The following is a 72,089-nucleotide window of genomic DNA, read 5'->3' as shown; positions in this document are numbered from 1 at the left end:
TTAAGGTTGAAAATGGAGGGAAAAAGAGTAGTCCCACTTAATTTTTGTTTTGAGTGGGTTTTAATTAGTGGGTAATAGGTGGTGGAGAGGACCACTAACCAAAAAAGTGGGTAATAGTGGGTAATTGATAGTTAAATATTACCCAAAAAGGAAAGAAAAAAAATTTGTTGCAAATAATATAGAGCACCCATTTTAGGTAAATGTTGCAGATAATTGCGGGCGGAGGGAGTATATATTTTCCATGTTTATGTATTTTCCCCATGTTTGATTATACATAGATTTAATCTAAATACTCTAAACTCTTACCAATTGAACAAGAATAATCTCAATTCTAATGTGTATAGATGTGAACAGTTCCAAAGTTTGAGTGTGTGCGAGGTGAATACATTAGAAAGAGTCCTAAGTAGCCCAAGGTGTGAAGTTGGTGCCGTTTTAAGCATCATAATTGGCCGATCAACTAACCGAAGTCAGAGCAGGTTTAGGGCACCACAGTTCGGCTAGGCTGAGTCTTCATTAAAAGTCTGTTTTGTAAAGTTATTCCCAAGATTGATGCAAATTTTACCTATAGCATCCGAGGTAGTTCCGTCTAGCCCCTAGGCCATATGCAAAATCCTCATGTTTATTCCTTGGATTGGGAAAAAAGTTGGTTATTGAAAAAACAAGGAAAAGAGACGACTGTGTCTGTGCTGCACTGCAGTGGTGCGGGTGGTGTTCGTTGGTACAACTACAATTGCCATAACGTGTGAATTTCACATAGTTTTGTTTGAAAAACTCAGAGTATGATGGTGTATGACAATCCTGTAGGTAAGACGTATATGAGTTAGTTAATTATCACAAAAAAGGTATGAATCAGACTGATCGGATAACTCAGATGTGCGTTATTCCTCTCCAGTCTCTAAAACGATAATACCCAAACTACTGAATGTAAATTGATCCTTGTAAAGATATATCCTCAAAGACCTCAATTTGACTGTCAACATCATGTTGTTTTTCTTCAATAACTACCCCAAACTAAGCTTTCTTAAGTCATTAGTTATTGCAAGGGGCTCACAAACAGAAGGTCCCATTAGAAGACCTGCTGCTTCTTCTCCTGCTCCTCTTCAGCCTCCTTTGTCACCTCCTCTGCCTCTGAAGCTGTTCTCAGGTTCTACAGTAAACACTCATCCTTATGTGGGTACTTCCTTTGAAGCATATTAGTCACTTCAGATCAGACATTGTTACAGACATTGATTTGGGTTAGAAATTGAGATTTGAACGAAGCTTTTCCAAAACACCTTATTAAAGGATTCTCCTTGTTTACCATTAAGATAGAATGCATAAGATCTGGTAGTCATACAATATTTGTTTATGCAAGTATGATAATGCTTTTCGATATACGAGTCAGTCAACTAAGGAGTTGTAAACTTGTAATATATTCTCAGCGACATGCAATCATAGTAAATTACAAGTGTCACTAACATAGAAGAACGTGGAACTACAAGTTTTCGAGTGAGAAGAAATAAACCAACCAAACAAACCTAGAGTTCTTTTATTAATTGTCCACAAAACAACTTACAACCAAAGGATTTGACTTTAAAAATGTCCAGAAAAATCTATACTACTGGCTACGTCTAACAGAGAAATTGTATGAGTAAAGAAAGATCTACGACACTGATTTGCTATTCAAAGACAAGCTAGACTTTTACTGTCAACTCAATCAGTTTGCATATCCCTAACTTCAGACACCTGCTCAGTGGTCATTCGAAAAACTGGGCTGACCTCGCGCTTCTCACTTGTTATCTGAAGTAGTTTTTTCCGGGGAACATCTGAAGAACTCAGTTCTGTTTTCAATTTTTCCACAAGCTCAGAAACCAGTGACAATTCTGCATCAGACATTCTTGCTGACAAGCCTTCTTTCTTCATGACTTCCTGAGTTGTATCATTGACCGGGAAATCAAATTTAATCGGCTGTTCACTAGCAATAATCAACGCCATCTCAAAAGGACCAGTGCCCAAAGATTTCCCTCTCAACGTAAAAGGCCTAGGTTGCACTTGTAATCTATCTGGCCTCGGTTGAAGAAACGGACCATTCAAGAGTTCAATTGCTGTGGGTCTGTCAGATGCAGGACTCAGACACTTCTCAATGAATTTCTTAACCTCAGGATCTGTCACTCTGCTTAGTGCGGCAGGCTTTTCACCAGACTTAACCTTTGCACGAATATGATACTTGTAAATGTATTCGCTGTATGGTCTTTCCCGAGTAACCATCTGAAGCACACACATCCCAAACGAGTAAATGTCAATCAGCTCATTATAATAATATCCTTCTAGAAGTTCTGGTGCCATGAACTCAGGTCTGCAAGAAAAACTCTGTACAGTAGTATCCCCCTGTTCAAAAATCAGCGCGAGACCCAATTCTCCGATCTTCACAATGCTCGAGCTTCCATCAACAAATATGTTATCACAGTTAAGATCGCGATGAATGATCTTGGGATCATGCCTGTGAAGATGATCCAAACCTTTAAGAATCTGTGTACACCAATTCTTGATCGCGCTTATATCAGTTTTTTCATGTTTCCTGATATACTCTCCCATATTACCCGAAGGAAAATCCTCAGTAATCATGTTAATGTATTCCTTTTTATCACCAATCCAAGAATGGAAGCAACTCACTATATTCTGATGCCTCAATGACTTCAACAGTTGAGGTTCTGCACACAAACGCTCGAGCAAGTTCTTGTTCCTTAACGTTTTCGCTGTTAATTCTATCTTACTCCAAGCAATTACCTTACCAGTAACACCATCAATGCCGTTGTATACTTTCTTCGTAGCACTTTCTCTTATGATCGTTTTGTACCTTTTGTATCGCCCACTCGGATCCGTCTCGACAACTGGATCATTACTTGAAGAAGCCATTACTAACAACAATACAGAACAAGAAAAATGATTTGGGTTTGAAAAGGGATGATTCAAACTGAGTTTTGATGATTTTTTATGGAGTTTTGGATTCACTAAAGTACGCTAGTTGATGTATATTGATGATAGTTTTGTGGGATGTGATAGTTGTAAAATGAAGGAATAAAAATGCTTATATATAGAGGAAATAGTATGGCAGTTAGGATTAGTTATCAAGAAACAGAAAATAGCATTTCTTGATTTCTTAAAAAAAATAAAAATAAAAAGCCATTTCTTGATTTTTACTTAAAAAAAAAAGTACAGTATAAAAATTCTTTGCCGACTTTTGTTTAAGAAAATCTGTTATTCTGTTAGTAACAGAATCGAATAGTTAACAATAAAAAAAATACCGATCAAACCCTCAACCTCCTATAAGAGCAATAATCATTTTACCATCTAAGCCAATTATCAAGTATGTTATTAACATGTAAAAAAATTTATATAAGTGCAAAGCTTAAGGTTCAATTAAAATAAAATATACTAAAAAAAAACTCAATTTTAATTTGACAATAACAATTACAATTTTAAAAAGCCTTTAAAGCAACCCGGGACAATGCTCGGGCTACTCACTAGTTATGTAATTAATTAGTGTAACAAAGTAAAGTAAGCCGATTTCACAATATACATTATAAGAGGAACACTAATTGTTTTACATAAGTGGTTAAGTTATATAAAAGTCAGTTTTGTTCAATAAAATAATAAAAATAATAAAAATAATGTTACACAAATAAACAATACTAAGCAGAATTTAGTTTAATTAGTTTAGTTTAGTCGAGTTATGAATGTTGTTAACTTTAACTTAAATAATAATAATAATAACAATAATAATAATAATAATAATTATTATTATTATTATTATTATCATTATTATTATTATTATTATTATAAGTAGAGATTAGGGACTAAAATCAAAGTCAGAAACCTTCTAACCTTATTTGGAAAGTATTACTCCATATGGCGAAATAAATAAAAATAAAAAAAAAAGCAAATTTTTATAAGTGGCTGGGCACGCCGTGTGGCTGGGGTTACTCAAATTACTCGATTGGGGGTTACTTGAGGGATTCGGTCAAAGGTTACTTGAGGGATTCGGTCAAAGGTTACTTGGTCAGGGGTTATTCGAGGGGTTACTCGGTCATGGGTTATATAAGGGGTTACTCGATCAGGGATTACTTGAGGAGTTCGGTCAGGGGTTACTCGAGGGGTTACTAGGTTAGGGGTTACTCGGTCAGGAGTAGCTCAAGTAACTCCGGCCACACGGTGTGGCCAACCACATAGAAAAATCCCTTAGTTATATTAATTGGCTATTAATTGTAATAAAAAAAAATAAAAAAAAGAAAGGAAAAAAGAAAAAAAAAAGGCTATTACGTTCAATTCCTTAGTTATATTCAATTTTATTTTTCGAAGGATTTCTTGAGGATCCTAACAAAGGCGGAGCCATAGCATAGTAAGGGGGTGCAAATGGGCACATTTTTGGCTGCATTCTTATGCAGCTAAGATAGCTCTGCATCACCCTCCAAACGTAGCAATTTTGCAACAAAACGAAACCTTTGTTTATCCTCCTTATTTCTTCCTCAACATTCTTCCTTGAGTTCCTTGATCAACATTATTTTTCCACGTGATTTTTCTTCGTTTTTATGATTTTTAGAGTTAGTGATTTGTGATTTGATGGATTGAATCCTCTCTTTCTAAATCTATGAGCTTCATATTCGATTAATTGGCTTTATTGAAGAGGAAAGAGAAAAATGGAGGAGAGAGAAAGTTGAAGGTCAAAGAAAACAAATGGAGGTTAGATTTTATCAATTTGTAATTGTAATTTGTATAATTTCATTGATATGATGATTTATTGTTTGATTATTTTAAAATTTAATGAATTTATGATGAATATCAATTAAATTGCTTAATTTTTAATAAATATTAATTGAATTGCTTAATTTGTAGTCATTTTCTCTCTCCTCTCTCTCTCTTTTTTGGGTATTCTTTTGATTTCTAATTCAATCATGTTACAAATCAATAATTATTTTCTTGATGAATCAAGATTATATATAAGGTGTATATTCAAATTTTTAGAGTTTGAATAATTACAATCGAACTTGAGCATAATTTCTGTAAAATAATTAAATAAATAAATAAATAATGAACACGTAGGAATTTAAAAATGAACACCTAGTACAAAATGAACATTTAGTACACCGAAAATGAATATCTAGTAGATATATATATGAACATATTTTAAACAATTTATTTTATCTTTATTTTTCGTTAATAATTATATACAATGAATTTGAACCTATTTGAAAATAATGTTCATTTTTAATATCCTAAATGTTCATAACTTTTTGACATGTTCATTTTTAAACACTAAATGTTCATTTTTTTTTATTGTGATTATTTGATTATTAATTCAATTTTTGAATCTATGATAGATGAATGTCATTTGGTGATAAAGTTCAAAATTATTGATTTGATGAATAATAATATGTTGAAATGAAAAATCTGAACATTTAATGTTGAATATCTGAACAATTTATATATTTATTATGAACGTATGTGTTTAGTTATTTATTATGAACATTTGTAGTGCTAATTATAAACACATATAGAGTGATATTTATATTTTTAATATGTTTTGATGAATATATATTATGTATATTTTGAACATTTATTATGAGCATATGTTGTGATGATTATGAAAATTTCTTAACATTCACTGCTATTTATTATATATATTTCAGTGAGTACATATGCAATTGTATTTGTTGAAGGCAAAGTGTTGTTAGAATTATTGAGGTAGCAAGTAAGAAGTGATGAAGAAGCCTATGATATGTATAATGATATGATTATGCCTTTAAGTTTGGTTAGTATAAGGAAGGGGAAAATACGAAGAGTTGGTCAGACGAATGTTTTGTAATTTTTTTATAGCATTTGATGTTGGGGGTATTGCAAGGAATGGAGGGTCTAATGTTGAAGGATCTTCTAATGGTTCACATTACAATGAAATGTAAACAATGTTTAACAAGACAATTAATCTTTAGATTTTTCAATTTTTAATAATTGTTATATATTTTATATTAAACAATAAATTGTTAAAGTATTATGAAGTTCCATTCTATACATCTTTACAATTTTAAGATTTATGTTTATATTATTTTTAGATTTTAATCATCATAAATTATGAAACTAAACAAATAATATATGAACATAATAGACAAGAAAGATAAACAACTAGTACGATATATATGAACATAATCCCAAATGTATTAAGATAACAGTTTGCAACCACACCTGTTTATTAAAAAAAAATGAAAACTATAACACTTGTCCTAATTTAATCTCAAATATATATACATAAAAAAAATGAAAATCACGCTTGTTTTGCAAGTTAAAGTAATTAATTTATTATTTCAATCGCAACATAAAAGCAATCTCAATTAGTCCTTCATGCAGCCATCTTTACTCTATGTCCTTCTTTATTTGTGCTACTTTAGTATAATTTCAGCACAATCTCTCACCCTAAGCTTCCTAATTTGATCGGTCTGAAAAACAAAAATATGAACAAATTAATTAAGTATTTGAACATATAAGATTAAAAAATGAACACACGTTTAATTTATAAATGAATATTTAAAAAAACTTACATAATTAGTTTTTAAATCACAAACCTACACTTAAAAAGATTTGATATGTATATCTACATCTGCTTCAGCGAATAAACACTACATTTATATGAGCTATAGGTAATTAATTAAAATATTACAAACATGAAGCAAAAAAAATATGAACTTAAAGTTAAATGATTATGGACATAAAGTATACTGATAATATATCAATATGCATAAAAAAAAAAAAAAAAAAAAAAAAAAAAAAAACATACAAGCATTAAATATTGAACATATTTGATTATACTTGTAAAAAAAAGAATGAACATATGATGTTTTAAAATGAACATACACTTTAAAAAAAATGAACCCAAGATGTTGATAAAATCAATATATGCATTAAAAAAATAAATAGACTAGATACTTGTTACTATACTTGACAAAATGAAATTCTAGATAAAAAGAATGAACAAAAGGAAATTCAAAGATTATGAATATTACGTTTCAAAAAAATGAACATAAGCATCAACAAATTATTGGACATACTTGTTACTTAGATTTTCCTTACATTGTTTTTCAAATTCTAGATTATCAACAATGTAACAATTACTAATTTACACATACTTCCACTTCTAGATTATCTGTAATTGTTATTTTTTTTTTTTTTTTATTTCTACATAAAGAAAGAGAGCATAGTTCGTAAAATATGAAAATTCATGAATTACACAATTACACAAATTAAACCGAGTACAAGTAATTTTGAACAAATCAAAACAATGTTCATAGAATCTCATACAAATTATATAATTTCATATAAGTTATATAAATCCAATCCATGAATTTTGAAAAAATTACAATAAAATCATATTAAGTACTCAATTTTAATATATATAGTACCATAAAATTCAAAGTAATTTTCAAATAAATTTTACCTTATTTTGGGAGATTTCTGGTCAATTTTATGCTCCTATCGAATATCCATGGCGATTCTCCAGTTTTTAGAGAGAGAAAATTATGAAGAGGAGAGAGAATGAGTAGCATGTAAATGAAGAGTTTTTTAATTATTCAGTTTTTCAGCTTTAAGGTAAATTAAGTAATGGTTAAAAGTAAGGCCATTTATTGGGCCTGAGTTTTATAAAGTCTCATTGTGCATTTGGGTTGTTGGGCTTCTGTTGCAGCTTTTCTAGCTGCATAAGTATGCAGCTTAGACCAATTGGTGCAAATGAACTCACTTAATTTTCTAAAATGGGTTGAAAGCTAATAAAAATGGATAAAACATTATACAGTAAATTTCTCCAAAATAAGTTGAGTTGATCCCCACATATATAGCCTAACCATGCATAAATATCAATTTTTGAACTTTTCTTATTACAACAAAAAAAAAAAAAAGAAAAAAAAAGAGCAGTTCTTAAAATTCTTCTTATTATAAACAGCAGTTCTTTTTCCTTCTTATTAAACAACAGTTCTTAAAATTCTCACCTTTTTTTTTTTTTTTTTTTTTTTTTTGTGTGTGTTGCGAATTCTAGGGGTGGAACTTTTCAAACCGAACCGTGAAACCGCCCGTTATCGAATCGAACCATCACGGACCGATCCGTTTATAAACCGATAAATGTAAACCGAAAACCGAACTGAACCGTTCAATATCAAACCGAAACCGAATTGAACCGCTCAATGTCAACCCGTTACGGACCGTAAACCGATAACAAACCAAACTGCGCAAATCCGAACCGAAACGAAACCGAACCGAGTGGTTTATAAACCCGTTAATGACCCGAACCGTTTATAAACCGAAACCGTTTAAACCGGAAAAAAAAACCGTTTAAACCGAACCATTTGTAACCCGCTAACCGTTTAAACCGACCCGTTTATGAACCGAAACCGTTTAAACCGCACGTATAAACCGAACCGTTATAATCCGCTAACCGTCTAAACAGAACTGCCATAACCCGTTAAACCGTTAAAATCGAACTGTTTTCGAATCGCAACCTGTTTAAACTTATCCAATTACAAACTGCTTAATTCAAATTGAATTATTTACAACCTAAATGGCTAAATAGTAAATACAATTAAATAATTAATGTTAATAAATGTAGATCTAATCAAACGGCTTAGGTTTATACAAAGGTTTATATCACCTAGATCTAGGCCAACGACATTATTAATATCGTTTTAGATTACTTATTTATTTTAATTACAAGATATATCATTTGTATCTTTTCATTCCAGTAATAAAGTCCACCCAAATTATCTTCATTGTTCCTTGATATTCATGATCATCCAATAAGATAACATAAGATTGGAGATAAATAACATTAAAATTAGAGTAATATCAACAAGCAATTAAAAAAAGTCACCATTTTCATTGATTAAAATTCACAATACATATACCAATACATTATGAAACTACTATCACTACTACCCAGATTAGATTTCAGATTTATCAACTGAAACATCATCAAGTTTAGGGTTGCAAAAAATGATACATGATAAGATGAAGGGAGGAGTGAGAATGTGAGTGATTTGGGAGCAGAATCTTGAAGCAGCAGCCCAGCACCCAAGAGCAGAGGAAATAGCAGCAACAAGCAGGAACCAGCACACGCAATAACAGATCAACAACTTATCCGAAGCAAGGAATAATATAAGCAGAATGGACTCAGCAGGAACTTATTTTTGTTTTTCAAAATTGCTCTCAGATTTACGTTTATCGTATCATCACTGAGCAATGGCTGTTTTAACTTAAAACTTGAAAAATGCTGCCAGCAAGTACATATACATTGAAGTCTCAACATAAATGACAAGGGCAACGATGATTCAAGAAAAATTAAAACAGCAAGCATAAGAAACAGCAGCAACAAAACAGCAACAAGCATAAGAAACAGCAGCAACAAAACAGCAGCAGCAACAACTCAGCAGAGACATCAACCAAAAGGCAAAAGCACTACCAGCAGGCAGCAGCTCATAACAAGTTCAAGCAACTTCAAAATTATAGCTTTTATTTTTTAAAATTGCTCTCAGAGAGCAATGGTTGTTTTAACAAAAACTTGAGAAATGCTGCCAGCAAGTACCAAAATACATTTAACTATTTAAGTCTCAACATAAATGACAAGGGCAACGATTTTAAAAGTCGTGAAAAATGCTGCCAGCAAGTCTGAAAATAAATGACAAGGGCAACGATTTTAAAAGTCTTGAAAAATGCTGCCAGCAAGTCTGAAAATAAAAGACAAGGGCAACGATTTTTCAAGATAAAATAAACCACAATGAGACACAAATACCAGTTATGCAGATGAAGCACTTTCGGCTTCAATCTCTTTACCAATAAGAAAGGACGTCTTCCTCAACATCCGCTTGATAACCACGGCACCAATTTTGGGTGGTAACCAATGCCTCAACATTTTTTGGCAAAAGTTTACCCCTATATTTGTTCAAAATACGACCACCCAAACTAAAAGAAGATTCAGAGGCCACCGATGTAATAGGAATGGCCAAAACATCCCTTGCCATATTAGCTAAAATAGGAAGAGAAGAAGCTTGTGATTCCCAATACTTGAGAGCATCAAAATGTTCCCCTTGAATTAATCGCGAACGAGGTCCATTCAAATATGCCTCAAGATCAGCCAGAGGGCATCTAGTTGAATCATCACATTCGTCATCAACCTCACGCAACTGCAACAGATTTTTTATTATAAAAGTTAAATTATGACATTACAAATAAAAATAGAAGACTACCATTAATATTGACTATATTGTATAACATAAATACCGTGAAAATATTTTGAGATCTCAACGTACGATTAGAATTTTCAGATTGAGCTGTGTTTGAAGAGGCAGGATTTCTGCAGCTTGTATTAGATGCAGTAGAATAAAATTTATAGAGGTCATAAAAAGCTTCCTTTATCATCATAATCTTTTCGTCGCATGCCTCATCATTATACAACGAGTTCAACATATGTCTCACTCGAAACAACTTATAACGAGGATCAAGAGCAATAGCAACTGAAAGTATCAAACTATAATCCTCCCAATAACTCTCAAACTTCTCAAGCATAACTGCTGCCATGGGTGCAAGTTTAGGGTCTTTAAAGGCTTGAGTAATAGCGTACTCAATTTTTAAAACACTAACAAAATACAAATTAGAAGTGGGATATTTGGTACCAGAAAATAACACAGTTATATCATTAAATGGCTGAAGGAAATCACAAATTTTTTGAATGGTATCCCATTCATCAGCATCAAGTCTATAAGAAATACCCAAAAACCTACTAGTATATAGAATCAAGGCATCCTTAGCTTCTAAGGCTTTTCGGAGCATTGTATAAGTGGCATTCCAACGAGTCACAACATCAAGACATAACTTACCATTAAAAGCAGAATCTAACTCAGACAAAGCATTCTCAAATTGAGTTAATCTAGAATCAGAAGCATCAATATATTTAACAACCTCACGCAATTTTTCAACACTTTCATGAACTTCTTTTAAACCTCTTTGAACAATAAGATTTAAAACATGAGCTGAACATCGAACATGAAAGAATTTCCCATTACAAGGAAGAGGAGAGCATTGCATTAATTCTTTTTTCAAATATTCAACCATAACATCCATAGAACGAGCATTATCAACAGTCATTGAAAAAGCCTTACCTTGAAGGTTCCACTCTTTAATCAGTTTAAACACAAACTTTCCAACCTCAACACCAGTATGGGGAGGGCCACAATATCTAAAATTTAAAATTTTAGACCTAAGAGACCAACTGTTATCAACATAATGAGCAGTCAAAGTGAGATACCCTCGGTTAGTACATGCAGTCCACAAGTCACATGTAAAGCTAACTCTACCAGAAACATTAGCCAAAGACTCAAGCAACAAGGATTTATATTTATCATGCTCAACAATAACATAGTTTTTCTACAAACATGCTGCACCTTAGGATTCAAATATGCATGAAGTTCCCTAAGATATTCATGCTCTACAATATTTAAAGGATATGCATGGCAGATTATAGCTTTAGCAAACTTTTGTAAATAAGTTTTTTGATCAAATTGTGATTCGTTACCGGACTGGAGACCATGCTTTTCCAAACATGCATTAATATGAGCTCTACAAGTTGAAGTACCCGCTTTACCAGGTGCTTTATATTCTTTGCCACACAAATTACAACGAGCATAATCTACATTTTCATTACCTATCGTCTTTACAAAAAAAGTGTAATGCTTCCATATACCTGCGGTTCTTTGACGTTTATTAACAGAAGGATTGATAGTGCCGGTATTACTAGCATCATCAACCGAGACAGAGGCAGCTTGAGAGCTAACAGTATCAAAATTTGATTGCCTCTCATAGTCAAATTCATCATACTCGCGAGACATGACTGAAACAAAAAAAAAAACAGCATTTATAACTTATAAGTACCAAATTAAGTGACAGATTCTACTAATAGTGAGCATGCATTGTCTCATGTGACTGACACTGAAGTCACGACAGTGAATCCTATTCACTCAATACCAAAATTCAACTAAATAGATAGTTCATATTTCAGAATTTTATTTGCACTAGTCAATGTTTCAAAATTCAGAATTATACAACAAACGTGATTACAACATATATCCTAACAGAATATAGAAAGTTATATACGATACAGTCACATATGTGTACATTTTAAGTACTAACTTTAAGCCAATCATATACAATGCTTGTATTCCAACAATATGGGTTAAAAATATAAAGCTAAAATCCCAATAAATAAACAATGCATGTATTCCAACAATAATAATCACATAATCTGAACAACCCATCATCATTACTTTTAAATCGAGCATAATAAACAACAAAACAGCACAAATCTACCATTTTCCCGTAAAAAACAAAAATACAATCAACAACAGATTTTACTCATTTTAGGCATATCTCGACTATATTCAAGCAAGAACAACAACAATAATCAAATACAAAAACAGAAAAACTGTATTAAAAAAAAAACAAAAAGGAAAAAGTAATTACCTTTGACGGCTTGAAGGAGATTTGAAGATGGAGAACTACCTGAACTGGAGATCAAAAGAAAAAATCAAGAATGTAGATTATCAGAACTTGAAATAAAAAAAAAAACCGAAACGAAAACGAAAAAAATCGAATAAATTAACAAAAAAATTACCTTAGGGTTTGACGGCTTGAAGGAGAGGAAGATTTGAAATCAGAAATCAGAAATCAGAACTTAGATCCAAAACAAAAATGAAACGAAAACAAAAACCCTAAATAAACAAACCGAAACAAAAACGAGAAAAATCAAAACGAAAACAACAAAAATTAACAAAAAAACGAGAATGTAAAGCGAGAAATCAGAAATGTAGATCCAAAACACAAATGAAACGAAAACAAAAACCCTAAATAAACAAACCGGAACAAAAACGAAAAAAATCAAAACGAAAACAACAAAAATTAACAAAAAAACGAGAATGTAAAGCTAGAAATCAGAAATGTAGATCCAAAACACAAATGAAACGAAATTGAGCTTGAGATTCTTGAGAATTTCAGAACGAAAGAGTGAGAAACTGAGAAGTTAGAGAGAGAAACTATGACAGATTGAGAGAGAAACGGCTGAATGAGTGAATGAGAATGGCTGAGAGAGTGAGAGTGGGTTTTTTTTCTAGGTTTAGGTTTTACTTCAGTTGATCTAACCGTCCATATTCAATCTCAACATCTAAGTTAGATCTAACCGTTCATTTTTTTTTTTTTGTAGATTCTAGAATATTCATCTAGATCTAACGATCTAGATTTTCTTTGTGCTTTTCTAGGTCTTTTTGACCGTTTTTTTTAATTATTTATTATTATTATTATTATTATTATTATTGTTAGTATAATTATTTGTTAATATTATTATTATTACTAGTTTACTACTACTATTATTATAATATTATTATAATTATTATTATTATTATTACTATTATTATTATTATTAGTTTATTACTTATAAGTTATAAATTGTAAGAAACGCAAATGTTTCAAAATTGAAATTGATTCAATACGACATAGTTAATGACTTAATGAGTTAATGGTTTAATGCTCATCAATATGACAATATCTGACATCTGTGAGTCTGTGATTGTATATCAGTATATATAATAAACTATAAAACTAATAATAACTTAATAAGTAATAATACTAATAACTAATAAAGTAATGAAAATCTAACCATTGTTTTTCATGGGCATTCAATCTAACCGTTGTATATTTGACTATTCGTACATTAGTATTGCATAATGCTTTCATCACCACTTTAATTAGTGATTTCGTGATTTCGTCCATTTAACTTATTAAGTTGTTTGAGTTAGTAATCTAAATAAAGTAACAAACTAAATAACGAATCCATTTAATCTCGTGTAAGTTATAATTTATAAGAAATGCAATGTTTGGAAATGGAAATTGATTCAATACGATATTGTTAATGTATATGTAATTATAGATTAATTATTATGTATATCATATCGTACGAATGTATGGTTGGTATCATTATCATACTATCATAAGTATCATTGCCTCATTGAATTATTGGTATGTACTACAAATCTACAATCGATAAACATATTTACATATCTGATTATTAAAACTTAAAAGTTTAAAACACTTGTTGATCAATCTAATTGAATATTTGTACATTCTTAATTATCGATTTATCGTATTATAAGTATCAACTCATTAAATCATGGTCATGACGCGATCTTTAAAACAATCATGAATTCAATTCATGACCCAAACCGCTTATAAACCGAACCGACATGATCCAAACCGTTCATAAACCGAACCAATTGAACTGTGTAAACCCTCTACTAAACCGGCCCATTTCAAACTGAACCGACATGATTTGCACCGTTTATAAACCGAACCGATATTGACCCGAGTAAATCCGCCCCTAAACCGACCCATTTCAAACCAAACCGGCTTGATCCAAACCGTTTGTAAACCGAACTGACATTGACCCGGGTAAACCCGCCCCCTTAAACCGACCCGTATCAAACCGAACCGACATAATCCGAATCGTTTATAAACCGACCCGCTTATGACCCAAACCGAATTTAAACCGCAAAGAAATAAACCGAAACCAAACCGAGCCGTGACTAACCCAAACCGAACCAAACCGACCCGCCAGCTAAACTAAACCGTTTCAATCCGAACCGCTCCAAACCGAAACCGACTCAAACCGAGGTCAAACCGAACTGCCAGACCGAAGTCCCACCCCTAGCGAATTCTCATCAATTCTATAGTTATAGCCTTTCATTTGATCATTTCAAATGTTGGTTGTAATACTTGCAAATTCCTAAAAAAATAGGAATAAACTTACTCCGTATTACTCTACTCCTTTATTTAAGCGTCTTTTTAAAAACCCATACATTTTTACAATTTTTTTTTCTTTTAATTTCTTATTCTACTGTTCATCTAATCATACAACTTATGTTACATACATATGTAATTGGTTCGGAGCATTTTATTAATTAATTATTAATCATTTTAATAATTAAACATTACATAGAATAATTGTAACAACTATGATGTCTAAAATACATACTTAAAACTTTGTGTTAACTTTTAATTTATTGAACCCACTTGAGTCTGCCACTGGGTCCTAATAAAATACTTACATGCATCATTATTTGATTAATATGAATATATTAATTAACTCCACTACAAACTTTTTAATACTCCAACAACCCTTCTTTCTCCAATCAAGGTGTTTATATTAAAAAAAATGTGTATGTTTATTTGATATAATTTAGTTAAATATCCATATTATTTGAATAAAGCGTAAATATAATTTGACTAAATAAAAGAGTGAATAGACTTATGTTGCTTTTGGGACAATCTAAATTATAAATGGGTGTCACCAAAAATGGTCTGATTTGCACAATATAAACAAGTATTTTACATGAAAGATATCTTCATCAAAAGGTAAGATGATTGAATTTATTTGGCCGGGGTAAGTATATCAAATAAGATCGATCAATTGTGCTTTGTATTAGTTAAAGGAAAAATATTTCTTACCTTTTTTTTTTTTTTTTTATTTGGGACTATGTAATAATAGTTTAATTTTAGTTACATTTATTATATGTAAGTAGTATTAAATAATAATCTGTGTACTTGCCTTCAAGGTGTTTATAGTCAAAATGTAAGTGTTTATTTGAAATAACCTGGGTTAAATAGTTATCATATACCACACTTTTGATTAATTTTAAACATAAGGCGACTAAATAAGAGACTGATATTACTCTTGAGACCACCTAAATTATAATTGGGTGTCACAAAAAAATTGCTTAATTTGCACATGATGATAAGTATTTATGTGAAGAATTATTTCGTCAAATGTATAATATACGATTGAATTTATAGGAAAAGAAAATCACATAAAATAATCAATCACTGTCTTTAAACTTTGTTTTAATTTATGGAAAATATTCCATACTTCTTTTGTTTGGGACTAAAAATTCATAATTTAGGTCATCCTAATTACAATTTTGTTAACCAATGAACATAGTTTTGCAAAAGAAACTTGTGTACTTGCTTTGAAAGTGTTTATACATTATTCAAAATGTATGTGTTTATATGAGATAATCTTAGTAAAATATCGATATAATTTGGATGAAACTAAAAAAATTTGACTAAACAAAAGAACAATGTCACTTTTCGGAACACCTAAAATGACCTAAGCTAATTCGCACATTGTAATAAGCATTTTATGTAAAGGGTATTTTTGTCAAAAGGTAATTAAGATGATAGAAATTATTTGGGTATTTAAATCAAATAAGAAAAATTATCATCTTATGCTATATTTGTTTTAATAGCATGCATATATTTGTTCTAATAGCATGCATATATTTGTTCTAATAGCATGCATTATATTTCATACCTTTTTATTTGGGACTACGCAATAAATAGTTGGGACATACATCCTAGTTATTACATACATATTTGTTACCTAAGTAGTTTTGCAATATGGTCATTTATACTTGCCTTCAATGTATTTTTGCTGAACTAAATTTATTTTTATTAAATTAATTAAATTTATTTTTTCTAAACTAAAATTATTTTTGTTGTATTGATGAAATTAGTTTTACTGAATCAACATCAATTTTACTGAAAAAAATTATTTTCTACGTATTGATTTTCTATTATATATTTCTTATTTAAATTTACTAATTTTTACTAAACTGAATATATTTTTACTAAACTGGACTTATTTTTGTTGAACTGAATTATTTACTGAAATAAACTTAGTTAGGCCTTATTCACGTCACCTTATTTTTGCTGAATTTTAATTAATTTTGAACTGAAATTACTTTGCTATACTGAAATTATTTTTACTGATTCCCTATTATATTTCTTCTTTATAGTTACTGATTTGTTACGGAACTGAAATTATTTTACTAAACTTATTTTATTTTTATGAACTAAAACTATTTTTGTAAGGTGTTTAGTCTAAACTGAAATGACATGGAAACATTAAAAGAGTTGAACTAACCTTAATGGAAAATTATCTTAAACTTACCTCTAAATTAGTATTAACAGCCTTTATTCATCTTTGGTTAATAAATATAAGTTTTGGGGATGGGGGAAAGCGTGGGGTTTATGTGAATCAAATAAGAATAATAAATATCTTCTCACTTTTTTTTTATATATTATTTACATAATTATAGTGCCTTTTTTAAAAAATTTAGGACTACCTAATATTTATTTCGGCTTTTCTAATTCGTTTTATGTGAAAAATATAGGTATAAAACTGGTTGACAAAGCATTTATTCATTTTAAGTTACACGATGTATTTTTAATTAAATTGATTTTGATATTTGAAATGGCTTTGGTAGTATCGTCTAATACCACATATTTTCCTATATGGTTGGTCACACCGTGTGGCCAGGGTTACTTATTCAAGGGTTAGTTATTCAGGAGTTACTTATTCGGGGGTTACTCGGTCGGTCAGGGGTTACTTGGTCGGTTTGGGACCACTCTTAGAATAAGTAACCCTTGATCGACTGAGTAACCCCTAAATAACCCCTGAACAAGTATTTAAGTTACATTTTAAGTTTAAGAGATGAAAAGACTATTTTTATTATACTTCATATGTTTATGTAATGTGCATTAATTAGTTCAACTTTATTTTATGATGGTGGAAATGAAACACTTCATTTTCTTACTTAAATTTCCAAGTTACGGAATGCATAAAGACTTTAACATTATATATATATATATATATATATATATATATATATATATATATATATATATATATATATATATATATATATCAAAAAGCATTCCTAAGGCAGAATATGTGCCACATGTCACCTTTTTAAGCACTATAAACATGACATGTCACACCTTTAAACACTAAGATGTCATGTTACATCCACAACATGTATTAGATTTGACAACTATAAATGCTTATAGCAAGACTTGAACTCAAGAGTGCTAAAAACGGGTGTGATTATATAAAATAACTTTATACTTCTGTATTTTGTAAAAAAAAAAAAAAAGAAATATAAAATTTGAACCACTTTGTTTTAGGTATGCCCAAATATAACTTAGGTAAACCCAAATTGGAAAACCATTTTATATATACACCATTATCTATGTTTTAATCAAGTCTTGTCTTAGTCAATCCTTCTGATTAACGAATAAAAATCAACTTTTGGGTACGCCCAAAATTAAATTGGGGATATCTAAATGAGAAATTTATGTATGTATGCTCTGGGGTTAAAAGTTTTGTCCTACGCTAGAGTAATCCTTTGTCGGGAACAATAGGACTAATAATCGAATTTGCTAGGATTTTTGTGTTATGAATTTTGATAATCATCTTTCGATTTAAGGCAAACTGATATTTAACATTTTATTTTGGGACTAAGTAGTAGTCGTTTGGGACCGCCTAGTTGTGTTCATTATTTTTACGTACTACGTACATTCAAGTATAAGTTTTCTTGATCTCTAAATAAATTTAAGATAAGGGGGTTTCTTAATCTAAACAAGGATCGTTATTATGTAATAGGCAATGTTTTTGCCGAGCAACTATTTTCAGCATTTAAAATCGGTCTTTCTATTTTAATAATTAAGAGTCGTGATAAGCTAATAAGACCTTTGTTAGATAGAGTGACAATAAATCTAGTCAAGAGTATTAAAAACGAACGTGATTATCCGAAATAACCTTAAACTTCTGCATTTATTTTAAAAAAATTGAACCACTTCATTTTAGGTACACTCAAATATAACTAATTAAGTATATCCAAAATGGGAAACATTTTACACACCATGATCTATGTCTTGCTCAAGTCTTATCTTTGTCAATCATTCTGATTAACTAAAAAAAAATTTGGATATGTCAAAAATTAAATTTTGGGTGTGCCCAAAATTAAATTGGGGAAGCTAGATTTATGTATGTATGCAGCTGGGCACACCGTGTGGCTAGATGACGCACATCAAGTAACCCTTAATCGATGAGTAACCCCTAACGGACCAAGTAATCTCTGACCAACCGAGTAACCCCTGTTAGAAACCCATGACCGACTTAGTAACCCTGACCGAGTGAGTAACCCCTTGTAATACCCCGTATTTTTTATACGTATTTTCTAATTAATTAATTAATTAGTATTTCTAAAAAGGGTATTTTAGTAATTCATTTTACTATTTGAATTTTGGCGCCAACAACATTTTAAAACGCAATTATTATTTTGGATTTTGGATAAGATTTATTATCCATTTATTATTTCAATAAAAATGAAATTATATATATATTTCGGATATTTTAATTAAACAAAATTGTATCTCCTAATTGTATTATAACATACTTAATCCGAAATATATATATAAAAATGAAATTATATATATATTTCGGATTAAGTATGAAATTATAAATAATATATTTTGTAGGAAATAATTAATTGGAATATATATTTTTCTTGGTTAATTAAGTTAGTTTAAGTTGGTATTTTCCAATTAATTATTTCCTACAAAATATATTATTTACACAATCATTTTTAATCCTTAAAATCTAGCAAAATATTTCCTAAAATCTAGCTATGAGGTCCGAAAATATGAGCATAGGAAGGCTCAATATTTTTGGCCACTTCATGATAATTTTGGGTTAATTATTTTGGTAGTTTTGTATTTTAATTATCTTCCTTAAATTCCTTTATTTCCTTAATTTCTTTTTCCCATCTCACAAAGATTGGATCATGGAATTTATTTGCCTTAAATCTTCCTTGATTATTCTCCAAGCAAGCTTACTTGCCATCTTCCATTTCATAATCAAGCTACTTACCTTAAATCTTAATTTCTTAATCACCATAAACTAAACCTTTCTTAATTCTTAAACTCTCTTTTCTAAGTAATGCCTTAAACCAAAATTTCCATAATTCTTCTTACAAAATCTTGCCTTAATTCTTTCATTCATGAGCCTATAACTGCCCCCTCATACCTCTCATATTTTTCACACCAAAACCCAATTCTCTTCTTCTCTCTTATTCTTCTTTTCCCTCTACCTTTTCATTCTTTTCTTCTACTCTTTTCATAAATAATCAGCTCGTATATCTTTGATGCCAATTTTCGGGCACTTCTACTCAGATTTGGGATTTTTCTATTTCACGGAAAATTGTTCCTCTCAAAATATCCTTGAGTTTAGGCTCAAGAATCACCCAATTAGGAGTTATATTGAAGGAGTTATAGCCTCTGCAAGTTCTGCCTATTCTTTCAATTCTCTTTAATCCTATTCCTTATTTTCTTCATGGTTAGTTTTCTAAAATATAAATACTTATATCAAAGCTATAATTTTATATTAAAGTATTATTTTTAAAAGAGTTTTATAGTCCATGCACACTAGATTTGGGTTTATGTCTAAAAATGTTGTGATAACCTTATGGTTATGTTAATTGCAAAGTGTATTCATGATTGAACTTTGAAAGTGCGAAGTGTTGATTGAGATTCAGAATCAATGTACATTTAGGCTGCTAGATACCTTCAAAATACTTGAATGAATAAGCATGTTTGTGCGATTTTAATTAAATCGTTTTGAATTATGATTTATAAATTAACTTTGAGAATTCATGTTTCAATAAATATGTTTGAGAATTGATTTCTATCTTGTTTAGAAAGGTTTAAAATTATTTATTACGGTTAAAGGAATTTGGTTTTTAAAAGTATGTTGGATTGATTTAAAGAGGTTTTTTTTTTAAAAAAAAAATAAAAAATAAAAAAATAAGGTTTGATTTTAAAAGCTTGATGAATTAAATACAAAAGGAGTTTTTTTTTTGAGTTATACTATTATAAAGTTTGATTTTATTCAAAATAGGAATTTAAAAAGGATTTATTGAATTATTTATTAAAAGTTTTACCAGCATGATTATTATATTAATCCCACTATGCGGATTCGTTGAAGACTATGGACTTTGTATGGCCTAGTCTTTCTTCAAGAATAGTCTTTCAATATAAAGATACTAGCTTGGGGGGTGTGCACACTTAGGAGAGGAATTGGGTTTTTAAAAAGGAATTGGTTTTTATCACTTGAATTATTATTCAAATTATTATTTAGTTATTATAATTGTTTTGAGAATTTTGAGAATTAGTTTTGAATTATGAGGTTTGAGTTATTGAATTAATTATTGGAATTTCATGATTGGTTTTAAAAGCATGTTTGCTAATAAATTGAGTTTACTTATCTTGCACTTATCGTACGTAGCATATTTTGCTAATCCGTATTTCCTATTTGTTTTGGTTCGCCCTATTTACCTTAATGGTAAGTAGTGTTGACCATTTTCAGGTAGAGTCATAAATGAGCATATGGGAGTCCCGGGATTTGCTTCACCTAGTTTAGGAGTGTTGGTCTTGTCTTAAATTTTGAGTACTCATAACAATGTAACTATTTTTATAAGTATTAATAAAAGAAAGTTGAGTTTTCCGCTACAAGTTTTGTTTGAGTTAAGTATTTTGAGTAGCATTGCATAATCATGCGGAAGTAATACGCCTAAGTCTATCTCTAGAGTATAATTATACATATTATACTAATATCTCCGTAGATGGAGATTTGGGGGTGTTACACCCCTGACCAAGTGAGTAACCCCTGACTGAGTAACTCCTGACCAAGTGAGTAACCCCTATATCGCTAACAAAGTAACCCCTATATGGTTGGCCACACGGTGTGGTCAGCCACGTATAAAAGTTTGCGCTAAAAATTAGCGAGAAACTAGAGTAATGAAGAATAATTTTAGTTCATAATAAGCCTTAAATATTAAGAAATGTTTATGCTAATAATTAATTTATTACCAAAAAAAATTACTTAAGCTACTTACTCACGAGCTTTCAAGCTGAGCCAAGGATAGTTTATTATGATACCTAACATTTAGAATTTTTGTATATAGAAAGTAAAACACTCGAAATACATATACCATACTTGAAAGGAACCAGAAATGCATCTCCTTCCATCACTTATCCCTTCCTTAACCAGAACAGTGTCCTTCGAACAAGTGTATTATTCCGATAAAGGGTTTGGAATTAATTAGAAAGCTAATTATTCAGTGAGGTCAAGTGATCGGAATGCCTAGCCGGGGGCCGCTTCCGATCAGTAATATTAATGAACAATTAATATTATAGCTTAATCTTGACTGAACCCTTCGGGTCACACCCAATCGTGTAACCGAACCAAAGCGACGAATTAATCCGAAGGTTTAAATGAGTCAATAGAGTTTTACGAATAAAGACGTCGGATTACGAGCTTAGAGCGTCGAAACCGAGCGTTGTGCGTCAAGTCGATTTTAGGAATCGAAGAAGACGAGAAAAATAATCAAATAATATATCGTGCTAAAATTACGAGGATAGAACGAGCCCTAGCCATGACTCGGATCGATGACGAGTGGGTAGGGGCCCAAGCATCGAGGCACCGAGCCACCGCAGCCCTCGCAAGGCCCAGCTAGGCTGGCCGTGGCTTGCGGGGCTGGTTGGGGCTGCTTTGTGTGCCTGCACGCCATAACACCCCTAGCCAGGCTGCCCAGCGAGGCCAGCAAGCAAGCCATGCTTTCGAGGGGCGCTGCTGAGCCTACTATGGTGCTGCTGCTCGCTTGCGACTGCTGCTGCTAGCCTGCGTGTGTGCGTGGGTTGCGGTGGCATCCGTATGCTTTCGGGCATGGGCTAGCATGCCTAGCCTTGTGGCGTAAGGCTTCCAGCAAGGCTGGCCTTGCTACCCAAGGCCGGGCAGCTGCTCGGGCTGACCGAGTAGGTGGAGAGAGCAAGCCTTGCTTGCTCTCCAAGGCCAAAGGTGGTTCTCCCACCTACTCCCTCTTTTTGTGATGACACTTGTCATTTGATTATTGTTCATAGGTATTTAATTTAATTCGGAATTAAAATAAATTCTATTTTTCTTTTTTACAAACTATCCCACATTGAAAGATGATAGAATTTCAAGGGCACTATTCCCTATAAATACCAATCATTTGGCATTTGGGAAAGACACTTGAGTTGGTGAACTTTAAGGGATCTCCAAGAAGAGAAAACCTTTGTTCTAATAACTCTAAGTTATTTTTGGTCTAGCCCCGACTAAGCTTCGGGGTAGGGACCGGTGCGGTTCGGTAGCGAGGCTGTGAACCGTCGGAGGTTCTCGCACTTGCGGAACTTGAAGCTTTCAAGTCCGAGCTCGAGGTTGAGCGAAGCACGCTACGTGGGTGAGCATTCTTTCTCTTCTTTAATGTTTATGTTTATTTTGCATGCTTTTATTTATGTTGTAATTATTATGCATGCGATCCGGTTATCGGGTTTTGTTTCTGCGCGGTGTCGGACACTGCAAAAACCCAACAGCGGTATAAGAGCTTCTTGCATTTAATTTTCACAACTAAAAATTAATTAAAGTGATTTAAAATGGATTTAAATTTCTGGTTTTGCTTCCTAATTAGATTAGGAACTCGTTTTTAATTGGATTAAAATCGTATTTATGCTGATTTTGGATTACGAACTCCGATTTTGACTCAAAAATAGTGAATTTTGGGTGGAATGATGTTGTAAATCACACTTTACCCAGTTTGTATTAAAAATGGCCTTCCAGAAGCCAAAATCTACCTAGAAAGTGGTTTTTCGAAGGGTTTTTCGTTTTTGACGAAAAACTTTAAATCTTTAAACCTTGATTAATTATGGCATGCAGTTGTTGGATTATGTGTTTGATTATACCATTAATCTTTTGCAATTATAACCCTTATTAATCATGTTTATGAAGTCATAATTGGTGCTTAATTTGGTTAGCTCTTATTTTCAGATAAACTTGCAGTTTCACATTTTTCAAATTAATTGCTTGGAGTGTGGATGTTTATGGTGAAAATGTAATTTTGAAGCCCCTAAAATGTTAAAGATTCAATCTTTAATTATTTATTTGGTTGGATCTTAACTTTCTAAATACTATAATGAACTAATTTTTGGTTTTAATCATTTTTGAGTTGATTAAAGTCTTAAATGTTCAAACTTGTGGTTGAAATTTGATTACTCTTCATGTTGGAAGAATGTCATTTTCCAAATTTACTCAAGCTAGGCTGGAGAAATTTTTCATTGGATGATTGTGTTTATTTTTCCAACTCCTTTTGTCAAATCTCATTATTAATTTATGTTGGTTAAATTAATTGTGAGAATAACACTCAACTTTGTAGCATCAAGTTGAGCCAAAAATAATATAAAGAATGGTTCTTGAATTAATTTTGATCTGTGCACTAAAATTGAATTTAATTAAGCTGGACTTGTAATATTGCTCAATATTGATGCTGAATATAATTTAGAATTAATTTTTATGTCACACAAAAATCGAAATAAAATTCCGAGGCACAAGCACGCAAATCGAGGCACGAAGCCTCGAGCATATCTCTTGGCCAGCTGGGCTACTTGCGCAGCCCGAATGTGGCTGCCGAGGATGCGCAACATGCTCGTGCATTGGTGTGTGCGAGCTTTGGTGCGACATTGATGCGACAGGGCCCTTGCGTGTGGTGCGGTATGTGGCTGCTAAGCAGCACGAGACCGCACAGCAGCATGGCCTTTGAGGCCACCACTTGCGTACGTTGCAAGCACGGTGCTAAGGCCAGCATAACGCGCGAGCGATGCTGTCAGCCGCTAGCATGTGGCTTGGCGCAGCAGTGCTGTACAGGGCAGCACCCACGCATAGCAGCCCGGGGTTTGGTGCCTAGCAAGCCAAGCCTCGTGGCTTGGATGCTAGGCACTCGGCCGTAAGGAGCTATTAATTTTACGATTTTGCGGTTTTTCGTTTTAATTAAAATGAGGCTAGGCCTCGGTTTTTCCCGGCACTTGTAAGATTTTTGGCAAATTTTGGGTTAACCAGCCTAATTAAATTTAATTGGATTAATTATAATTAAGTTGGATGTGGAATTTAGTGGGAGCTTCATTAATAGTTTTGAGCTATTATTATTGCGTTAATTCACATAATTGGAGAACAACTTTAACTAGTTTTAATTAGGCGCGTTAATTGGATTAACCACCTAAGTTAGTAACTAGTTTTGCGCTCGTTTTGAATTGTTGCTTGAATTATTTGTAAAATGCATGGGCCATACTCGTTAATGAATGGATGAATGGAATAAATATTCCGATGCAGGTTTTACAAATTGGCAACTAGTGGGGCCTGACTAGGATACGGACATCGTTCCGTTTTGTATTTTTGTAAATCTAAATACGGACTGCGTGCCGTTAAGTATTTTTGTACTTAAATTATTTAGATTAGTCCTAGATTTTCTAGTAGTTGCATAATTGGTGGTGATGTCTCGAAGACGGCGTTTCTAAGAAGACGAAGCCAAGAGCATGCAACGAAGGCCCTTGAAGAATTGAAGACTCAAGTTCAAGGGGTCATGCTAGTTGCCAAATGCATCTTTACTTATGCTTTATATATTTTGCTTATATATTTGCGATGTTAAATGCATATTTAGGATTTCGAATGTTGAACGATTAGTTTAGTTTACTTAAATCAACCAACATAGAAACCCTAAGTCCCAAAGAAAATTAAGTTAAATCTGCCATTCTAAAAAACACTTACGGAACTAATGAGAATAGTAATGGGCTATACCAAAGCAAGGCATCACTACTTTCCTAGGGAAGTAAGGTATGTTGGTACACTTACCAAAGCAAGTCATCGCATAACGTTAGTTTTGGTTAGACTCAACAATATCAGTAAGGGGTCCTTAGATGTCGTGGCAATGGAGATAAAACGTCAAGAAAGCATTAGATGCGACGTTTTATCGAACCAAGAGTAGCTTAGAGCTATTAGCAATTGGATTGCTTACCTTAAAATATTAAGTGTTAAGACAAGCCAAAGCATGCTTAATCACTTTTTGATTTTTGGGGTCTTGGAATCGTTTTATTCTCGCTTAAATGGGACAATTTTAAATGTGTGGATAAAACGTTTAATAAGATTGAAAAATTTGCATGTATGCTTTAAATTTCAAACTTATTGGTTTTATGAATGGTTTTTCATTGCAAATTCTTTCAATTGTAGAATCATGTTTGCAACTAATACCAACAACAACCAATTTTCACTCCGTTCTATTCTCGGTAAAGAGAAGTTGAATGGGACAAACTTCCTTGATTGGCAAAGGAACTTGCGTATAGTTCTCATGCAAGAGCAAAAGGAATATGCTCTAGATGAGGAAATGCCCGACGCTTTTGATGAGAAGGTCACTCAGGCTGCCCTAAACTGATGGCACACTGCCAATCGGGATGTCAAATGCATCATGTTGGCCACAATGTCTTCGGATCTCCAAAAGACCTTCTTTGGAAAGGAGACGGTTTTTGAGATCATTTTTGAACTTCAGAATATGTTCAAGAGCAGGCTTGAACTGAGCGGTTTGAGACCCATAGGCAGATCCTTGAGAGCAAGCTCAAGAAAGGAGAGTCGGTCAGCCCACATGTACTTAAAATGATCGGATTATTTGAGAGCATGAAAAGGCTCGACGCAGGGTACTCAACCGAGAAGGCAATTGACATAATTCTCCACTCGCTGCATAAAGGCTATGATCAGTTCAATATGAACTATAATATGCACAGCATGGAGAAAACCCTCACTAAGCTTCATGGAATGTTGAAGTAAGCCGAGCAAACGCTTAAGGATGAGGGGAAGCATGATATGCTTATGGTCAAGTAGGGCAAGCCTTTCAAGCGCTTGGGCAAGAAGAAAGGCTTTAAGGGGATCGTTGCTTTTGGATTAGGTATATATGTAATAGACCTTAACTTTACTAGCAAAGTTTCATGGGTATTAGATACCGGATGTGGCCACACCTTTGTTCCAATGCTCAGGGACTAAGGAAAAGTAGAAGGCTAGTGAAGGGAGAAATGGAACTCCGGATCGGCAATGGAGCAAGGATTGCGGCCATATCTGTTGAGACACTTAGTTTGTCTTTGCCCTCTAGGCTTGTTTTAGAACTTGAATATTGTTATCATGTTTCAAACATTACCAAAAACATTATTTCAATTTTGGCATTGGACACCAAGGGATTTGAATTTCGGATAAAAGACAAGAGTTGTTCATTTTATCTCGATAATGTTTTATATGGTACGACACATTCAGAAAATGGTCTTTATGTGCTTTTTCTAGACAAACAGGTTTATAATGTTAATGATACCACTAAAAGAGATAAGACCATTAAGTAGAATCAAACCTACTTGTGGAATTTTCGTCTTGGCCAAATTAACATCAAACGCATCAAGAAACTTCTTCATGAAGGGATTCTTGATTCATTCGACTTAGAGTCGTTTGAAAACTGCGAAGGATGCTTACTAGGCAAGATGATAAAGCAGCCATTCTCCAAGTTGGGAGAAAGGGCTAGTGACTAATTTTGTCTTATACACACAGATGTATGTGGACCAATGAGCACAATCGCAAGAAACGGTTATCGCTATTTTATCACTTTCACGGACGACTTTAGTAGATATGGCTATGTCTACCTTATGTCGCACAAATCTGAATCATTTGAGAAATTCAAAGAGTTTCAGAGTGAAGTGGGAAATCAGCTAGGCAAGAAAATTAAAGCACTTCAATCAGATCGAGGTGACGAGTATTTGAGCTACGAATTCGACGATCATCTGAAAGAACATGGAATTCTCTAAGAATTGACACCTCCTGGAACTCCACAATGGAAGGAGTGTCCGAAAGGAGAAATCCAACTCTGTTAGACATGGTTCGATCAATGATGGGTCTTAGCGATCTTCCTATCTCTTTTTGGGGACATGCACTTCTAACTGCGTCACTTACACTGAACCGCGCTCCGTCAAAAGCTGTCGAAAAGACTCTATATGAATTATGGACGAAGAAACCTCCACGGTTGTATTTTCTTAAGATTTAGGGTTGCGAAGCATATGTCAAAAGACTCATATCTGATAAGGTTGCACCAAAATCTGATAAGTGTTTCTTTGTGGGCTATCCAAAAGAAACCAAGGGGTATTACTTCTACAACCAATCTGAGAACAAAATATTTGTTGCTCGAGATGGTGTCTTTTTGGAAAAGCATCATCTTTCCAAAATGATAAGTGGGAGGAAAATAGAACTTGATGAAATTCGAGAAGGTGAGCAACAAAGTCAAACTGACAAAACTGACAATCAAAGAGCTTTGGAAGCAGCTGTTGAAAATGGTCAAAGTCATAATGCTCAACCTATTACCTTGCATAGGTCGCAAAGGCCAAGATCTCAACCAGACAGATACCTCGGTGTTGTCTTAATCGAGAATCAAGACATCCTACTTGTGGATGGAGATGAGCCAGCGACATACAAACAAGCTATGACGAACTCCAACTCTGCAAAATGGCAGGATGCCATGGACTCCATGTTTGAAAATCAAGTCTGGGACTTGTTGATTTGCTCGAAGGTTACACACCTATTGGTTGCAAATGGATTTTTAAGTTGAAAACCGAAAAAGATGGAAATGTATATGTATAAAAAGCTAGATTGGTGGCAAAAGGTTACAAGCAAATTCACGGCGTCGATTATGATGAAACTTTTTCGCCAGTCGCCATGCTTAAGTCCGTCTGGATTATCCTAGCAATTTCCACATATTATGATTATGAAATATGGCAAATGGATGTCAAAACCGCCTTCCTTAATGGGATTTTGGAAGAAACTAGGATGGTGAAATCAGAATTTGCAAGATTGGAACGAACGACAATGTAACCGATCCACTCACTAAACCTTTGCCTCAAGTGAAACACAACAAGCACGTTGAGGCAATGGGAATTAGGCACATTGGAGATTGGCTTTGATTTCCCTATTTGTGTGTTTTAATTAAGTTGTGGAGATCTTAATGTAAAACACCATGTTAAACCATTCATTTATGGAGTAATTTAATTTTTATTTAAATTATTTTTCCATTCCTATTTAATTATGGTTTAGAATTAAATAATAAGTCCATTCGATTTGAACATTCAAAATAGGGTATCAAGACCATGTCTTGGATAAAGAACCACCTATTAAGTGAATGTTGAATATCTTATCGAAATTATCCCTAATCGAGGTCATTTGAAAGTTGGACGACTAATGACCGCGTGAGATTAGTGTGTAGTATGATTTATAGCACCGTTTCTTGTGCTACAAGGACAAAATTGTCATAAATAATTTGCACAGGTATTAGTTTAGAACTATGTCGGATCGACCTATGAGAATATTTTAAGAGATTTAACAATCATCATAAGTATATTACTCATTATGCCTATCGAAACCTCTTTCCTCGACCATGATTATTGTTAGTTCTCTTGTTTGAGTACTAGTCCGCTTTGATGTTGTCAAACGTCTGCCGTACTAGGGGATTATAAAGGCAAAAGTTGGGCGGCTAGGGCCTCTTAGTAAGGGAAGCTGACAATGCAAGACTGGGAATGCCCCCCTATTAATAATAGGGAACATGTCTTTGTTGTTAACAAGGCCTCTCGAAGAGTGAGACTATGAAAATGCATGGCCGTGCTCAGATGGATTTTAGAATGTGCTTATTGACAGTCGAACTCGGAAATCGAGAAACACTTCTGGACGTGATAAGGATGACGAAGATTCTTACCTTATAGTTCATGAAGAGACATTAAGTGACCTAGGAAATAGGCTATACACAATTAGCACACTTGTCCGGAAGGACAAGTGGGAGATTGAAAGGAATGGTGTCCTTCAAACAAGTGTGTTATTCCGATAGAAGGTTCGGAATTAATTAGAAAGCTAATTATTCAGTGAGGTCAAGTGATCGGAATACCTAGCTGGAGGCCGCTTCCGATCAGTAATATTAATGAACAATTAATATTATAGCTTAATCTTGAATGAACCCTTCGGGTCACACCCAATCGTGTAACCGAACCAAAGCGACGAATTAATCCAAAGGATTAAACGAGTCAATAGAATTTTACGAACAAAGACGTCGGATTCTGAGCTTAGAGCGTCAAAACCGAGCGTCGTAAGTCGAGTCAAACTTAGTAAACGATGAGACGGAAAAAAAATCAGCCAAACGACAAGTCATAACATATAGCCCTAGCCTCGGAATGACCGAGCCAACCGAGGGCTAGGGCAGTATGGCTAGCAAGGCTACGACATGTCGTGCTAGCCAGCATGCTAGCATCGCTGGCTAGCTGACGCAGCAAGGCCAGCATCGCTGGCGCGCATGCTAGCACCAGCCCCGCACCATCGCAAGCAAGGCCAGTAGCAATTGCTAGATGGGCCTTGTGCGAGGAAGCAACACAACAGCAACAGCTTGCAAGCTGAGCTTGTGGTAGGTGCGCCAAGCACGCCCATCAGCAACCCGCATGCATGCGTGGCATGCTTGCTAGGGTGCACACATACACGACCAGCTAGTAGGCCCAGCCTAGGGGCCAGGCCGCCAGTGAGGTAACCTTGGCGCCCAAGGCACGCCAGGCCAGCTTGCGTGTTGCGAGTGGGCGTGTGTGTGGAGTGGTTTTGTGGGTTTTCTTGGGGAGCAAGGGGAAGGTGGTCCTCCCCTTGTGGTCCTCACCTAATCCCTTACTCTCCCCATGCCACTTGTCGTTTGGTGATTCATTTGACTATTTAATTTAATTTGGCTATTAAATTCTATTTTGCCTCTTTACCAACTATCCCACATTGAAAGGTGATGGGATTTCAAGGGGCTCTATTCCCTATAAATACCATTCATGTGGCATTTGGGAAAGACACTTGAGTTGGCGAACTTTAAGGGATCTCCAAGAAGAGAAAACCTTTATTCTAATAACGCTAAATTATTTTTGGTCTAGCCCCGACTAAGCTTCGGGGTAGGACCGGTGCGGTTCACTATCGAGGGTGTGAGCCGTCGGAGGTTCGCGCACTTGCGGAACTTGAAGCTTTCAAGTCTGAGCTCGAGGTTGAGTGAAGCACGCTACAAGGGTGAGCAGTCTCTCTCTTCTCTCATGTTTATGTTTGTTTTGTATGCCTTTGTTTATGTTGTAATTATTATGCATACGTTCTGGTTATCGGGTTTTATTTCCGCGTGGTGTTGGACATCGCAAAACCCAACAAATTTTCTAAATTTGACCCAAAAAATGGCAATGGAGCAAAAATAAAGGGACGAAGGGAGTATAATAATATGGAGTAGGTGTTAGAGGTTTTACAATTTCTATAAAAAAAACAGATGAGTTTATCTTTAATATTGTAATATAAAAATTATGAAAATTATGTATTTTCAAAAAAATTACAAGTTGAGACGAATCTCACATTTAATAACGTTATTTCTAATACAATTATGGTCAAAATTTGATTAAATAAAGAAAAAACAGATAAGAGCATACTAAAACACTGACCGAAAACCCTTAACCAAGTAAATAACCCTTGACAAAGTAACCATTAAACGAATAATCTCTGATTAACCGAGTAACCTAATCACATTATGAGATTAGCCACGTATGAAAATTTGTGTAACAAAATACTCGTAATTCATAAGCATTGAGTTTTTGATTAATTCAAAAATCCAAATTCAAACTTGTAAATCCAACCGTCCAAAGTTGGATACTCCACCAATTTTTCATCACATCACATAACACATAACACATAACAAGTACACCACATCACCCACGTTATTTCCACTTCTTCCACCACCCTCTCACCGGAAAAACAAACCCCACAAACTCCAGTTTCCAGAACATTCTTCCGCCATGGGAGGACCTTCAAGGTGGACCTTCACCTTCACCATCTTCATCCTCGCCATTACAACGATCTCAGTTCAAGCAGGCGACAACAACCATGTCTACTCCCCTTGCCGTGACACTACAGTTCAGCGCGACGATGGCTTCTCCTTCGGCCTTGCTTTCTCTTCCAAAACTTCTTTCTTCCTCAATAATAATGCCTCGGTTCAGCTCTCTCCTTGCGATCGACGACTTTCTCTCTCCACCAGTAGCTCTCAAATCGCGCTTTTCCGACCTAAAGTTGACGAGATCTCTCTTCTCACCATTAATGCTTCTTCTTTCAGCCCGGTATGTTACTCTTCTTTCTTTCTTTCTTTTTCCCTAATATTTGAGATTAGGGTTTTGATTCTCGTTTACAACTGTTGAATTAGGGTTTATTTATAGTCGGGTTTTTAAATTTGTTTGGTTGAATTCAGAAGTGTTGTTTGATTATGTTGTGAGATCGGATCGTAGTAATTTGAGTATTGCTAGTGTATTTCATTTAATTTGAACCATGAAAATTTTCGATTTTTCGGGTTTTGTTTTGGTAGAAGTACATTTGAGTGTTTGACCTCATTGTTGAGCAGATTGTATATTTTTAGTTACTGGGATAAGGTTGAGAGATGGTAGGTCTATATGATATGTGGTGTCATTGGATTTATGTATTATAATCTAAGGAATGGGTTGCCGTGGATCGTGGTTTTTAGTTGATCTTGGTGGTGTTGTATTGACGTAGCGATAACAGCCGATGAATGTGAGCTTTATAATTTAGTGCTGAAATGCTGTTGGAAGGCGTTTTGTAAGGATGTAGGATGTAAAATGAGTAAACATTGGGATCTATACTCTATGATTGGTCGAATTCATCACAAACATGTCAGCCGGAAGAAAGATTGTCGGGTACTATGCATTTAAATCACTGTTATTTTATCCTGTAGTATCTTTTGTAGTTGGGCGCACTGTATATTTTTGGCCGTGCCAGCTTCTTCTTGAAATCCTTGAAAGGATCCTTTAGCAATCTTGATGCTCCCATCAGCAATATTGTCAATGTATCAGAATCTAAGCTTGCTCAAATAACTTTGTTGCTGAGTGTTTCTAGATCCCTGTATCACTGAAAAAATTCCACAATAGTTTCTGGTGTTCCAATTTCCAAAGCTCTTTTTCTCCAAATACAAGGCACTAGGATTTTGATAATTAAGTTTGAAGTGAGTGAGAGCTATTGTAAGCTGTGAGAGGATTTTAATTTATTTTGTGACAACAGTTGATATTTTGGGATCCTTTCAATTGCTATATGTTCATGGGTCATAGGTTATTGAAAGATATGGGATTTCTTTAGCTCTTTTGCTTGACTAGAGTGTCTTATGATAGGTTAAACTAGGTGTTTCGTATGGTTGATATGTGAACCTTATGCAGCGGTGACTGATGATAGATTGAGAAGCTCTTTGTACATCAAAAGAACGCTGAGTTGTCTCTTGAATTTACTGGCATTGAAAGACATGACCTTGGTGTTGTTGCTAGAGTTAGGATTTGTTATTTTGAACAGTTCTATATTTTGTTCAGTCCATTCTAGTCAGTTTTGTCTCTATAGTTCAGCTCGGTTCATGTTTGTCCCAATATTTCAGTTTGGTGGTTCTATTCATTTAGTTGGTGTTATTTCTTTGCACCTTATATTCCCTGGTACGAATCTATCTAATTGTAGTACACTGGCCCCTTATCTGAATTCTTCTAAAGTAATTTTTTCCTTACTTGGGCTTAGTGCCCTTTATATAAACTTATTAATCCTGAAACGTATTTCAATAAGGTGGAAAAGAAGACCTTGAAACACATTATTTACTATGTATTATACAATTATGATATGCAAATTTTGGTCTTTTTTCATGCTGATGTAACAAATAACCCACCCTTCCCCCCCCCCCCCACCACCTTCTGTTTTGATTTTTTTCAAGATTCTTGCTCAGTGAAAGTGGGCATTATAGTCATATCCTTACTTAAAGCGGTACAGAGACCCACAAACTTGCATGTTTGTGCTTAATTTTGTAGTCTTACCATTGTTCAACAGCCACTTATTTTGATCTGTGTGGCACTAAGCCACTAATACTCTGCAAGGCTTGAGATTTTCTTAGTTTGGGACTTGGATTCTGCAATTCAATTGGCTTGTCTAGGTGATGCTGTTCTCTTGTTTGAGCTGTATGATTCTGTCACCTGTAAAGTTGTACCTAGAGTTTGTATATTGCCTTTTAGACTTTTAGTAACTCCTTTCCTAACACTTGGTAAGCACCATTACGTGTCCAAAACTCGCAGTTGGGTGCTCGTTGACTACGCTTTCTCTTAAAGTTGATTGAGTAATGCACTAGCTCTCAACTCTCATACGAGCACGTACCTTGTAGAATCTAGATTCCAGCTCTTATACTTTCCTTGAGTATTATACAGTGCATGAGAGATGGCTTTTAAGCCATATTCATTTCTTTCCTCTCCTTTATGTCTGCTTGGTTGGGTGCACTTGCTCACTGTGGACTGTAGATCATTATCGTTTCCTGAGCTTATGGCAGCTTATTATGTTTGAAGATGAGAGGTGAACTGATGGTTAAAAGGCTACTGTAATCTGATGCATATAAAAATTGCCAAAATATATCCAATCTTTTCTCATGTTTAATGGAAGACATCTATTTTTGTTCTGAATTCTAGGCAGTGCTTGGTTAATGCCTTGAAAACCACGTAATTTGTTTAGTCTGGGTGTCAGGATGATATGCATAGCACCTTGTGTGTGTGTGTATGTTTTTTTTTTGGTTGTTGTTGTTATTGTTGTTTAAAATTAAACAAGTAAAAAAAAAAGTGCAGTAGCTTTGAGGTGAAAGAATTGCCCAAACTTTATCTAATCGTTTCTTGTTGTGCTGTCATACAATATAGTGACATAGTGTTGTATTGCATTTTGTTGCACTTGTATTTGATGAATTCTAATGTACCTTCTCTAACTTAAGTATGGAATGGAATGTGCTTTGTTTGAATTAAATAATCCCTAACTCATTCCTCAAGAAAAGGACAAATCTAGCCAATGCTCGTTACTTCAATTCCATAATAAGTATTGTTTTATCCACTCTAGCTCCCCTAATAGTCCTCCACGGCGCCCGGGGGGAGGGAGGATGGTGGTGGTGGGTTTCATAGTACTACCCAGTATTTTAATTGCTGTACAAGTCTGATAGTGGACTAGTTGACAAGCCATAATAAAAGCATTCTTCTGAAAGATGTATCCATTCTCCTCAATTTTGTATTCTTTATTATTGGATTTACCAGCACTGTATTTATACTGGTTCCTCAAAAAAATACTGTGGTAATACCCTATGTCCATACCAGCTTTCGGTCACCGGTCACCCTGATCCTCCTGTCCAGCCCACCTTGATCTTTATCATCTCCAACCTTCCAATTTTCTTTGCAAACCATGGGCATCCACCATTGTCATCCTTTCTATTATCAAGCATTTGCCGATCCCTACCCTCACTTTCATCAAAACCCACCTTCCCCACTTGGTGCCCAACTGCCCACCATCAGCACCCACCTTCAACGGTGCCAGAAAATCAGGCACCACTAGAAGCAGGAAAATCAGATGCAAAAAGAGTTTGTTTACTCTTTTCTGGCACCCACCAAGTAGTGCAATATGGGTGGCGGTGGTTGGAAATTGTATGGCGGAGCCGCGGAGGTGGATTGGTTGAGTTGGGAGTTTTGGTGGCTGATGTAAGATATATTTTTAATTCTTTTCTTTAGTCACATTGTTCACATTAAAGCTAAGGTAACTCATTGAAATTGCATAAAACTGTGCCACCCCCTTGTCTTACATCTAAAAACCATGAAAGAGGAGCAAGTATTTCAAGATTCATCATCCAAAATCTAAGCTACAGTGTTACATTAGTACATTCTCTGTTTCGGATATTCCATAGATTTAGGGAAAGCGAATTTAGACCGGTCAGCTTATTGAGCTTGGAATTTCAGAACACTTCCACATGTGAAATTATCTCGCTCTCTCACGCTCCCTAATTTCCTTAGGCATTCCATCAAAATTATATTGTTTTCTTCGCATTTTTTCCTAGCATCTTTTTTAAACACCAAGCCTCATGTATGTCTCATTACTCACATGCCTGGATGGATGTTTTGGTGGACAAAAATTTGGTCCATCATGTAGCTGTGATATACTAAAGATGATTTTACAATTCTCTCTTGTTGGAATTTAGGCCTTAGCTTCAGGGTGCTTGCTTCACGCAATTCAGGTATGAGGTGTAAGTTTGCTTAACCCATACCTTGCGTTTGATTGAGAAAATTACTAATTATAATTAATCCCATTCCTCATCCTCCAAGTTATGGGGTTTAAAGAGAGAAAGTTCATTCTCAAACAAAATTAGACACAACCCATACCGCCCTAATTTCCTTCCTTATTCAAAACCTAAAGTAGCTTGTGAACCAAACATCTCCTGAATGAGTTTTTCTGATGACCGATAACAGCGCGGAGAGTGGAAATGTAGCTACATGAGAGCTGCCTCATATTTAAGGGCACGAGTTTGACCAAGTATTTGGTACTTAGTGTTTGGGTTATGAAGGAGAATAAACTGCCTCGAGAAATGCTACTTTAGCTATTTTAAGTTTGTGTTTGAGAGGGATGCATACTTCTGAATAGGCATGCTGCTGAAAAGTTGCTTTATATGGACTTCTACAGCTAACGTTGTAGGTGCTGTTTTGCTCTTTCAGTGATTGTGTAATATTTGCACTTCCCGTAGTTTACAATTGGCCATATTTTTTTACCAAGACTAGAAGTTAGAAAAAAAAAAAAGAGAGCTAGCACATATTAGAATGATTGTTTATCGACTTTGATGTGTCAGCCTACATTCGCTAGCGTTTTGACAGGGACTAAATGCCTTGCCCTTTCATTATTTTATCAAGATCAAAGGAGAGAGGAGATAAGAGGGAGTGAGCTTAGTGCATATGGAATGCATTTTCCTGAGTGGCACATTGGCCTACATCCACAATTCACTGAAAGGAACTAATGCCTTGAAATTTTCTGTGAAGCAGAAAAAGTTCCAAGCCCTCCGTTGCATTAGGTAGGTTTCTCCCACGTATATGAAACACACTTTTTTTTTTTTTTCCTATGGAGGCTTCAATGCTTGCATATATAATTATTATAACTCCTATTTCTTTCCCTTTTGGGTAAACTAATATATCATGATCTGTTTGCCTCTCGTTTGGGGTTTCATGGACATCTTTCTCCTTACACTGTCTATGTCCACCTTATACCTGTAAGTCCTTTTGCTGAAATGAAAATTTGGTAGCTCTGGCTTCTGATTGAATTAAATCAGGCAGAAACTCTTCCCCAATCTTCACTTTTTAATTTCCACACTTCCCATGATAAGGTACCTTTTCTTTTGCAGAATAGTGTATACATCAAGGTTCACAATACAAGGGCAGGGTGTATTTGTATGTGATTAATTAGATTCAGACTAGGGTCTTAATTCAAGCGTACATGTGGTGACCACTTTATTAACATATTCTATTTCATCCTTCTTCATCACATAAGCTTGCTCAACATCTGATTATGATGGTTGCTCGTGACATGTTGGTCTTCTTCTCTAACTAATGATGATTGTGCCATATATCCTCTACTGGCATGTTAGTGATCTAACTTTTGTTGCTGTATATCTTGCTGTTTTGTGGACAAGATTTGGTTCTTCTATATTGACTCTATATTGTCTAGTATTTGCTATTCATTTGAGTGCTTTCTGTGATGATATCATCTTTTGTAGCTGCTTGACTTTGTAGTGACAGAAATGTTAAGCAAAATGGTCTTACATCTATATATGATCTCATTCCTTCCTTTTGCCAATTGAGATATCTGTTTCTGAATTGGACTATCCTAAACTTTAGTGGGATGTTGATTTTTCAGGATTCAGCTGGTGGTTATATGGTGGCGTTTGCTGGCTCAAAATATGCTGCAAGATCCCCTCCTACATTTGTTGCAAATAGCACCCACATAGTGACCAGTTTTACTCTGGTAAGGATATCAGAGATCACATGGTTTTCTTTTTCTGTTCTTATTCCTCTTTAAAAGCTTATATATATTGCTCTTGCGAAGCAGATTCTAGAATTTAAGCAAGGCCGACTGCAAAATTTGTTTTGGAAAAGGGATGGTTGTGCATCATGTAAAGGCAAGTCTAAGTTTGTCTGCCTGAACAATGTGGATTGTGCAATCAGAATGAATGACTGCAAGAATCGAGGTGGCTCTATGGATTGCAGCCTTGGCATACAATTAGCCTTTTCTGGTACAGACAAGCATTATTCAGTTCTGAATTCTTGGTATGAAGTGCAGAACCTACGGCAATATTCACTATTTGGCTTGTATTCCAATTTACGGAAGTCTCTCACTGATCAATTCAGCAACTTCTTCTGATACTGCTGTGACTTGTGTGTTCTAAGGAGGTTTTCTCTGCTTTTGCAATTGCACGATTCTTCAATTTATTCTCCTTTGATCCTCCAGCAGGCTTGTGTGGAAATATGTAACATGTTTTGGTATGTAATTGTTTTTTTTAATTAACAGTGTATATTGAAATTGAGTTAATGTGATTAATTAGTTGTTCTCTGCGTATCATTTTGCCTTGTAATATTGACTTTTGGTATAAGATCTTGATTCTTGGCCTAAGTTACTTCTTAAAAATGACTTTTTTTGGTACGTTGTTATGTTGTACAAGTAATATGTACTGATATGTCATATGTGTAATATTGATTTTTCGCCAAACAGCTACCGCTCATAATTTAAGGCTCGTTTAGACAATATCACTATGTGATGATGGACCTACTTGGCACTGAATCCTGCAATGTACGCAACTTAGATCGATATTACGGAGTACCAAGCATACTGCTTGATTTATTTTATGTCCTTTATATAAAACACGTTTTGGGCACCGCAGCATCAATTTGTGCGAATCACCAAAGGTTTCCAAAACAACCAAAAAACTTTGATATGTGTTTTGTTTTAACCCTATTGCATACTGTAAATTTTTAGTTACCCAAGAAATTTGTAATGTAAATCTTTAGTAAAGCAATTTGTAATATGCATTGTCATGTAGTATAAAAGACAACAAAAATTAATATGGAAGGAAAAATAAAGCAATAATCAAACACCCTAACAAAGGATTTGCCGATTTGGGCATCCTAGTAACTACTAGTAGTAATGTTGACTTAAATTTTAGGTCAAATATCATCTATTGGGGTAGTTTTCTATTGAATTTCAGAATTCTAGCATTTCCTAGAGTATCCAGAGAAACCTAATTTAACCTTTTGGATTACAATTCAAATTACATCTTTGATCAATTCAAGAATTGATTTTGCTTATATTTTCCCTCTTTTTCTTTCATTCTTTAGAGTAAAAATGAAGTTTAACAAGTGCCCACTCATTAGGAAAAAAAAAAAAAGTTTATAAATTTCCAATGCAAAGATAATACGAAGTATAAATTTATACGACCCTGAGTGGGCACTTGATCTGATGTTGACATGATCAAAACACTTATTAATTTTCTCGTTAGATTAGTTCTTGTATCAATTTTATCTTTAACCCTAATTAAAATTAAATTATCGATAACTTATCAATGCTGTATAAGTGAGACGATAAGTAATGACAGATTGATAGATTATTATTTGTATTGAACTAAAGATAAAACTGAAACAAGAACTAATCTAATGAGAAAACTAATAAGTGTTAATGATACGATATGAAAAATGACATATGAATGATCTGATAGTGACAACGAATAAGTAATAACTCAATAATTACTTTAGTTTAAAAATAACCTTTTTTAGATATTGAATTTGGTCAACCCGACCCAAATTCATCCAAATTTGAAGAGGATTTGAATGAGAATTGATCTAAAACTGAATCAACCCCTAATCAAATTAGACTGAACTTAATCGAACCGAAATCAACCAAACCAGAATCAAACCAACCCAAGGTCATCCTACCCGAAATTAACCCAATTAAATCCGTTTTGGACCTAATATGGATTTATCCGAATTGAATATGAACCGATCTGAAGTTGTCGTGATCCAAACACGACCCAAACTCGATAGATTTTGACCCAAAATTGACCCAACTCAAATCGAGATAGGTTGAATGGGTAACCTTGACCGAACATACCGAGCTAAACAAGCTAGACTCCATTCAATTATTCGAGTAGACACCCTATAAATATACTTACTACATACTTCATACTAAGTATGATACATACGAGTACGACCTGACCTAACTCGAAACCGCTTTCTAAGCGAAATCAAAATACATTCGTGTAGCATAGCAGTATACACGACTGAATTTTTTAGCAACTCAGCACTATATTCACTCCAATCAATTTCTGCAAATCCCAGACAAATAAATTCATCAAGAACTTGTAATAAAATCGCAAAAATTATTGGTTGTATGAATTAAAAATCAATGTCGATGAACAAGATAGAAGAACCAAGCACAGCACCAAGTCCAGATCAATGGTATACTCTATCCCTAGGTTCTACCTTCAAAGATCATCAACCTTCTTCCAAATTCTGCACTTTACGCTGTAATCGTCTTCTTCTTCTTCAATCTTTTTCCTGCAATTTCATCTTTTCGAATTTAATTTTCCAATTTTGATTCAATCAAATTCATTTTCTTGATTTTTCAGATGAATTTAAGCCGGCATCGATCGATAAAACTCAACCAGGAGCATTGCACAAGACGAAGGACAACAAAGTTAGCGTAGAATTTAACAACAATCAACCTGGTAAACCTAAGGTTACCTTCGAAGGTAATTCTGGCGAAGATTACAAGGAAAACGACGCCGTTTTGCTCTTTGACGGCCATAGTTTCCGCCTTGAACGCCTTCACCATGCTGTCAAGCGTTTGCGCCATAATCGCTTGCCTGGCGAATCCTCCGCCGCGGCGTCGGCTGCATCTTCCGCCGCGGACGGTGGTTCGTCGCCGGTAGTCAGAGGAGGTAAACCTCAGGCTCAGGTGCAGCCTCAGCATCAGCATCAGCCTCAAGCGTATAATAGCCGGCCTGCGTTTACGCCTCCTCGGCCGCCTCCGGCACCGCCTGTTGCGGTCAGTTTTCTGTCTCATAACATAAATTTTCAACTTAATTATGTTTTGAAATAATATATAGTTGAATTATTATATTGTGTGTGGTGATAATTTTGTCAATTAGCATAATTATGATGGTGGAGGCGTATGTGTAGTGCTTGTTGGGGGATATTTATGCTTCATTGATAATTGCATTGTATAAAAGAAAAGTTGCTCCATTGCAGTAATTTAGAGGATGAATTATACACTGAATCATAAGCATAAGGCTTTATGAGCATGTTTGATTGGGGCATGTATTTGAAGTTTGCTTTCAATTAGGTCCTGGTTTTGATTCTTCCCATTTTGGAGTAATTTGTATGGGACTTTGCCAGTTCAGTAATGCTGATAGCTCAAACACCCTTCTTGCCATTTGTTGATTGATTAGTAGTCGTTTGATGTGTTCCGTTGGTGAATTGGTGCTGATCATAAGTTGCTGAAGGTAATAACGTATAAAGTGGACTTAGGATCAATTTCTATGGATATGCATCAGTATAATTGGTAGCTTCCAGACATTCATACGCCAAAATTACTGAATTTTGCTTTGATCAGTAGAGGCCTGGAGGGTGAAATATTATTAAATTACTATGGCACTAATCAGTACTCAAGGTTAAGTGGAATCAGTGGAGGATTCCGGATTATCAATTGTCATACATTGTTGCCCTTGTATGATCGTTCTGTCCTCGTCAAACTATTGTCCTAGGAGGCTATCATAATCCTTTTACTCACCAGGATACTGTGTATATAAACCATTCTAATTCATAGCTACCACATTTCCTAAGCATTTTAGAACAAAACTTATTACTCTCATATAGTGAAATTCTCCACTATAGCCTTAGATGTATTGACGCTATAGATGTAAAGAAGGCTGTGGAATGTTTCTCTTCCAAGAGATCTTAAGCCGAAAAATAATAGTCACAATTTTGATGCATCAACTGATTAAGTGGAAGGATATAAGCATATTCCCCCCCTCCCCCCACCGTACACCTCCTTCTCCTGAAGGCCATGATAAGGGAAGAAAATTTCTCTGATTCATTTCTCTCTAATTAATTGACTACTAAATGCTAGTTTTGTCTTTAATGTATGACAAATCTCAACAACACTAGAATTACCCTATCAATCATCAATAATACCCCATTGAACTGAAATCTTATATAACATAGGCTGCATAACCAAGCTGCAATTTTTTTATTAACCAAAACATAGTATAGATGATGCAACCATGGCAGATGAACCTGAAGAATAGAAGCAGTAAGGAAGTATACTGATCTACTTGTATAGGAAAAAGTTCCATTCTGTATCTGTGATCATCGGTCTTGTGCATCAAAAATTATTTCTGATGGGAAAGAACTTCTATGTTATCACTAGATTAATGCTGCTCACACCCTTCCATTCTTTCCTGTGGGTGAGAGCCTCTTTTAGGTAATTGGGCTGGTGCCTGTAGAAATGTTGCCATAACATCTCTAGGTCATGCCTGATCCATTTCCTCTGTCTGTTGGCTATTATGCTGTCTACCTTCCTTTTCCATTCATGGCTAGGATTGAAGGGAGATGGGGACTAAGGCCTGAGGATCAAGCTTTTGGGAGTCATTGATTTAGTGGGTGTTCTTTTGGCTGCATTGTGAAAAGGAGTTTGCTGCTGTAGTGGCCATAGTGAACTACATAACTGTTTTTATGTCTAGGGTCATAAGCTCCTGATATTTGGTAATGTCTCTGCAAAGATAGGCTCTGCTTGAAGATTACCAAGAGTTCATAAAATTATTCTTGCATACTAATACGAAGTGTTTTTATATTATCTGCATTTATTTAAAATTTCACAAAAAAGATTCAAGTGTTCATCATTCTGCATTTATGAATGCCTTGGAGAGTTGGAGGTCCTGATTTCCTCTTTTCTGTGTTTGTCTATCAATGCTCCAGGTTGAAGTTGAGCGAATCGATATTGGTGATGCTGGAAATTCAGGTAAGAAGAAATACTCTCTCTCTCTCTCTCTCTCTCTCTCTCTACGAGTATTTTACAAACTGAAATTAGGGTATCAAATTTAAGATGCATTGCAGGCTTTTCCCAGCTTCACTTTTCTGTGCATTGGGACAGTACATGTGTATGCTACATTTTTGCCAATGTCCAATCATATCTATTTTCTGGTGTCTTGCTGTAGGAGTAAAACCTGGTGTTGACAAGTCAGCCACTACCCCTCAACAATCAAATGTTATGGCATCACCGGACTCAAAGGACTTTGATTTGGAAGAGCATTTAGACATAATGAATGATGATGACGATGATGATGCATTGGGGCCTGTCAAAGATAGTGCTGAAGAAAAAGCAGTACCCCATACTGGCATTGATATCAACATCCCGCAGCAAAATGACATGGATGTCGAGATTGCTGATGTGGACGTTAATGATGATGATGGGGTAGATGCTGCTGCGGCCTTAAGAGCCCAGGTAAATGCAGTGGAAGGGGTAGACCACACGTCCAGCTCAAGTGGCAGCAGTGGGAGTGATAGTAGCGGTAGCAGCAGTGGAAGTGGTAGCGGCAGTAGCAGCAGTGAAAGTGATAGCAGTGATGGTGACTCGGTCAATTCTATCTGAGTTCTGCATTGCAGAATTGGTTATGTAACTATGGACGGTGCACAAAATGTGGTGCTTCTATTGTTATGAACTTGTAATGAGAGATGAGGGAATTTAATGTATTTTCAAATTTTTTTTGCTTATTTGACGGGAATCTGAAATGTATGATAGTTACGGAGTATTTGTGAAGTTCTAATACAGCAATACTACGTAAGTAATAGAGTTCTTTTTAAACTGTCATTCAATTATGTACTTCGTAATTCCTTACGTTCTCAACATTTTTTTTTTGGCCACTTATATCAGGGCGTGTTCAACTTTATACAAACAACTATCCTTTGTTTAGTAGTTTTCCTTACTTGATCAAGCAAACATCACTAATTTTCATTTCAAAGTATGCCTACCTAGTACTGTATGCTATATGTTGATTTAATTTTCACATAATCCACTAATTTTCACTAATTTTCCAATGAATAAAGCATACCTTTCTCGGCCTTTTGGCTAAGATCAAGTGTAGTATCTGTTCTTATCAGTTTAATATCTGATACGTGGGCCAATGGCCTACAACGATATTAAATTTATTTTTTAAGGGGGAAGATCAACCACAGTAGCTTGCTATTGGGGTCTTCAAGCGTCGCCCATGCGTTACACTACTTCACGGGCCTGGCGCACCCCACCAATACTCAGTTTAATTTTTTTATTAGCAATGGCCCAAACTGACCAAGATAATACTGACTGTAGCAATGATAGATATCGAATGATCGAATTACATACTAGGGAGTAAAATTAGAGATGAAAACTGAGTTGTCATTTTCTAATTAGACTCGTTCAGTTCCGGTTGGTTTGGGTAATTTTCAATTTAATTGCCAATACGCTTATAATTTATAAAACCAATTATTATTAAAAAAAATTTATATTAAATTGAATTGGATCAACTCAAGTTAAATCGGATTAGGTAATTTCAAATTTCTTGTTGAGTATTTGAAATTGGATTAGATGATTCACGTTAGTTTTTAAGTTTCAGGGTCTACAAATCATTATATGGAGTTATTTCACTTATTTGTAATCAAATTAACTCCATGGTAGTGATTCAATTCCTAATTATTTGCTCCATATTTATATTTTACTTTGTCAAATTTTAGTTGAGTGGAATTGAAAAAAAAAAAAACAAAATTTGTGAGACCTAAACAAATTTTTACGGAGTATTAAAGTTATGATCTCATAAGTCCAATGACATTTATACTATCGTCATATGAGACAATCTTTAACAGACATCTCCATATGTAAAATGGAGCAAATAATTAGTAACAGGGAGCAATTGGAAATAAAGAGCATATATCAACAACCTTATCCATAAACAAAACAAAAGTTGGGAGGGAAACAATTACAACCAACAGGCACACCCAATTTCCCAAGCTACTTCCCCTGCATAGCAATGGCGGCAGCAGCATCTCTTTCCACCATTGTTACACCTGTAACCTCCTCTTCTTCTCTCTCTTTCATCCCTTCTGAAAACTCCTTCACCTATTTCTCACCTAAACCAAAACCCTTCCACAAAACCCTCACTCTTAAATCCCAGAATTTCACTCCATCTCCTCTCCCACTTCTCTTCCGTCTCCACCTCTGCCACTCTTCCTCCGCTTTCAACGATACCGAAGACTCGATAACCGATGGATCGGAAGAGAACTCAATTGGGGTAGAGCAAGAGCAAGAACAAGAACTACAACAAATTCAAGAGCGAGATGAATTAGAAGAAATTATAGATACAGAAAATAAAGGGGTTGATTCAGTTGATGATTGCAGGTTATTTGTTGGAAATTTGCCTTATTCTATGACTTCTGATCAATTGTCTGAAGTTTTTGCTGAAGCTGGTCAAGTACGGTTCATTGAGGTAAATACTTTTCCTAATTATTTATTTATTTATGGAGTATTTTTATAAAATTTCTGAAGTTTTTTCTTTGTACAAATTGCAGATAATATATGATAAGGTAACTGATAGGAGCAGAGGGTTTGGATTCGTAACCATGGGAAGTGTTGACGAGGCAAAAGAGGCCATTCGAATGTTTGATGGTTCTGTAAGTTCCTCTATATGTTCTCTTTTGTGTCGCCTATATTTTGCAAGTTTCTGTCTGTTAATTAGCTTGCTTATAGAGTTTATAGAACTCAAAGTTTCTCGCAATTTATATTATACACTCGGGAGAACATGTTTTTTATTTTTATTTGAAGCCACTCGGGAGAATATGTATTTGACTGAATAATTGTTGAACTACTTCACTAGAAGGCTTAACTTTGAACTAGTCTTCGAATTAGTCTAAGGATATTAGGATGTCCAATCAATCCTTGGATTCACACCTGTTCTCGCGGTCTATGTTCTAGAGCCTGGGGAACACTAACGTTGCTGTAAAACATATTGTCGTAATTGAAGGTCCGCATATTCAGAATGAATATTTGAGACATGGCAAACTGGCTATCCAGAGTAGTACATTATATATCTTTGTGAGGTTCGTTTGTTTTCAAGAACTGATGATAAAGTGCTTGATGATTTAGAAATATAAATTGATAGTGCTGATTTAGAAACAATTATAACTGATTTAGGTGAGACTGGAGACTGACCGAGGACCTTCACTTAAGTTAAGCCAACTGTGGCTTCCTCTTGGTCTTCATGAGTATCGGAACCTCTTCTGTTGTGTACAACGATCTTAATGTTGGCCGAGAACTTCTGAAACATAGCTGATGAACTAAAGCATTGGCTGGGTGGTATTGACTAAGGTAGCAAAACTAGTTTTGCAGATGCTAAGTTGACGAAAAATGAGATTAGTCCAATCATCAATTCAGTATGCTGTACTAAGGCTTCGGTCAAGTGAGCTGTGCCTTGTTTTAATGGCATTACAAAATGAATGACAATCTACATATGTGATTAAATTTCCCGCTTAGTAATTGAGAAATAATTGGCAGCAAGTTGGAGGCCGAACTGTGAGGGTGAACTTTCCAGAAGTGCCAAGAGGTGGTGAGAGGAAAGTAATGGGGCCAAAACTTCAAAGCAGCAATGTAGGTTATGTGGATACTCCTCACAAGCTCTATGCTGGTAATCTCGGATGGGGCATCACATCACAAGGACTCCGAGAAGCCTTTGCAAACCAAGAAGGTTTTCTGAGTGCTAAGGTGATATATGAGAGAGCAAGTGGAAGATCTCGAGGTTTTGGTTTTATCACTTTCTCAACTGCTGACGCTGCAGAGTCTGCTCTCACTACTATGAATGGAGTGGTAAGAACTCTGAAAATTTGCTTTTCGGATCCTTGATATTAATATCATGAATTTGAAACGTACAACTTATTAAGCTTTTTTGCTCTAGGAACTGGAAGGACGACCTTTACGATTGAATATGGCATCTGACAGAGCTCGCTCTAATACTGAAGCTTATGCTGAGCAGAGTGCATAAGTTTCATCTGTTATCCCTTGAAAATATAGTAATGCTGAAATGCTATTTGACTGATTTACCACAATGATAAAGAGGAATCATTTCTAGAGAAATTAATCAATCAGGCTTCTTCCATTTTGATCACATTAAGTTGTAGTTCATATATTCTTGTATGCGTAGAGTATGGCTCTAAGGTGTAAATGCAGCTAAATTTTTTCGTGTAATACTTATTGTACTTTGTATAATTCAAATTCTCAAGATTAATGTGTATCCAGTTTACTGTTATCTGATTAAGCTTCATCATAATTCTGAATGTGCAACTCCACAGAGCCCTTGTTTTTACAGCATAATACAAATTCTTTATGCATGGCAAAATGCTGATTCGTTTTCCAAATTTATTGCAAATAAAAAGATATATTGGAGCGTTTAACAACAAAGGACTTTTAACTTCCAAATCCAATATGAACATCAAAATAAAAACTTGGTTTCACTACTTAAGCAATAAGTCCCAGAGTTTGATTCTTGGTGTGAAATCTTCAGTCATAAGCCAATCATGCTTCTTCATTTGCGGCAAGAAGGTTAATCCCCGATGCCCACATGTCACTTGGTATGTTAAGTGGGTCGATTGAGGTTCTTCACTGGCTCTCCTTACCAGTGAGTAGGGCATCAGCAGCAGAGTCTAAATCATGAGGAAAAAAGACCCTGTACCATACAACAGAGCAGATTTAGGACTACAGTATAATACTATAATGCATCTACAAGTAGGGCATCCGTGCTGTTATAAGTGTAATAATGCATATGGTCTTATGGAAGTTGATAGATTTACCCTTGAATGCAAGATAGTGTTAATTTAAATTGTTTCCATAAAGGAAGCGCAAATATATATTTCAACGCCCACAATATTTACCTGCAAGTGTTGTGGTACACATTCTGACTCAGCTGATTTATGTCGGCAATACCCTTGCAACCAGCAACCACCTCGAGGACTTGCCTACAATACAGGTGGATCACACTTATAGACCGACAACAATATCAAGAAAAAGCCACAAGAAAGAACAATGATCATAAGCAACAAAGAATGATTTCAAAAATATGACCCATCATAAGTACAGAGTACAAGAAGAGTCCCAGAAACTGATGCTTAAACAGCCTCTGGGAATTCAAACATAAATTCTACAGAACTCACTCGACGAAGGGTGCTAAAAAGAATCACATATAACAAACTTGAAAGCTATGGTGGTTCCAAGATGCATAGAAAGCAACCGGACAAATAATAATATAAAATATAGAAGCAGCATGCTGGACACTGAATCAGCAGTAAACTAATGCTATATGCTGCTTTAGATAAATTTTCTTGTGAGTGATAATAGAAAAGAAAATTCTAACACTAGAAACATGTTTACACCACAAGCTAGGATTTACATGATAATCTAACAATACAACCAACACTCTTTCCTAATTTGCGATTGGCAGCTAGATCATATTTGCAACATCATCCGAAGATGATAATGATACATCTACAATTAGCTAATAATGAGTCAGGACATATACTGTTTATCTCCACAATTTTATCTTACAAAACACCTATGATTAAGAAAACAAAAAACTGCACGACAATAATGTATCAACAGCACTACATCATTACATTGTACAAACCAGTCTAAAGCAAGTGTTGCTTGAGAGCAATTGAAAAGAGGTGCATAAAAAAATAAAAATGAGACACTGAATAAAAGGATATTGAATGCTTGTAACAAATGCAACATGATGAACATAAATCACTCAAAGTAAAAGGCAGCACGACCACATGAAATGGTAACTTAAGAATTGAATTACACTAACCGAACCAAGCAGGGTTCATTTCGCCCTTTGACAAGGCACTCCGAATCATATTTCTCTTTCTTTTTCGATGGCCATGTCGACTTAACCATTTTAATTCCTGCATGAGTGTTCTTAATATCACAGTATGGCGAGTCAGTCTCAATCATCATTCTCTCAACAGGTATTCCCTTCACTACCTCCAGATTCTCAGCTGTCTTTAGTGAGCAACCATTGACCCCTGTTTGTAAATGTCAAAAGTGAAGAATCACAGGTCAAGGGTTTTGATATTGCTTGAAGCAAACAGTCATGCATGGAAGAACTGACAAAATTTATTAGTGTAGTCTGACTTTCATATAAACAACTTTTGAATTATTAAGCAATATTTACAATAATTTCCAAAGCTTAAAGATTAACTATACCAACTAAATATTAAGCAACTTCAACCACATCACATGAAGATAGTAACAGGAAATGGATTTCGGATTTCAAACACAAACAATGGAAAAAGAAAACTAGATATGGAACTTTGGGAAAGCAAAGTGGATAATACAAGAGAAACGATACAGCATCCTTCACTGTATAGGAAATGGTAAGTGTAATAATGCATATGGTCTTGTGGGTTAGCCTACTTAGTGTTTCTGTAGTTGAGAGTCAGTTAGGTATAGAAGTAGTAGAGGCCTTATCAATTACCCTCCCATTCCCCAACAGGCTACCCCTTGAGTTATCAAGAGTCAATTAATATTCTTCAGGAAACTAGAATGTGCATGAGTGTACAGGATTTACTGGAAAGGCCCAAAAGAAATAAAATATAAACTGCCATGCCTTAATTTTCCAAATTGGTCAATAATTGCAATGTATGTCAAATCGTCAATTATCAATTACTTTTCTCACTGTGTATTAATATACTATTGATCAAATCTAGAAGTTTGCTCTATTAATGTATAAAACCCAGAAAATGAAACATAATAGAAGCTTGGCTCTGGAAGTTAGTGTATTCACCAATGTACAAATTACTGAAAGAAAGTAGTTTATCACGATCTTCTGCACTTCCAGTGAAAGAATGAGCAACTCCAGATAAGAATCTACAAGCAAAGAATGTGACAAGACATCAAATTCTGCATCTATAGAGAGCATATACCACCAAAATCCATCAGCAACTAAATACATGTAGATTGCTTGCTGTATTTCATAAACATTGCAAAACAAAAAACACCAAATCTCCTGCCAGCATCTTATCATTTGCGTAAGTATTCTTCTCTCAACTATATGACTCGTGATCAAGTTTTAAGAACCCTTACAATCAAGAATCAGTAAGATTGCTGTTATCCAGGTTAGGATATGAGTCGTCAAAAGTATACAGACATCTTGTAGGTTGTAATACCACACATTTATAATCACCGGGTTGATGATTACAGCGAAAGAAAGTTCGTCAGTACTCAGTAAGAGTACAAACGAGCTGAGTTGAGTATTATTGCTGTATTGGCATCTTCAGGTTCACATACTAAATATTGTTCCATCTCAACTTAGACAAAAGTTTAACTAGCTTTACCACTCTGACAAATTCGACTAATAATTCTAAACCATAATATAGAAATAGAAAGTTTGAACTGAAAACAATATGAACTAACATCTTGAGTTTATAGGAGGAAAGCTACACATAAAGACACATTTATTCAAACTTCTTTAGATCTTTTTCATATTTGTCATATATATTTTGATCACCATTACTTTCACAGCCCATTTGGTAAATACTTCGTATATGAAAGTGGAAGTACTCATACAGTAAAGAGAGTTGAATGGCAATGTCCATAGTAATGCTTGTCTACCCCAAAATTTTGATTTTTCTTCATAAACTTTTATTACTATATTATAACCCCTTCATGCAAAATTGATTCATTAAAATTGAGGTGTCTTTTATATACACTATGTATTATCCCTGTTTCTTAGCTAATCACTTGCACATTTGAGCTTTTTAGAGCCAATTTCTACTAATAATCTCTTCTCTAGTATGGTTTGAAATTTTATTTGAGTTTTGTAGGAATCCAAAAGTTTTAAGATGCTTTTTACTTTAAAAGGAGGACAGAGATTATTGAATGAAGTTTCTAGATTTGCCAAACCAGACGGAGTTGCCCGACTACACCGGACAAAGAAGAGTGGGATTGCACAACTTTTCCACCCCCATTGCCCAAGTAGGCAGAATTGCCCGGTAAGACCAGGTAAAGTACAAAGGGGTGCAGGCGTGCAGCACATAAAGAATTTGGCACACCACACGCGCGGCCGACCTGGTGGGTTTTCCTGGAAGACCGAACTGAGCTAGTTTTTTCAGTGCAACAATTTTACAAAGAAAGGTTTCCCATTTTCCTTCACATGCCCAACCGGATGAGGTTGGTTACAAAACTACCTTTATAGAATAGAAAGGCAGGGAGGGGAAATTTTTCCAATTTTTCGGCGCGCCGATTAATCGGACAAAGCTTCATGGAGGCAATTTTTTCTATCTTCGGATTTTTAAGATTTGAGCTATAAGTACTTTTTCTAAAGCCTGAATAAAGCACACTAAGACTTATTAGTTTTGTAAATTGCTCAGAACCCTAGTTTTCTCTCTTCATTACTTAAATTAATCAATCGAAGTTTGAACCTTTCTTTTCTATATTAATTCCTCGACTTTGCTCATAGTTTCGGTATTGTTCTAAATTCTCTCTTATTTATTCTTATATACAATCATGTTTTCATTGTTTAGACTTGATTTTGATTTTGATAATATGTGTGAGAAGTCTCCCAATCCGAGATTAAGCGGCATCCAAATATGAGTGATACATGATATATTTCTGTAAATTCCCCAGTAGATGACCTAATAAACTAATTAAATGTGCTTATGCCAATACTAGATCAGAGATAATTGGGGCCTGACCACATTGGTATAAAAGTTAGCACCTTGGTGACATATTGGTATAAAAATTAGCACCGGCGACAAATTGGTATAAAAGTTAACAAACAGTAACAAATTGGTATAAAAATTAACGAATGTGACATTAAACCCTATTTTTCTTGCCGGAGCAAGTGCTTAATTATTATTTTAGTTTTAATTTTTGAAATATTTTGTTTTTGTTAATACTCATTTAATGACGGATGATTTTCTCCTCAAAGCCCATGCACCTAAGATTTTCGGCAAATGATAACCCAAAAAAAAATAAAATAAAAGAAATGTCAGCTCAAACAAAAATCTAAAAAAATGAAAAGAAAGATAAATTCTTATTATTTAACGATCTCAAAAGTTGAAATTAACATTTTAGTTGTAATAACTAAGAAGTTGGGATTAAATTTATGTGTATTATTGCATATTGCAAAAAAGCTCACTGTAATACCGAATATATATAATCAAAGCTTACCTTGTAATTTTTCTTAATTAATTCTTACTACGCATAATCTTAAATATTTCTCCATATTCTCATATTTCCCCCATTCGCTAATTTTTATACCAATATGTCGTTATTTGTTAACTTTTATACCGATATGTCGCCACTTGGTTAACTTTTATACCAATTTGTCGCCACTTGCTAACTTTTATACCAATATGTCGCCAACCCTAATTTTTTTACCAATATGTCACAAAGGTGCTAATTTTTATACCAATATGGTTAATTGGCCGGATAATTGGTATCGTCATAATTCCATTGTTTTGATCACAACATAACTTGGGTTTTGACAAATTTTATTATTTCAATTAAGGGTATGAAGGGGTACTTTGATGAATGGTTTAATGGAAGTAATGGAGTTGTGACAGGAGATACCTCCGCGAGTGATGAAGAAATCAACATGGAGTATGTGCGGAGGATTAGGAGAGTAGAGGTGGAGATTGCACTGAAAAAGATGAAGCCTAAGAAGGCGGTTGGCCCTGATGGTGTCTGATAGAGGTGTGGAGGTGTTTGGGTAAGATTGGTATCGATTGGTTAACAAACCTTTTCAACAAGATATGGATTGCTACAAGGATCCCGCAAGATTAGAGGAAGAGCACCTTGGTCCCGATCTATAAAAACAAAGGAGATTGAGGGATCAAGCTTATGAGCCACACTATGAAGTTGTGGGAAAGGTTGATTGAACATAGGTTGAGGGCATGCACAAGCATTTCGGATAACCAATTTGGTTTTATGCCTAGGAGATCTACTATCGAAGCAATCCATTTGATAAGACAAATGATGGAGTTTTATAGGATAAAGAAGAAGGATCTTTATATGGCCTTTATTGATTTAGCGAAGGCATATGACAAGGTGCCAAGAGAGGTACTTTGGTGGGCAATGTTGAAGAAAGGTATCCCACGAAGGTACGTGAACCTGGTTAAGGATATGTATCGGGATGTGTCAACAAATGTGAGAACATGTGGAGGGTTGACAAATGATTTCCTTATTACAATCGGATTGCATCAAGGGTCTGCATTAAGCCCTTTTCTTTTTGCAACGGTTCTAGATGAAGTAACTAGACCAATTCAAGATGAGGTTCCATGGTGTATGTTGTTCGCAGATGATATTGTTTCGGTGGATGAAACTAAGGATGGGGTTAATGCTAAGTTGGAGCAATGGAGGCAAAGGTTGGAATCTAGAGGGTTTAAGCTAAGTCGGAGTAAGACTGAATATTTGGTATGTCGTTTTGGTACTCAGAGGGGGACGAGCAATGAAGTGGTGAGTTTGGGTTGAAAGGATTTAACCATGAGTGAATGCTTTAAGTATCTTGGGTCGATCATCCAAAAGAATGGTGACATTGGTCAAGACGTGGCTCACAGGATTAAGTCGGGGTGGCTTAAATGGAGAGCGGCCACAGGAGTGTTTGTGACCGACGATTCCCTTATAGTTGAAGGGAAAATTCTACAGGACTGCCATAAGACCAGTGTTGCTCTATGGTACAGAATGTTGGGCTTCTAAGAAGGAACACATTAAAAAGATAGAGGTTACGGAAATGCGCATGTTAAGGTGGATGTGTGGGAACACTCTAAGAGACAGAATCAGAAATGAGGTTATTTGAAAGAAAGTAGGTGTGGCAAACATTGCTGATAAACTAAGGGAAAATCGTCTGCGTTGGGTTGGGCATGTAAGACGGAAACCTGAAGGTGCACCGATGCGAAGAGTGGAAGAGTGGGACCATGGAGGGGTTAAACGAGGGAGAGGGAGAACGAAAATGACTTGGTTGGAAGGAGTTAGGAAGTATATGAAGTGTATGGATTTGCACGAGGATGAAGCACTGGATCGTAAGGGATGGAGGAGGAAGATTTATGTCGATGACTTCACAGAATAATCAATTTTGGTTCATGTTAGCCGACCCCACTTATGGAATTAAGGCTTTGATTGATTGGTTGAATTAAGGGTATGAAGTTCTCTATGGGAGTAGGTAAAACGGATTGTTAGGAAGATAAAGTATTTAGATTTATGTCTTTAATTTGCATGATTCAACGAGATTAGATTTGAATGTCGATTAGGAAAGCCATTGCATAATTGGGAGACATTTCTTCATACACTCATAGTTAATTAATAATTACGTCATAAAATCCCTTAGAATTTACTGTAAAGTTCTTAGTTTAAATTAATCTTCCTTATGTTGTTTTTTGGCACTTGATTGAGTCATATAATTGGTTTAATTCATTGGCCTTTTGGGATTCGACCCTTACTTGCCCATCTATATAGTAGGAGGTCCATTAAGGTTATTTGTGTTAGGTACGTGAGACGCATATTGACCATTACCACCAAATTAAATATTATTGCCTTTGAAACCAGGTGTGAAAGTTCAGGTATTCCCGTATAATACTTCACTTACAGTTCTCAGGATCATAAATAACTATGGCTTATAGGTCCAGCACAGCAATCACTTATATTTTACGGGAATATAAGATAGATGCAATAGCATTAAGTAAGATCATACTCTAATAAGAAAAGAAAGGCACAAAGATAATAAAGTAAGATCATACTCTAATAAGACAAGAAAGGCACAAAGATAATAATGCACCTGCTTTTATTGCGATCAAGAATATCACAGAAATCTGCTGCAGCTTCACGCATATGCAGGAACATTGGCAGCTTCATAGCATTTGCCAATTCAAATTGTTTCTCAAAATACCTAGGACCAAAGACAAATAAATAAGTAGCTGGGGGAAAAAAAAATAAAAAACCAATGCCGCCAAGGATTAAATCGAAGTAACGTACTTCTTTTGGATATCAGCTTGACAAAACTGAAGTCTGTCGTAGTCCAGTCCACATTCACCTATCGCCACAACCTTAAATAGTAAATCTTAAATATCAAGCACAAAATCATTACATGTATAAATTAATCAAGGCCCAAATTGGACTCAAAGTTTCTAACCCAAATTATGAGATGCCAGATGGATGCAACCAAACAGTCTTAATTGTCACAGAAATCACCCAACCCCAACAAAAAAAAGGGAAAAACCTCTAGCCATGTACATAACAAAGAAAATGATGCTCCAACAGTCTAATGTGAAAACGGACAATGAATAAGATAAATTACAAAGTCACAAAAAAGAGGTTAGAAAGAACATATGATACACAATAAACTTTGAATAACATGGATCAATATTACACAATTAAGTCAAACAAGCAGTCTTAAATTAATAGTTTGCTTATTTGTATCAGAAGGTATCTACAACTTAGCTACAAAAGTACAAAAAAATTAGCCATGATACTTACAATGATCAACAAAGGGTCAAAGTTAGTATTTCTATAATGCATCTATAACAAAGTCAACTAGAAATGACTGATATAATGGAGACAAATAGACTAAAAAGAATATTACAATGGGCAAAGAATGAAGCATATTGCTGTTACATGACCTCATCTAGCTATATTCTACAAATAATTCTACTGATGACGTGCATACACTTATCAAATTACTCAATCCGCTTATAAAATAATAGCAACACTTTCCTCTTTTGGAATAAGGAAGTTTCACATTAATTGCAACGTTAATATCTTTGACTAAAATGTTTCTCTCTCTCTCTCTCTCTCTCTCTCTCTCTCTCTCTTCATACCATGGGTCCCCATTTTTATCTCTCTTCTCATTAGACACGCTCCTAAAATCTTGTAATTCCCCTAATGTTGTAATTAGTAATGAACAAAGGAAGTATTCTATCTTAGTACACATGATGAAACTTGATCGATTGAGCTATATGTTTAGATTAGTAAGCGTTCATATATTACTGACTACTAGCATCAAGAGTTCAAGACAAAAAAGAAGGCTTCGTTTCCATTAAATAAGATTCTTTAACATTAAAAGTGATCACATTGCTTTTGAGAGGACTGGTGAAAAATAGCATTATTACGTGGACAAAATGATATAATTACGCCACAATTTGAATGCTGATCAAAAAGCAAACATAGCGTACCCAAAAAAAACTAGCAAGTCCCAGTAAGATAAGCACATAATCAAGCTCCAAAATCATATACTCGCCTGTAACCCAAATGAAATTATAGTTGAAAAGAATTGGTCCCTACCTTTCCCTTCTCGACTCCCTCCTTAGCTAGGGATAGAAGTGCTTGAAAATGCTTTTCAGGATCACCACTTTCTTCGAATTCCTAGAAGTAATATGACATTATTTCACCCAAGAAAATCACTATAGTAATATGACATTATTCCTAGAAGTAAACTCAAGCAAACATAATCATCTAAATTATCATCATATTGTAAGTTACAATAGCTAAATCACTTGACATACATTGCATCTAGTTGGGTGCACGCCAACAGTACAAAATAGCCTTCCTGAAAGATCAATACCAGAAATTACCAAATTTTATTTACTAATCCTAACTAAATACAATGTTCAATCCAAGAAAATAATGATAATAGATCAAAACCATCAGTTTCTGCAATTGCTAGAGCTTCCTTTGACTCTTCAAGGGATCCTCCTGTCACCTAAACCCAATAAAAACTGATTATTTCCACAAAAAATCATTAATTTCATGGTAATTACAGCACAATTAATCAATTTACAAGAAACCCAGATAAGAATTAGAGACAAATTACAGATTTTAATGGAAAACAGAAAATGGGTATCCCACAAAATTTCGAAAAAAAAAAAGGAGATGAATTACAATGATTCGATCAACACCAGCGCTCCAAGCTCTGCTCAAAACAGTTTGAAAATCTGGGACATGACAATGCTTGCCATGATAGATTCCCTTAAACATGCCATCTACAAAATTACAGAAAATTGACCAAATTATTAGATGATAAAATGAGATAAGAAGAATGAAAATGAACACCAAGTGCTTGATAAAATGCCTGACCTGTGAAATTAACTGCTATATCTGTTGAAAGAGAGAACGATGATTAGAATATGAAGTGTTAGAAGTTCAGCTAAGAATTACATGCAGAGAAGATAATTGATGACTTGCCTATCATCCGTAGTGCAGGAGCGGCCATTGGCAATGGCGCAAATTCAACTACCTTGAACTTTGAAGAACCAGATTCTTCAACCTTCTCTTTATTGGTGGATTTGGAGCTAGAACTGAAAGTTAAATTTTTATCTTGGAAATTTTCTTCTCTTTACTAATTTTCACTATTTTTTTTTAAAATTTTTTTGTAATCTATATATGAGTTATATATTTCTAGAATAAGAGAAAATGCCGTAGTATTTACTACTACATTTATAGTAAAATTTTTACAGTAAAATATTAGACATTATTGCACTTTTGAGTATATAATTGAGAGGATGCATTTTTTAGTATATAATTGAGAGGGTATAATTAATCTAAATACCACATGTGAACTTTCATATTTGTATTTTTTTTTTCTCAACACTCCCCTTGAGTTACCTTATTAAAACCCTTGCTAGGTAAAACCCTATGGGATAAAAATCATAGCTAGGGAAAAAGGAGTACAACGATATTATTGTATTATATGTTTTGGCATACTGTCTCGTTAAAAACCTTTTCCATGAGGGATAAAAACCAGATCGAAGGGAAAAAGAGTGCAGTGCATATAATACTCCCCCTGATTTCAGCATAGTTCACGAAGATGTCGCATTCCAATTTTGTGGACTAATAGCTCAAATTTCTTGGAAGGAAGTGATTTAGTGAACAGGTCGGCAAGGTTGTCACAAGACTGAATTTGCTGGATATCTATTTCCTCATCCTTTTGCAGATCATGTGTGAAGAATAGTTTTGGGGATATATGTTTTGTTATATCTCCCTTAATGTATCCTTCAATTACTTGAGAGATGCATGTTGTATTGTCTTCAAAGATGGTGGTTGGATTTTCTGTTATTGCTTTCATTCCACACTCTTCTTGGATATTACTAATCATCGACCTAAGCCATACACATTCTCGTCCTGCTTCATAAAGGGCTATCAACACTGCATGATTTGAGGATGTCGCAGTCAATGTCTGCTTTGTTGATTTCCATGATATTGCAGTGCCGCCATAAGTGAACAGATATCCATTTTGTGACTTGGCATTTTGAGGATCTGATAAATATCCAGCGTCGGCATACCCAATGAGGGCAGCATCTTGTTTCGGTTGATAATATAAACCAAGGTCTTGTGTTCCTCGTAGGTGTCAGAGTAGGTGTCGGACTCCCTTCCAATGCCTATATGTTGGTGCATTGTTGTGCCTGGCTAACAAGTTCACAGATAAAGCTACGTCGGGTCTAGTGTTGTTAGTTAAGTACATTAAGGCTCCAATTGCACTTAAGTATGGTACTTCTGGACCGAGAATTTTTTCATTTTCTTCTCGTGGTCTGAATGGATCATTTTTCATACTCAGAGAACGAACAACCATTGGGAAGTTGATTGGAGTTGCTTTGTCCATGAAGAATCTTTTCAAAACTCTTTCTGTATAGTTTGATTGATGGACAAAAATACCATGACTCAAGTGCTCGATTTGCAATCCAAGGAAAAATTTAGTTTTTACAAGGTCTTTCATCTCAAATTCTTTCATTAAGTATTTTCCAGTTTTCTCAAGTTCATTTGGGGTTCCAATGATATTCAAATCATCAACATAAACTGCAATAATAGTGAATCCTGATTGTGATCGCTTTATGAAAACACATGGACTAATTTGGTTGTTCTTGAACCCTTCTTTCATAAGGTAGTCACTGAGATGGTTATACCACATCCTTCGAGATTGTTTCAATCCATAAAGTGACCTTTTTAGTTTTATGGAAAGTATTTGTCTAGGTTTGTGGTTTTCTGGTAGTTTTAGTCCTTCGGAGACTTTCATGTAAATGTATGTATCGAGTGACCCATACAAATACGCAGTCACTACATCCATTAATCGCATTTGCAGTCCTTTTGTGACTGTCAAACTTACTAGAAATCTTAATGTAGTTACATCAACTACTGGAGAATATGTTTCTTCATAATCAATCCCTGGGATTTGAGAAAATCCTTGGGCTACAAGCCTTGCCTTGTATCTAACTATCTCATTTTTCTCATTACGTTTTCTCACAAATACCCATTTGTATCCAACGGGTTTTACACCTGCTGGTGTAAGAGTTATTTTTCCGAAAACTTCTCTTTTTTCAAGTGACTTCAACTCAGCAAGCATTGCCTCCTTCCACTTTGGCCAATCACTCCTGTGTCGACATTCTTCCACTGTTCTTGGTTCAACATCATTTTCATCAGACATAATGTCGATTGCGATGGAATTTGCAAATATTTCATCCATGATAACATCTTTCCTATTCCACTGAGTCTTGGTAGAGACATAATTCATTGCAATTTCATTGTTATCGATGTTTTGAACATCTTGTTCATTCCCCGTAGGGTTGTTTTCTTGTTCGTCCCCTTTTAGATTATAATAATTTTCTTTACTTTCATCCTCATTTGGTCTTTCTTTACCTTCTGACGGGTGAACATCATTAGTCTCATTTTCTATTCCATCCAATCTTTTCAATTCCTTGGTTTAGAATCTTTTGAACCTAGTGGTCTCCCATGCTTTCTGCGTGCTTGAGATTCATTCTCAATGGCCTTATTATCAGTTGGGATTTCAATACGTGCAGGGGCATTTTCTGCTGGTATATGTGATTTTGTCACCTTCTTTGTGTCTACAAATGCATCAGGCAATTGATTTGCAACACTTTGTAAATGAACAATTTTCTTGACTTCTTGTTCACACATATTTGTTCGTGGGTCTAACATCAACAGTTGTGTTGCATTCCAAATAAGTTCTATTTCTTTCTTGCGTGGGTCCACTTTCTTTCCCCCCTAAGGCTAGGAATACTGCTTCATTAAAGTGACAGTCAGCAAATCTAGCCGTAAATAAGTCACCAGTCAATGGTTCAAGATATTTAATTATAGAGGGGGATTCAAACCCGACATAAATTCCAAGCCTTCTTTGTGGACCCATTTTTGTTCGTTGGGGTGGAGCAATGGGAACATATACAGCACAACCAAAGATTTTTAGATGTGAGATACTTGGTTCTCTACCACAAACAAGTTGTAGTGGTGAGAATTTATGATAAGCTGTAGGTCTCAATCTAATTAGTGCTGCTGCATGTATTATAGCATGTCCCCAAGCAGATGATGGCAATTTTGATCTCATTAATAATGGTCTTGCAATCAATTGTAATATCTTAATTAGTGATTCAGCTAGACCATTTTGTGTATGAACATGAGCTACTGGGTGTTCAACCTCAATTCCGATTGACATACAATAATCATTAAATGTTTGGGATGTAAATTCCCCAGCATTGTATTATTTTCTTTATTGTATGATCTGGGAATTGTGCAAAGGCAACATTTCTACTTGAAAGCAGACTGACATGTGACCATCGTGTAGAAGCATCAATTAAAACAATGAAATATCGAAATGGTCCACATGCCGGATTAATTGGCCCACAAATATCTTCCTGAATTCTTTCCAAGAATTTTGGGGATTCAGTGACAATTTTGTTCATAGATGGCCTTATTATTAATTTATCGAGTGAACATGCAGAGCATGTTAATTCATCTAATCGAGGAATTTTGACATTTCTTATTGAATGTCGTCCAACTGAATTTGTTATTATTCTTTGCATCATCCCAGTTGCTGGATGTCCCAAACGATCATGCCATAAAATAATCAAATGTTTTTCATCTAACTTCTGGTTAGATATCATATTGATTTCCACGGGTCGTATATTTATACGATATAACCCCGAAGAATATGCTCGCAATTTCTCCTAAATGTGTTTCTTACTATATTTTCCTGCCGTGAGGCATAAATACTCCTTTTGACCTGTTGTCATTGTTTCTAAATGATAGCCATTTTGGCGTACATCTTTAAAGCTTATAGATTTCTTATAAAGCATTATCGATCATCAATTTTGTTCCATTTAGAAGCATTATACAAGCCTTTCCAGATCCTTCAAAAAAAATTTGCTGACTCGGAAATAGTGTTTACATTTTCCTGAAACAACTTTAGTTGTGAAAAATATTTCTTATCCTTCAAGATAGTGAGTGTTATTCCACTATCCAAAAGGCACTGATATTCAGAACCAACTTCAGGCATATCCATATCTTCATAAATATGAGATTAGTTTAGAATAATATCATACAAACCTTTTATTGATGCTAGAAATTAAAAATACACGACTAGACATTTAAAATACAGTACATAACAGAAAATACATTAAAACATAGTATATATTACATTAGTAGATGGGTTATCTAAGCATTGTTATTTTCTCCAAAGATGAAATCATTTCCAATTTCAGCATTGTCCATGAAGAAATCGGACACATCAAGGGTAGGACATGGAGCATTTTCTTCATTAACATAATTAACTTTTGCATTTTTCACTTTGCCTTTTACAGAAGCCTGGTAGAGGTCTACCAAATGTTTGGCCGTACGACAAGTACGTCCCCAATGTCCTGTCATGCCACATCTATAACATGTGTCTTTTCCTCTTGAAGGAGTTTGTTTGTGGCTTCCAGATGGCTGTCCCTTCTGTTTTTCAGAATTTTTGAAATTACTGTTTCTTTGAAAATTATTTCTACCACGTCCTCGGCCTTGTCCGCGATAATTTCCACGGCCATTGTAATATCCACGTCCACCTTTTCGTGTAGCATTTGCCTTCGGGTGGATAAGAACTTGTTGCATTTGCCTCATGATGAGTGGCCAAAGACCCAGTTGGTCTAAGATTATGATTTTTCAACAAAAGATCACTATTTTGTTCCGCAACAAGCAATACACTCATTAATTCATTAAACTTTTTGAAACCTCTTTCACGATATTGTTCTTGCAACAGTATGTTGCTTGCATGAAAGGCAGTGAGTGTTTTTTCAATCATCTGTTCATCGGGGACTTGATGATCACATGTATGGTTGAATTGTAATCAATTACAGATTTGAAATCCTGAAACCGTAAATTTGTCCAGTTAAATAATGCCTTAGGAAGTAGCACCCTTTTATGGTGTCTAAATCTTTCATTAAGGCAATCCCATAATTCTTTGGGATCTTCAACCATCATGTACTCAGTTTTAAGGTCTTCATGTAAATGATGCCTTAGTAACACTAAGACTTTTGCCTTTTCTTGTTCAGTTACAGGTTTTACAACCGTCATTGCAGAAGTGGTAGCATCAATTGTTTGACCAGAGGGTCTTTTATTATCTTTAATAGTGTGCTCCAACCCTTGAGCTTTTAAATTCATCATGGCATCCACTTTCCATTCCAAAAATTTCTTTCCAGATAAATCTAGGATGCTGAATTGTCTTTTCATAAGATCTCCCATTTTAACTACAACAAATTACGTGATAATTAGTTTATAATAATAAATCATATGTACAGCACATATGTTTAATTCTTCCATATTTATAGTTTGTTAATGAAACACAAGATAATTAAATTTATTTAACAATAATAAACCATAAATAATATAGTTCTTTCTCCCCCTTGGTTTATTATTGTGAGTAATTATATAATTAGGCAAAATAAATCATATTAGTCGCATAAACAACAAAACGACAACAACAACAGTAGTAATAATAATTATAATAATAACGGTAATTTTATACAATGATGTTTAATAACAAAAAACAACATAATAAAACAAAAACATGCTTTTAATCTACTAAAACGACAAAATAAACAAACTTCACTTGTACATCATGATAAAAATCAATATTGCTACTAACATAACTACAAGCGCCATAATTAGAAGAAAAATATTGTTTTATCTTCCTTAAATCTTCCTCAAAAGTGAAGGTGTGGGTGTTTTGGTTGCCGTCGTCGGGGAACATATCAGAGAAGAAGGGGTGAAAAATTTTGGGTGATTTTTGGATAAATAAGAAAAATGGAAAATGATAAGGGATTTGTGGTGAAAATCGGGGGAAAATCTGCCTTTTATAGAGGTAGGTTATCTGTTACTATTCTGTACAACTGTAAAAAATATCATATAATAGTCTAATGTGCTGGCAAAATTATGAACCAAATATAAATATTTATAATTGTAAAAGGTTATCACACTGGGAATGCAAGCCATAGTGGTCCGAGAGTCCTAATATCTATAAAAGATCATGGGTTCGAAAACTGAAAGAAACACAAAAGGAACGTAAACAAAAGAAAAATAATAAGTATAAATTGCTGCATTTTTTTTTGTCAATTTAGTTAATAATATGCATGCAAAGTTACCACTAAAATCAAATTTTACGTAAAAGATGAGCATGTAATATCAACATGCATGAATCAAACAATAAACATCAACATGAATAAAACAAGGGAGAATAATAATGAATTTCATAAATAAGAGAATTAATATCAACATGCATGAATCAAACAATAAACATCAACATGAATAAAACAAGGGAGAATAGTAATGAATTCATAAATAAGAGAATTCCTCCATCGTTGTTTTAATAGAGTAAATGTTTGAGTTTCTAGTATAGAGGATCCCAAAATATGGGCAAGTATAGAGCATACTTCTCAAAACATTTAGAAGTAGATAGTATTTATTTGTTATAATTTTGAGAAGTAGGTATAAATATACCTGACTAGGAATTGGTGCTGATAACGTGTTAAAAGAAACTTTATTGATAGAGAAATTTTGAGTGAAGAGAATGTAAAGATAGAATCAGTGAAAATGCCGTAGTATTTACTACTACATCAAGTCTCAATTTATTATAAAATTTTTACAATAAAATATTAGAAATTATTGTACATTTGAGTATATAATTGAGAGCATATAATTGATCTAAATACCACATGTGAACTTTCACATTTGTATTTTTTTTCTCAACAATTCGTATATTAACTAGTTTAAGGCACGGGCGATGCCCCAGATTTTGTTTAAATAAGAATGAAAAAAATACCTTAAGATTTGAAACACTAGGGATTCTGAAAAGGGTTTTTACAATTGGCCATAATGAATTTGCATGGTATTTTATTATAATTATTTACATATAGACAATAAATGCGTTAGATGTTGTAAACTTGTAATCGTGCAATATTTTTCGAAACTTTAGTAGAGTTAATTTAGATTTAGCAAGGAAGTGACAAAAATTATCAAGTTCTAAAAAGATAAATGTTTAGATTTAGAAACATAAATGTTTGATATACTATCTTTTTTTTCTTTTATTCTTTTTTTAAGGCTGATATACTACTACCTTGGAGTACTTATTAGGGAAATGTATTAAACAAATTTTTACGTAAGAAAAAAAGAACCTCTTAAACTTATAAATAGGGGTAAGTATGTAAACAAACATTTAAGGGGTATAAATGTCCTCACACTATTTATAAGAGCTCTCTCATAATTTTTAAAAGGTAAGGAAGCAAAAAAGAGCCTCTGAAACTTATAAATAAGGGTAAGTATGTAAACAAATATTTTAAGGGATATAAATTTTCTCACACTATTCATAAGAGCTTTCTCATACTTTTTAAAAGGTGGAGATTATCTTAAGTTTCAATAATAAAATAGAAAAAAAAATATAAGGATAGAAAGAGACGTGCAGTAGTACATGTTTTACAATTAAGTAGGAAATTGCATAATATGTTTAAAAACTTTTGGAATCCAAGTTGATGAAAAGTTACTACTCATATATGTTGATTAAGTGATATTAAATGTGGAGATTATGTACATTTTTTTTTTCTTTTTATGGTTTAGTCCCTCGCGTAGGGTTTGAAAAGGCTCTCTGCTAGGGTTTCGCTCGTTCCCAAAAAAAGTCGACTGTATTTTCTCCTAATTTTTTTTTTTATCACAAATCAATCTAAACCACTGCAATCGTGTTTCCTGAGCGTGATGGATGACCCATTAGTGAAAGCTTGGGAAAATATGAAGTTGATTGAGGATGAAAACTTTGTACTGGGTGGGTCGAGTTCGATGGTGGAAGAAGATGTTCCAAATCAACGAATTGCCCTGTCTTTCGTGGGGAAATTGCTTACAAAGAAAACTTTTAATGTTGATGCAATGAAACGAGTTATGAAAAACCTATGGTGTATTGATGATAATGTCGCAATTCGTATGGTTGATACGAACCTTTTTGTGTTCCAAATTTTCAATGCTGAAGATAAGAGGAAGGTAATGGATGGAAGGCCATGGGCTTTTGACAATCAACTCCTTTTACTTAAGGAGACTTGTGCTGATGAACAACCTTTGGATGTGTCCTTTGATTCTTGTCCTTTCTGGATTAGACTCCTTGATGTTCCATTTGGCAAACGTTCCTCTCAATTTGCGAGGGAGGTAGGTGACTGTATTAGTGAATGCATAGAAGTAGACGAATTTGATCCTTTTGGCTGGGAGGAGTATATGAGGATTAAAAGTGATGGTGAATATACGTAAACCCCTTCGTCGTGGTATGAAGATTGTTGTTGATTCGGGACATACTAAGTGGGTGGGCTTCAAGTATGAGAGGCTTGGTGATTTTTGTTATTATTGTGGTCGAATTTAACACAATGACAGGGATTGTGAGGAGAAGGATAATTGTGATAATGAATCTCCTATCGTGTTCCAATACGACCCCTTTTTGGTTGCTTCCCCTCACCGTTCGAAGGTGTCTGCAATTGAGAGGGAGAGGGAGAAAAAATGGGTGGAGAGCCTGTCATCGAAGAGGAGAGTTCAAAGATCTGATTACAATGATCCTTTTTTAATTCGTCTTGGGCCACCTGAGGCTGCAAGAAAGCTGCTATTTTCAACACCATGTGTCGGGCACTACTACTCCCAAACCTCGTGCTATTTCTTTATTAGCCGTTGTTGATGAGGGGGGCTCGAAAATAGTGCTTCGCCCAGTTGTGGTGCAGAAGGAGGGCGAGATTTCTGCTGTTAGTACTCCTTCACACGATGGGGAGAATGCGAATGTGGGTAGGGTAGAAGGTTCTGAAAGTTATGTGAAAGAAAGGCAGGAAGAAAGTTATGTAATGAGAAGTCTGGAGAGGTTGTGAGTGTTGCGACAGCTAGTAAGAAGGTGAAGAGGAGGGTCCGTATGGATGGTGCTGTTGATATGGACTTATCCGAAGGCTAGGTGGGCAGTAGTATTTCGAAGAAGAGGAATGCTGAGACTGTGCTCTCACCCTGACCAAAATCTTATTGAAAATTCAGAGAAAAAAATAAAACTATGTGTGAGTAGCTTTTCTTCTGATTTTTTTGTATCTAAAGTAGAAGGACTTGGGGATGCCTAAGCCCTTGAAAAACAATGAAAATTTTATGCTGGAACTATCACAGGATTGGCAACCCGTGGACAGTTAGGGCTCTCCAGGATCGTTGTTGGAGAGATAGGCCAAATATTGTGTTTGTTATGGAAACGATGATTGATGATAAGCGTTTAATAAAATTAAAAATAAATGTGGTTATGTTGATGGTATTTTCATTAGTAGTAATGGGAAGTCGGGGGGTATGGGAATGTAGTGGAAAGATGTGAAAGCAAATGTTGTCTCTTATTCTGTGCATCACTTTGCCATTGATATTTTGGACAATAATAATTGTGCTATGTGGAGGGCTATTGGTATCTATGGGTGGCCGGAACAATCCAATAAGCATTTGACTTGGTCCCTTATGTTGTAACAACCTAGAAATTCCTTTCCTTTAAAATACCTATTTTGCTCTTTTGAAAATATGATATAGGAAATTATGAGCTAAGACATTACCGCCACCGTGAAAACGGCTAAGGCAATTATCAAAGACTCATAGCGGAAGACTCACTTTAAAAATCATTCAAAACAAGTTAACTTAAAACCAAACCAAACGAAAGTAAAGCCAAACCAAAATCAAATGAAGTCAACCTACAACTTGGAACCATAGTAGGCCCTTATCAAAACCCAAAACGAATTTTAAAAACCTTTGTGTTAGTCTCACAAGCAAAATATATGATAATCAAAACAATAAACCACATCATATTCTTATAGAAACTAAACATGATTCGCTCTTCACTCATGCCAACCATGAATATGCTTCATAACCTGAAAAGCTTCTCTTTACTGTGTCCCCACTACTCGTCATTAGAAATGGGTTTTCGTAGGGCCAAGATAAAGACAAGGCCAAACAAACATACAAACACACAATCAGCAATGTTGAGTACATAAGCGTAAACATTACACACTAACATGCTTTCATTATATCAACACACAACTCACCTTGTTGCACCTGTTACAAGCATACAACATACCAAACGACCAACCAATAAATAAATAAATTGCTTATTTAATTTGATTACGCATTGAACGGGTTTCCCACCAAATCCCTGCCCCAAATAAATTGAGGTAAACTACACCGGGAGCTAATCCAGTAGGCAAATGCCACATGAAAGTGATTGGACATCCTGCGCATAAAATAAATAAAGGAAAATATAGTGTCCTGTACTCCTAGTAGAAGTTATGATCAAATATAAAGTCGCATAACTCCCTTCGTATGTTCATACTCTAAGTATATACGTTCCAAGAGTTTTGGTGCGTAATCTCTATCACTTTACGTTATTTACATATTTTTAGACTTGGTGATGACTCTCAAACCATAATACAACCAATCATAATAAATCGTTCAAGGAATAAAACACACCAATTTAATTCTTGAATAATTAGTGACCACATAAATTTAATGTTAAACCCTTTTTAAACTACCTCGGCGCCTAAAGCACCGCAAATCCTATCCCTCGGTGTTTAGAACACCTTAAGTGCACCTAGGCACCGCAATACATTTTATTCCTGTGTACTAAGACACTTAATAGCTCATTTTCCATGCTTAAAGCATCAATAAAATTATATGAACCATCATAAAATTCCCTTTTTATATTCCAAACCAAATTAAACATTTTGTTTAATTAAACATGCTCTCAATCATGCCAATAAAAAAAGTGTGGATCATATTCAACATGCCAACATAATTAATTCCAATCATCAATTCACCACAAATAATTCATACTTCACAAATCAATCACCAACATCAATCCAATCACCAATTCCAACCAATACCTATCATGATACTAGCTCAGAATTAATTAAACAAAGTCTAGCATGTTTTTATACACTTAAATAATTACTTAGTACGCGAACGTACCTTGAATATGATCTCAAAATCACCACGACTACACGAAATCACTCACTTGGAAATCTCCTACAACCCAAAATTACAAAGAGACATTAATACCTATTCAATATAAATTTCCAGCAATATAACACTCTTTAAATCACTTATAAGCACTCTAAAACAAGCTGAAAATTAATTTAAAACCCCTACTTTTATTACTAATTAATGGGTAATTAAAAATCCTTTCAAGAAACATAATTCTAACCTTTATATGGAAGCTTTATAAAAACATGTAAAATTGTTGTAATTATGTTTAAAATCACCTATTTTAATAATTCGAACCAACTACAATCAATTTCCATCAATATACATTAATTTAGAAACCTAGGGTTTTCAATTTGGGGCTTTTTAATTCAAAAACTAAATCTGAAAATTATATACATAATAATCATAATCAAACATCATGAAAATCATCACACAACCCAAAAATTAATAATTAAATCAAGGCTAGATTAAAATTAAAACAAAGATGAGTTTTTTTTTTTTAAAACACACACAACCGCACGAAGGGAGGGGGTTGTTGCCGCCCTCTACGCCCGCGGTTGCTGCTGTGGGTTGGTGCTGGCGCCGGTGGGAAATGGTGGCGGTGGCCGACCACCATGTGTGTGTGTGCGTGTGATGTGTAAAATAAAAGGGGAGTGGGAAAAATTAAGGGAGATAAAATAAGAGGAGAGAGAGAGAGTTTACCTTTGGGTATTCTCCACCTTGGGCAAGATCTAACTTGCTCATAAGATGGGTATTTATACCCCCTCTCAAAATCCTCCTAACCTTAAATTCCCTTTCTACCTTTAATGATCCCTTCCCCTATTCAAACTAGTCATTTGACTTCCACTAAAATTCCATTGACTTTAAAACTTCCTTTTATAAAATAATATACCCCAAAGTTTCTAAATAATAAAATAAAATATTTTCAAAGCAATTAAATAAATAAAAATGGACCTTTAATTAAAATAAATCTTTTTAAATTAATAAAATACCATAAATTATTCATTTCAAATTATTTAAATGCTTCATAAAATAATGATTTAAAATACGTATGAAAATACGGGGTATTACATATGTCTTCTCTTAAAGCGGAGTGTAATTTGCCTTACATTATGTTTGGTGACTTTAATGAGATAACGAGCTTGAATGAGAAAGAGAGAGGGGCCCCAAGGAGTGAAAGGCTTATGGATGTTTTTTAAGAAGCTATGAACAATTGTGCCCTTCGTGATTTGGGGTTTAAAGGGAGCATTTTTACATAGGAGAGGGGTAACACTATTTATACTTATGTGAGGGAAAGATTGGATAGATTTATTGCTGAAAAGGAATGGTGTAACCTTTTCCTTGATTTCGAAGTTCGTAACATGCCCATCTTTAAATCAAACTCTGATCATGCTCAAGTTCTCCTGTCCACCGAGAAGAGAAGTGATAGACATAGCAGGGGCTCTGGTTTTTAATTTGAATCTTTATGGATCTCTCGTGAAGAATGTGGGGCTGTAATTTCAGAGGGTTGGGGGGATAGTGCTTGATTAGACATGGCGAAAAGGGTGGCGGTTTGCGGAGAAAATTTAGCTTCATGGGCAGCTCTCACTTTTTGCTCGGTGAAAAAAAAAAAGAATTAAAGAGGGTGAGGAGAAGTTAAGGGAATTGAAGGGGGGGTGTGATGGATGGTGCGAAATTGGAGATGTGTAACTCATTTTCAGTTGAGCTTGAGGCTTTATACAGGATGGAGGAATCATACTGGTATGCTAGAGCTAGGCCTAACAAACTTCGTGACGGAGATAAAATCACAAAATATTTTCATCATAAGGCGAGTAAGAGAAAAGCTCAAAACAGAATAAAGGGTCTTAATGATGAGAATGGTGTGTGGTTCGAGAATCGGGTGGACTTAGAGAGGCTAATATCTGCGTATTTTTCTAATCGTTTTGCCACTAGTTCTCCGACGGGTTTTCAAGATGCGATGGAGGGCATAGAAAGGGTTGTCTCAGATGATATGAATACAATGCTAGACTGTGAGCCGACTGCGGAGGAGATTATAAGTGCTCTTTTCCAGATGCACCCGAACAAAGCACCCGACCCCAATGGTATGCATGCTCTTTTTTTCCAAAAATTCTGGCATATTGTTGGTCCTGATATCATAGCCTTTTGTGCAAGCATGGTGGAGGGGGGATGTGACTTTGTCGGAAGTGAATAATACTTGCATTGTCCTTATTCCGAAGTGTGAATCTCCATCTCATATTTCGGAATTTGGGCCTATTAGTTGTTGTAATGGATTTTATAAAATTGTTTCGAAAACAGTGGTTAATAAATTGAAGGGAATTTTGGATAAGGTGATCTCCCTTAATCAGAGTGCGTTCATTTCGGGTCGCCTTATATCGGACAATGCTCTTGTGGCTTTCGAAATTTTCCATGCTATGAAGCGTGGAGGGGAGGGTAAAGATGGTAGCATTGCATTGAAATTGGATATGAGTAAGGCTTATGATCGGGTGGTGTGGGTCTTCCTGGAAAAGGTAATGTGTAAAATGGGTTTTTCAGAGGCATGGATTGGTAGAGTTATGAGTTGTTTGCAGAGTGTTCAGTTTGCTTTTAAAAAAACGGGCAAATATCAGGGTCGGTTACTCCATCTAGAGGTCTACGGCAAGGAGATCCAATTTCCCCGTATTTGTTCTTATTACGTGCTGACACTTTTTCGACTCTGATCAATAAAGCTGCTAGAGATGGACTTATTCATGGCGCCAGGATTTGCAGGGGTGTTCCCTGTGTGTCACATTTATTCTTTGCCGATGACAATATTATATTTGCTAGAGCTAATTCTCAAGAGTGCTCTGTGATAGATAATATTATTAGCAAGTATGAGAGAGCTTCGGGCCAAAAAATTAATTTAAACAAACCTGAAGTGGCTTTTAGTAAAAAAGTTTGTGTCGACCATCGAAAAGAAATTGTGGATACATTGGAAGTTCGGGAAGTGGATAGGCATGAGAAATATCTTGGACTACCGATGATTATTAGTAGATCGAAGAGGGCTATTTTTGCAGGGCTCAAGGAGCGTCTCTGGAAAAAATTGCAGGGTTGGAAGGAAAAACTTTTGTCAATGCCAGGAAAAGAAGTGTTGATTAAGGCAGTAGCTCAGGCGATCCTGACATATATGATGAGTATTTTGAGGATCCCCGATGGTATTATTGATGAAATTCATTCCCTTTTGCCTCGATTTTGGTGGGGCTCGACGGAATCCAGGAAAAAGCTCAATTGGCAAAAATGGGATGAGTTGTGTAAATAAAAAAATACGGGCGGCATGGGTTTCCGTGACTTGCGAGTTTTCAACCAAGCTTTATTGGCAAAATAATGTTTGCGGCTCCATCATAATCAAGGTACTCTCCTACATTCTATTTTGAAAGTGAAATACTATAAAAATTACGATGTGTTGGAGGCTAGTAGGGGTTTTGATCCTAGCTACACTTGGAGGAGTATGTGGGGAGCTTAGTCATTGTACTTAAGGGGTTGAAATGGAGGGTGGGGAATGGAAGTAACATTTTGATTTGGGATTCTGCTTGGCTGTCAGGGAGTTCCTCTGTGTGTGTCCAGACACCTTTGCAGCATAGCAATTTGGGACTGCGAGTTAGTGATTTAATTGATCATGACACCATGGCTTAGCGTGAGGATGTGCTTAAAGATAATTTTAATGCGGTGGATCAAGCATTAATTTAATCTATTCCAATGTCCCATCGAACTACTAAGGATGTGACGTTTTGGTGGCCGTCTAAATGTGGTGAGTATTCAGTCCGCTCGGGGTATTGGCTGGGAAAGCTAGGACCAACAAGGGCGCAATCCCAGGCTCAAGACGATGTTTGGAGGTTAATTTGGGGTATTAAAGGACCTCCGAAACTTTCACACTTTCTATGGAGGGCGTGCAAAGGTTTTCTTTCTGTTAGAGAAAGACTACATTTTCGGCACATGGTGGATAGTAAGACTTGTTCGATTTGTGGGAATGGAGATGAATTGGTGATTCATGCTACTTTCGATTGTAAGGCAGCGATGGACATTTGGGTTGCGA

General features: G+C 35.0%; 6 protein-coding genes across 6 annotated transcripts; 3 read left to right on the top strand and 3 right to left on the bottom strand.

Moving 5' to 3' along the window:
* Positions 1-1,434: 1,434 nt before the first annotated feature.
* On the bottom strand, positions 1,435-3,329 carry LOC110733782 (probable serine/threonine-protein kinase WNK6). The gene has a single exon (XM_021913841.1). It carries the CDS (start codon positions 2,893-2,895, stop codon positions 1,693-1,695), a length of 1,203 nt encoding a protein of 400 aa, XP_021769533.1. The 5' UTR covers positions 2,896-3,329; the 3' UTR covers positions 1,435-1,692.
* A 28,149-nt stretch (positions 3,330-31,478) lies between these two features.
* On the top strand, positions 31,479-38,359 carry LOC110733837. The gene is made up of 3 exons (XM_021913907.1): positions 31,479-31,965; positions 37,577-37,684; positions 37,769-38,359. The coding sequence occupies exons 1-3, from the start codon at positions 31,648-31,650 to the stop codon at positions 38,078-38,080; spliced, it is 738 nt and encodes a 245-aa protein (XP_021769599.1). The 5' UTR covers positions 31,479-31,647; the 3' UTR covers positions 38,081-38,359.
* Positions 38,360-39,906: 1,547 nt separating this feature from the next.
* LOC110733836 (ELL-associated factor 2-like) lies at positions 39,907-43,636 on the top strand. The gene is made up of 4 exons (XM_021913906.1): positions 39,907-40,235; positions 40,338-40,756; positions 42,688-42,730; positions 42,927-43,636. Exons 1-4 carry the CDS (start codon positions 40,115-40,117, stop codon positions 43,358-43,360), a joined length of 1,017 nt encoding a protein of 338 aa, XP_021769598.1. The 5' UTR covers positions 39,907-40,114; the 3' UTR covers positions 43,361-43,636.
* A 788-nt stretch (positions 43,637-44,424) lies between these two features.
* LOC110733835 (33 kDa ribonucleoprotein, chloroplastic-like) lies at positions 44,425-46,801 on the top strand. The gene is made up of 4 exons (XM_021913905.1): positions 44,425-45,227; positions 45,310-45,411; positions 46,292-46,600; positions 46,689-46,801. The coding sequence occupies exons 1-4, from the start codon at positions 44,772-44,774 to the stop codon at positions 46,773-46,775; spliced, it is 954 nt and encodes a 317-aa protein (XP_021769597.1). The 5' UTR covers positions 44,425-44,771; the 3' UTR covers positions 46,776-46,801.
* Positions 46,802-47,148: 347 nt separating this feature from the next.
* LOC110733834 (putative deoxyribonuclease TATDN1) lies at positions 47,149-57,192 on the bottom strand. The gene is made up of 12 exons (XM_021913904.1): positions 56,963-57,192; positions 56,855-56,875; positions 56,660-56,760; positions 56,423-56,480; positions 56,284-56,327; positions 56,063-56,143; positions 54,758-54,828; positions 54,561-54,671; positions 49,572-49,654; positions 48,594-48,810; positions 47,662-47,745; positions 47,149-47,456 (listed from the first exon to the last, which is right to left on the bottom strand). Exons 1-12 carry the CDS (start codon positions 56,988-56,990, stop codon positions 47,390-47,392), a joined length of 966 nt encoding a protein of 321 aa, XP_021769596.1. The 5' UTR covers positions 56,991-57,192; the 3' UTR covers positions 47,149-47,389.
* Positions 57,193-61,834: 4,642 nt separating this feature from the next.
* On the bottom strand, positions 61,835-62,278 carry LOC110733954. The gene has a single exon (XM_021914021.1). It carries the CDS (start codon positions 62,276-62,278, stop codon positions 61,835-61,837), a length of 444 nt encoding a protein of 147 aa, XP_021769713.1.
* Positions 62,279-72,089: the final 9,811 nt, after the last annotated feature.

The sequence above is a fragment of the Chenopodium quinoa genome, unplaced genomic scaffold (assembly GCF_001683475.1).
Source record: "Chenopodium quinoa cultivar QQ74 unplaced genomic scaffold, ASM168347v1, whole genome shotgun sequence".
NCBI classification, from domain to species: Eukaryota; Viridiplantae; Streptophyta; class Magnoliopsida; order Caryophyllales; family Amaranthaceae; genus Chenopodium; species Chenopodium quinoa.
The sequence above is the reverse complement of the archived record's forward strand: the minus strand, read 5'-3'. Positions and strand labels throughout refer to the sequence as shown.

Bases quoted from the DNA above. Each gene is read 5' to 3' on its own strand.
- LOC110733837 (XM_021913907.1), top strand. From the start codon at position 31,648: ATGGGAGGACCTTCAAGGTGGACCTTCACCTTCACCATCTTCATCCTC. The intron at 31,966-37,576 runs GTATGTTACTCT...TTGATTTTTCAG, and splicing joins ATGCTTCTTCTTTCAGCCCG to GATTCAGCTGGTGGTTATAT. The intron at 37,685-37,768 runs GTAAGGATATCA...CTTGCGAAGCAG, and splicing joins TAGTGACCAGTTTTACTCTG to ATTCTAGAATTTAAGCAAGG.
- LOC110733782 (XM_021913841.1), bottom strand. From the start codon at position 2,895: ATGGCTTCTTCAAGTAATGATCCAGTTGTCGAGACGGATCCGAGTGGG.
- LOC110733834 (XM_021913904.1), bottom strand. From the start codon at position 56,990: ATGGCCGCTCCTGCACTACGGATGATAG. The intron at 56,761-56,854 runs GTCAGGCATTTT...GTAATTTTGTAG, and splicing joins TATAGCAGTTAATTTCACAG to ATGGCATGTTTAAGGGAATC. The intron at 49,655-54,560 runs GTGCATTATTAT...CTTTGCTTGTAG, and splicing joins CTTGATCGCAATAAAAGCAG to ATTCTTATCTGGAGTTGCTC.
- LOC110733954 (XM_021914021.1), bottom strand. From the start codon at position 62,278: ATGGGAGATCTTATGAAAAGACAATTCAGCATCCTAGATTTATCTGGA.
- LOC110733835 (XM_021913905.1), top strand. From the start codon at position 44,772: ATGGCGGCAGCAGCATCTCTTTCCACCATTGTTACACCTGTAACCTCC. The intron at 45,228-45,309 runs GTAAATACTTTT...TACAAATTGCAG, and splicing joins GTCAAGTACGGTTCATTGAG to ATAATATATGATAAGGTAAC. The intron at 46,601-46,688 runs GTAAGAACTCTG...TTTTTGCTCTAG, and splicing joins TCACTACTATGAATGGAGTG to GAACTGGAAGGACGACCTTT.
- LOC110733836 (XM_021913906.1), top strand. From the start codon at position 40,115: ATGTCGATGAACAAGATAGAAGAACCAAGCACAGCACCAAGTCCAGAT. The intron at 40,236-40,337 runs GTAATCGTCTTC...TTGATTTTTCAG, and splicing joins CAAATTCTGCACTTTACGCT to ATGAATTTAAGCCGGCATCG. The intron at 42,731-42,926 runs GTAAGAAGAAAT...GTCTTGCTGTAG, and splicing joins TGGTGATGCTGGAAATTCAG to GAGTAAAACCTGGTGTTGAC.